Below are 72,089 nucleotides of genomic sequence, written 5' to 3'. Positions count from 1 at the left end.
ACGACAAAGTTGCTTCTCTATTACTAGAATATCTTTCATGTTGTGATTGCTTAGAATCTTGTCATTCGCAAGAGTATTCTTGCAAGGAGGGAAAGAAAAGGGAATTGTTCAAAGCACATCGAGTTTAGGAACAGATGGTCATTTCAGTTAGGGATGGTCTGTCTGTCTATCAGTTAGGGAATCAATGATAAAAAAATGTGAAATCATAACAGACTCACTAATATAAAGTACTACAATTTTTTTTAGTTAGCTTCCAAGATTCTGTAATCTAACCCTAGCTGATGAATGAAACACTGTATGAATCTTGGGTCCTTGATTGTGCACTGCTGTTAGGGGGTTGGCATTAATCTCTGAAGCTTTGCTTTACCAGAGAGACTAGTTAGTCTCTCTGGTAAAACAGAGATTAAGAGATTAAGAAAGGTCAGCAGTGTTGCCAGCAGGTCTAGGTCTAGAATACAAAGGTAGTTACTTTCGTATTCTAGACCTAGATCTGGTGGAAGCACTGCTGACCTTTCTTAATTCAACACCAGCAGCAAATTGATGCATAGATCACTTAAAATAAGATAAATATATCAATTGCTGCTCCACCTGGTATTATTAGGGTTTCACTTTCTGCTGTTCTTACTCCTCCACTTTTGTTATTTCAGTCACTAGAATATTTAATGGACAAATTTAACAAAGCTGAATACAGTTCCAAGCCTTTCATCACTCAATTTGAGCTGTATATATCCAGAAAAATCATGTATTTGTACTTAAGTAGCCTTTGTTTTTCAATTTTTGTTAATTGTAGCTGCCCATGAGCAGGCTAATAGACAACAGTGGTCACATAAAGGAATTCAATTGTATGTAAATATATTTTTATTTAATTTTAGATTTTTTAAAACCTGCCTTTATTTTTATAAATAGCTCAAGGCAGTGAACATACTCCTTCCTTCTCTTATTTTCTCCACAGCAAAAATCCTATGAGGTCAATTGGGCTGAGAGTGTGTGACCCAACTGGTTTTCATGCCCAATGCAGTCTCCTAGTTTCTAGACTGGTATCTTTACCACTAGACTAAACTAGTTAAATTGAAATTTATTTATTTATTTAAATATGCCTTTGATGATTTTATTGGCAGAGCTGCTGCTAATCAGGAGATTTATAGGGAAAACCAAGATAAACACATAACGAGTATGAGACTGCATGCTATATATGTCAGCCTCTGTTTTGCTGCTTGTTTTCAGCTGCCATTGAAACGTGGAGTGGGGAATTGTTTGTGGGTGGGGAAGTGTCAGCACTGGGGAGACTGAATAAAGGGAGGTGTTCTCACCATCTACTGTGCATGCTGCAGATAAAGGATTTGCCGCCCAGACCAACTGTCCAGCATACCAGCCTGATGATGTTTTTTGAAGATGTCTCCCACATGATACCTGTGGGGTGTACTGATTGGACTATGGACTAAGGTTACTAGGGGGAGGGGGTTGGGTCACATATTGATATCTATGATTACACGCGCTTTTGCCTCAGACCTCGCTTTGCTTAGCTACTATCTACTTATGACCAGTAAAAGTACTCTTAATTCTGCAAAATGGAGTTGAGGGGTTTCTTTCTTGGTTACTGAGTAAAGCAGCCTTCACACTATAGATATTTTCTGAAATAGTTTTCTTTGCCATTTTGAAAAGGTTTGTTTAATGAACTGTGAGATGAATTAGCTTGTCAAGACATGCTGGTCAGTCAAGAGCAGCTATTTCAAAGCTATGCGATAATAAATGAAAATCTGGAACAGCTGAGACACACTAAAGATGGAAAAGAAAAATGTTACATCCTTTCTACACCCACTCCTTCCCTTCCCTCACAGTCTTTAGATGTTACTGGAGTTGAACCTATTAAGTTAGGAGCAACGAGAATTCCCTTATTAGTTACACTGAAGTTAACATGTACTCTTGGTTTACATTTTTATTGTAGAAATTTTGGTCACCTTGCATGTCCCTGCTTTGTTAAACTTTTTTGTCCTGAATCAGGTGTGACATGCCACAACAGTGAAATTAAGGGCTACTTTACCAATGAATACCCCCTCACTCCAGGCTGAGAATATGGAAAATGACACAAGTCTCTCTTTCAAAAGGGCAGATGGTCAGTTCTTAACCAACTAAAGTGAAGATAGACATCTGACCCTGACTGACAACACCCTATTCTCCAGGGGATTTTGTACTCTGTAATGCCTCTTTTAGCAGTATTAGTTTGAGGAGAAACAACTAATTTCATTAACACAAGTATTGCCCACTCAAACAACAGAACATACAATACATGTGGAAACCACAGATGAAAGATTTCTACATCCTGATCATGTTGTGGAACATATTGCTTCCTTTCACTTCATCATAAACAAACACTTAGAAACCTTGCAAACTGTATTTAAGTACTTCCTTCCCTATTCCCATTGCCTTGAGAATAGATTGGCTACTAAAATACTATCCTGTACTGTTTCTGTAACTATACTTTTACTCTTTCTTCCTCTTATTTGTTATTGTAGCAAAACAAGACTATTATGTATGCTTGGAATCTTGCCCAAACAAATGTTGCTAAACATGTTCTTTGTGCACTCAATCAGATGCAATGGATTCTTAATAAAGGTATCACAAATTATATCTTGGTTGAGTGGGGGATGAACCTGAATCTCATCATTTAGGTGACTGAAAAGGAAGAGGGAACTCAGGAATTTTTCTCTAATAATGCAAGGAGGAGGCCTTCTATAAACATGTGAATTGCATACTGTTGGCTAAGCTACCATATTTTAAAGCCTTTGCATTTCTCAAGAGGAAATGAGTACTTCAAGCTAGGATGATAGCTGAATTTTGTATGAAGATTTTTTTTAAAAAGAACAAATACTTTGCCCAAAACAGTCCAATTTAAATCTAATTTTATTTAGCTCGTTAATGTATTTCTCTTTGTAGTAAAAAAAAGTAAAGCTGCAGCTTTAACCTATGCTAAAGTGTCCATCCAAGAGTTAGCTTGTTTGAAATATTTTTTTGATGATAAGTCAAAAAAAAAAAAAGAATTATTAGACTTTCTTCATCTCTTGCCTGTGCTCTATCACCTTACTCAGAAAAAAAAAACCCAGGTGTATTGAGAGTGGTTTACAACTTTGAAATTTTGAACTTTGTAACCCTTTGGGACTCCCACCTGCTGCCCTTGAGTTCTGATCTGGGATGTCTCAAATCAGCAATTATTTTACTAAGCTGGACTTGAGAAGGGCTTATAGTTTGACCTGCATAAAACAAGGCCATGATTATTTAACTGTGTTTAACACACATTATGGAAAGTTTGACTATACTGTGATGTACTTTGGACTATCTACTCATTTCAGTATTTATGAGATTCTTGAATGAGGTGTTTTTTGACTTTTTGGACTGTTGTATATTTAAATGATATTTTGACTTTGTCCAATTGCACATACTGAATGTGTCAGGAATGCTCTAGAGAAGATATATATACACAAACTATATGCCAAGTTAGAAAAAAGTGATTTTATTTACTTTTTTATGCTCAGCTTTGGAGGCAATATAATTTTTGCATACAGCATCCAGATAAATCCTAGTAAGATGGATTCCATTCTAATTGGAGTACTTAAAAACTATTTTTAAAAAAACTCAAGAATGTGCAGTTTTTTGGGGGGGATGGGTTTGCAACTTTTTACATGTATTTTGAATTTGATTTTACTGAACACAACATAATTTTAATTCATATTTCACAGTTCAGGTTTATATTCATCCTCTTCATCCTCAGATGAAGGGGCAGAATAAGAAAACTAATGCAACTCTACTCATTATGTGTTAACTATTAGAATTATCAAATAACTACACTTTTTCTACTGGATATACCCTCATCTAGGCTGTTTTCAGCTTTCACTTCGATGCCTTGTCCTCCAGGATCCTCTGTATTCTGTTCTGTAAGCTTCTACTTTCCTATAAGAACAGCAGGACCACTCCTCCCTAAGGCACAGGCAAGGCTAGCGATAAACATGCTATAGATTGCTACCAGCAAAAGGACCCTTCTGTTGTTGTGGGAGATTGTCTGGCTTTTTCTCTTCTTCTCACCCTTTCAACAACCTAGAGTCTAAATGTAATGGTCCTTCTCACTACAGTAGTACTGCAGATTGGCTCAGGTTTGGGTTTTTTTTTTTTTTTAATATATTGCTACTGGCTTTATTAAATACCCAGCCTGTATTTCATTATCTCTACTTTTTCTTGACAGCCTGCTGTGCTCTGCAGACTCCTCCTACTGAAGAATTTGATGTAGAATGCATAACAGTGAGTCACTGGAAAGACTATCATGACACTAACTGTTCTTGGGAGGGTGCTGCTGTTCATGCAGCCTGACTTTTCCATCAGCTCCATCTATGGCATGGGTGTCAAACTTGTGGCATCATGTCACTGTTACATGATGTTTCGTGACATTTTTTCCCTTCGTGGAGCTGAGTGGGTGTTGCCTGTATGTGATGCATCTGGCCTGCAGGCCACCAGTTTGGCATCCCTGATCTATGGCATCCTCATAAAATGGAGCCCTCAGGTTTGTGCCTATGGTGATACCAACTCTGACATAACTAATTTCTGCTCACTTCTTTCTTTTCCAGTCCACTCTGCATCTTCATACCTGGGGGAGGTGGAGGGAGAGATAGTCACTGTAACTCTTCTCCTAGAGTGTGGAATGATTTAGACATATTACCTGGTCTCACCCCAGCATGAAAAGCGGATTTTCTGTCTTTAAACTCTAAGGTGGAAGATGTAAGATTCTTATTATTATCTGGGAAAGGAGAATTGTTGAAAATATGACAATGAGAAACATGTTTATTTCATCTTTATCTCTTAAGCAAGCCCATTAATTAACTAGGAATTTGTCAGGAAAAAAATGAATAACTCACAGTAGCTACAGTTATTAATAAATAAGGACAATAGTTTTCTTATTTGGTTCCCAAGATTCTGCAATCTAATCTCTTCAGCCTGACATTTGACCTGATTATTGAGACTGTGTGAAAACTACTTACTTGAGCTGTGTGCTGTTGTTGGACCTGGCCACCATTACAGTATGGTTTTTCTGTAGGAAATTCTTGAAAGTTATAACCAATGATTTGAACAATTCAAGATTATCTCCTTTGTAATTAAGCATTTTACATGTGACTACTAAAACCTGAAAAGGGATGTCCTTTTCTTTTTTAAAAAATGAAGTTTCAACCAATGATAGATTCAAAAGACTTTTTAAATTTAGGTTGCACAAAAACATGTAATCTAAGATATATCTCTGCTCCTTGCTGAAATATGGTGGTTAAATCCTGTGGGTGTTCATAACTAAAAGCAATGCAGGATAGCAAAACTGGCATTGCCACAGGAAATGGAAAAGGGGGATTTTAATGAGACAGGCTATAATTATTTTGGGAGCAGGATTCAAACAATTATCTCAGCTCTAGCTTAATGAATTGCAGAGCAGCTGCATAGGCTTGAGAATACAGCTGAGAGATCGACAAAGAAGCCAGCTGAAGTCCGGGGACCACCAATACATTCTTTAAGCCATATTTCATGTGTTCTGATTTAGATTATCATCTCCCCTTGCAAGAATCAATGCCAGATAATAGCAATTCAACCAGAAGTTTTAAAAATATGTATTTTCAGTCCTTTTCTAATAAATCCTCACAGATGTTGCCTTCCCTCTGTCTTTATTAATCTTTGGAACTCCTAAGATTTTGTACTCAGTTCAAAGCAGCCTGTTTAAATTATTATTGCTGTCAAAGTTCATATACCTAACCAGGAAATCCTGCCAAAGTTTATGCTTCTCTGGCTGGAATGCTCACCTCTTATCAAAAATCTCCTCCTCCCCAATCTCCTTTCCCTTGGCAATTGAAATATTACTTGACATTATTCTAATCAACAGAGATCTAAGAAAAAATACATTCCAGATTGGCAAAATTATCAAATTGTTTATGGGAGCATCATCAATCCAAATGGCACAATCTTGCAATGGCTATTTCACAAAATAGGTAATCTGAAGTGACGAGGTGTAATCACAGTGCACATGACTGGTACTTTAAATCTACTCCAAGTACGTCAAATATATGTTGTGAATCACCTAAAACAGTGATCAAAGTTGAAATTAATTCATACTATTCATTTGAGTTCAGAAAATACGCAGTAAGGATAAAATATTCTGGACTTCATTGCAAAGCCAAACTGAGACATTTTGTTCCTTGAAACTGAACTCACATGATGCAAAGACTTATTTTAGAGTTCAGACCCCAGTTCTGGTTTTAGTCCCCACTTCTGCCTCACTTCCAGAACATTGTCCAAACAATTAACACTGTTAAGTAGCATGATTATCGATGCTGCTTAATGCTATGATTATGATAAATGATTTCAATCAGAAGGTAGACAAATTTGTAGGGACCACACAGAGATTTTAGTCTACAAGAATGAAGTAATAATACAAACTGGTGAAGCTTCAGTTTTTGTATACCTCATGGATTTCATTTTAAAGAACAATTAATGTGATTTACATGTTTATTTCCTTCCACAAAATAGCTGAAAGAGCAGCTGATCTTCAGTCATTGTAATTGGATGGGATTTCTGAGTCTATAAAAAACAAACATACAAGGTTTAAATGTTGTCCCAGGTCTCAGATAGTCCATCCCCAACTTAATTAGGCTGTTCCCTATATAATACAATCTGGGATGGAAAGAAAAAACACACCATATGGTTTATATTTTAAAACAAATTTATATAATTTCTAACTTTTGTATTATTGTATCAATCATTTTGAAATTTGAAATGCAAATCTACACTTAGAAATGGACATAAAATTGAGACCTTAGTGTAAAAATAGAAAAAAACATACACAGCAAAATTCAACATGGTCAACTTATTTTCCAAAGCACCAGAAGTCAGGACAAGAAAGAATGGATCGAAACTAATCAAGGACAGAAGCAACCTGAAATTACAGAGATCAACAGAGAAACTTCCTAACAGTGAGGGTAATTATCCAATGGAAAATCTTGCATTCATCACTTTTTAAAAAGATTTTAAAGAAAAGAATGGACAGACACCTGTCTGAAATGGTAAAGGATCTCCTGCTTGAGCAGGAGGCTGGACTAGAAGACCTATAAGGTCCCTTCCAGCTCTATTCTGGTTGATTGAGTGATTGATTGATTGATTGGATTGATTGAAATTGATTGAAATTTCACACAGGCTTTTAAAAAAATAAAACATGATGCAAAACCTGGCAAACTGAAGTTAGAAAAATTGAAACTTCTTTTGTAAATTCTTAGAATATTTCTGTGAAATGTGTAGACTTGACACAACACTCTGAAGATTACTGCAATATTTATAAAGCCTCTGGAGCCTGGGGAGGGTGAAAAAAGCATGCAAATAATTGTGGGAGCGCCTGTAGTGCGCGCATGCACACTGGGGGGTAGCACATTGCATTATGGGTGTGGCACACCTGCATACGACCTCCCTGCGCTCCCCCCACTTATGGCACGCAAGCCAAAAAAATGTTCATCATTGCTGGTGTAGGATCTCCTGCTTGGGGGGGGAGGGGGTTGGACTAGATGACTTATAACGTCCCTTCCAATTTAATTAATCTGAAGGGAAAACCACTATCATAAACCCTGATTAGTATGTTTTAATTAACTGATTAACTGATGTTAAAGGTCTTGATTAATTAGGTGCTATCAAACTGAATTCAACTGATTAATATATGGACAAATGCTCATCATTTTGCTTTGTTTTCATAAATAACTTCCAAGTAGCTCTTCCAAGACACATGATCTCATCCATCCACCTTTTCTATGTCTTTCTCTTCTTTTATTTCCTTTAGACATGTGGAACATCATGCTTATTTTAGACTTTTATCTAAAAGTCACATGCCAGAATGTGAGTTTCTGCTTGTTGATGATTGCTTCAGGAAAGAACAAAACTAATGACCTGAAAGACTGCAATTCAGTATTTGGTAATATGCACCATAATATTTATCTCTTGGTGAAGCAGCTAAAGGATTACTTGTGACTTAATCTTGATATATTCATGTACTTCACTAGACTTTGGAGTTTATCTATCCCAGTGTTCTCTCCTCTTGAAAACGTATACACTCCAATTCTATAATGTAAAATATGTTGTTTGGAACAGCTATCAATATAACATTTTAATAGATATTTAAGGAATATTTCTGTGAAAATGTCCTTATATTTTATTATAACTTTATTTTTGTAATCAGACTTTCCGGATAGTATTTTTAGTAAAGGTGGGTTCTAAACATAATAAAAAATGGCATTTGCAAACACTGGCATATGTGCAAGAGAAGGATAATATAATAAACATCTGTCCAGGAATATATACTAGTATCTATTTCGAGTATAGGTGGTCCTTGTTTAATAACCACTCATTCAGTGAATGTTTGAACTTATGGTGTGATACTTAGCATCATACTTATGGCAATTGCAGAATACCTGTGGTCATGTGATCATGAGCTGAACACTTGAAATCTGGCTCACAATTACGTTGCAGTGTCCCGTAGACACATGGTTGTCATTTGCAACCTTCTTTATCACCAACCTACAAGCAAAGTTATAGGACAACTGGCAGATGGTCACAAATGGTGACCACATGACAACCTTATTTAATGACTTGCAGCTATTAATTTAACAATGGCAACCAGAAATGCTAGAATTCTGCTGCTAAATAGGGTGGCCGTGTGCTGTCACTTTACAACCACATACTTATAGAAATTCCAGTTCCAATCCCAGTCCCAACTCCCATTGTTAAATGAGGACTACCTATAGTAGGAAAACGGAATCGATTCCACAGCAACTTTTCATACCCAAGAAAAGCTAACAATCATTTGTTAATCCATGTTTAATACTTTTTTAATATCTGAGATATTTTAGAAACAGAATTCTTAACCAGGTACTGAAATCCCCACATGGGTTTGGAGGAAAAAGGTGTTTAGTGGAAAACATTTCTTGAGTGCAAATTGAGTTTTCCACTTCACTTTCTATTATTACATCCTTCCTTGCTGTCTGTTGTCTTGCTAGTGGTTTATATCACCATTGCTTTAATAACAGAAACCTTGGCATCGTGACAATTATATTGGCACAAAAGATGGTTGACTCTAGAAGGCATCATAAGTCACCAATAGCGGTCTTGTCTAAGTTTGCAGGACATTAGACTGCAACAATATAGTGCTGTACTATTCACCCTAACATGAATGTTACATTCTTCTTCTTTGTAGGATTTATATATAGTACCAGGGGTGGGTTTCTCGCCCCGTTCCAACCGGTTCGGTTGGAACGGGGCCGGCGGCGTCCTCGTGCACGCGCGCGGTGCACGCATGCGTACTAGCGTCTGCACGACGCTCCAGCTGCTCCTGGAGGATCGCACAGGCGCTGTATGCCTCCTGCGCATGCGTGGAAGCGCAGAACTCGTCAAAACCGGGTAAGGACCATGGGCGGGTGGCCACGCCCTTCGCCGTTCCCGGAAGTTACTTACTTCCGGGTTCGCCGACCAACCGGTTCGCAGGGACCGCCGCGATACTAGTACATATAGTATCTATGCCCAGGGGCTGGTATGCACTATATTATACAGCTTGGGAAATTCCAATGAGCAGTAGGCAAAGCTCACCCCAAAATATCACCTCCTCTATTCCTCAGGGAGTTGCCACTGTAAGACATTGATAGCATTTAACTGGGGCTGCAGTGATTTTGTGTCACCTTCCCCAAAGTGAAAAAAAGCAAAGGAAGGCAAAGCTTCTATATTGGGAGAGCACCTTCAATTGCCTAATATTTCATCCATTCCTCACATTTTCCAAAGTGGAAAAAACTTTCTTGGGAAAAATAGGCCAAAATAATGATCCAATAGGGCATGATTTATATTCTTATATTATCTGGAATTTTATAATATTGTATTATATCATTAGGTTTTGTATAGTTTTTTAAATATTGTAACAGAGGCGGTATTCAGCAGGTTCTGACCAGTTCTGGAGAACTGGTAGCAGAAATTTTGAGTAGTTCAATAAATACCACCTGACAGAATGAAATACAATACAATACAATATAAGAGTTGGAAGGGACCTTGGAAGTCTTCTAGCCCAATCCCCTGCCTAGGCAGGAAACCTATACCGTTTCAAATGGCTATCCAACATCTTCTTAAAGACTTCCAGTGTTGGGGCATTCACAACTTCTGGAGGCAAGCTGTTCCACTGATTAATTCTGTCAGGAAATTTCTCCTCAGTTCTAAGTTGCTTCTCTCCTTGATTAGTTTCCACCCATTGCTTCTTGTTCTACCCTCAGGTGCCTTGGAGAATAGTTTCACTCACTCTTCTTTGTGGCAACCCCTGAGATATTGGAACACTGCTATCATGTCTCCCCTACTCCTTCTTTTCATTAAACTAGACAAACCCAGTTCCTGCAACTGTTCATGTTTTAGTCTCCAGTCCCCTAATCATCTTTGTTGCTCTTCTCTGCACTTCTTTCTAGAGTCTCCACATCTTTTCTACATCATGGTGACCAAAACTGAATGCAGTATTCCAAGTGTGGCCTTACCAAGGCATTATAAAGTAGTATTAACTCTTCACATGATCTTGATTCTATCCTTCTGTTTGTGTAGCCTAGAACTGTGTTGGCTTTTTTGGCAGCTGCTGCACACTGCTGGCTCATATTTAAATGGTTGTCCACTAGGACTCCAAGATCCCTCTCACGGTTGCTACTATTGAGCATGGTACCACCTATACAGGGCGGGGCATAACCTTTTCCTAGGGGGTCACAGCAACACTTGTAATAACAACACAAATAATTCATACACCATTCGAAAGCCCATCAAAAACTGAGTTTATTGACACGATTTAATAGTCAGTATGACCACCATTAGCCCTTCGAACAGCATTCAAACGAGGTGGATAAGAACACAACAAATCTTCAAACAGTTCCGTTCGATTTTCCAGATTTTTCAACAGTTTCCAAATTCATTCTCAAAGTTTCAACCGAAACAAATTTAACATTTAATAGCTCATTCAATTCAGTTTTTTATGGGCTTTAAAATGAGGTGTCGCGGAAGTTGTAAACTGCTGTCGATCTTGCTGTGACCCCCTAGGAAAAGGTTATGCCCCGCCCTGAAAATCGAACGGAACTGTTTGAAGATTTGTTGTGTTCTTATCCACCTCGTTTGAATGCTGTTCGAAGGGCTAATGGTGGTCATACTGACTATTAAATCGTGTCAATAAACTCAGTTTTTGATGGGCTTTCGAATGGTGTATGAATTATTTGTGTTGTTATTACAAGTGTTGCTGTGACCCCCTAGGAAAAGGTTATGCCCCGCCCTGTACTGTACCTGTGAATTTCGTTTTTCTTGCCTAAATGTAGAACCTTACTCTTTTCACAATTGAATTTCATTTTATTAGATAGTGCCCAATGTTCAAGTTTGTCAAGATCCTTCTGTATCTTAAGCCTATCTTCTGGAGCGTTGGCTATACCTGCCAGCTTGGTGTCATCTGCAAATTTGATGAATTCCCCATTTATTCCCTCATCCAAATCATTGATGAAGATGTTGAAGAGTACTGGGCCTAAAACAGCCTTGGTGTACTCCACTGCATACTTCCATGTAGATGCAGTTCCATTGAGGACTACTTGTTGAGTGTGGTTGGTCAGCCAGTTACGAAGCCTCTGGTGGTGATGCTGTCTCACCCACATTCTTCTACTTTATCTAGTAGTAGATTATGGTCTACCTTATCAAATGCCTTACTGAAGTCCAAGTAAACTATATCAACGGTATTCCTCTGGTCCACTAATTTTGTCACTGTCAAAGAATGCAATAAGATTAGCTTGGCATGATCTGTTTTTGACAAACCCATGTTGGCTTTTGGCTATTACTTTGCTTGATTATCTTTTCCAGAATCTTTCCTGGTATTGAGGTCAGGCTGATAGGTCTATAGTTTTCTGGATCTATTTTCCCCCCTTTTTTTGAAGATGGGAACCACATCAGCTCTTTTCCAGTCCTCTGGCAGTTCCCTGGTGCTCCAGGATCTCTGAAAGATATAGTTCAGTGGTTCTGAGATCTCATCTGCCAGTTCCTTCAAAACCCTGAGGTGTAATCCGTTCGGTCCCGGTGATTTGAACTAGTCTAGGGTAGACAGGTGCTCACTTACCATTTTCTTCCCTATTTCAATTTGTGTTCCTAATCTGATTTTTGTGGTGCTGTTTTTGATAGGTTGGACTCTTTTATCCCTTTGTGTAAAGACAGATGCAAAAAATGAGTTGAATAGTTCTGCTTTCTCCTTGTTGCTCATCACCTGACTTTTTTCTTGTTTTTAATATGTTGGAAGAAGCTTTTTTTCTTATTTTTTACTTTTGTGGCAAGCCTTTCTTCATTGTGAGCCTTAGCTTTTCTTACTTCATCTTTACAGGCTCGGGCTATTTGCTGATATTCTGTCTTAGTTATATCCCTCTCTTTCCACTTTTTATACTTATCTTTTTTGTCTTTCAATTTGTCAGAGAGTTCTTTATGCAGCCATGCTGGTTTCTTTTGGGAGCTGTTATTTTTCTTCTTCAATTTTTTTACATTGTAAAAGTAAATTGCAATCAAGCCACTGTGTTGTGTCAAATGAAGCCTCACAAGTGACGTAAAATGATAGGTTAAAGGTGGAAAGTTTTTCACAGCTCCAGAATTTTCTACATAAGTCCTTTAGGAAAGCATATTATTGTTTCCTGGAATCCCTCCCTTCTAAATACTACAAGGAAGGACATGATGCAACATTTTCATAAAAATATTTACAGACTTGACTTTGTTTTATTTATTTCTCATATTTATATACTACTATAAACCAAAGACTTACCAAAGGTAAGAAAAAGCATACACAAGGCCTTAACTGTTTAAAATATCAAAGTACCAAATTCCCCAGGGGTATATTACCACAACCTAAATTGTTAATTGAGAATGGTCTGCATTGTTATTGAATGAGTGGGTGATCCACTGGAAAAAAAAATTACATAATCTATGGCATTACCAATGACACAAAGTCAGTAACACTTTATCAGCACAAAAAGAGAAGATGAAACAAGAAATTTGTGTCAGCATGATGCAAAAACATTGGAACTGATGACATCAATGTCAGGATTCACATTATAATCCTATGAATATTTCCTTGTAACTACTTCTACATAAGTAGTTAGGAGTAAACTGTAGTGAAATCAAGCTCAGTTTAAAGCACTGGCACAAAGTCTGTGTGCAACCATGACAAGTATATATATAATATATACATAGTTGTAAAGGAAGTATCAAAAGGGACGTGTTGACTCAATGGCTAAGAGGCTGAGCTTGTCGATCAGAAAGGTCGGCAGGTCGATGGTTCGAATCCCTAGCGTTGCGTGACAAAGTGAACTCCCATTACTTGTCCCAGCTTTTGCCAACGTAGCAATTTGAAAGCATGCAAAAATGCAAGTAGAAAAAATAGGAACCGCCTTTGGTGGGACGGTAACAGCATTATGTGTGCCTTCGGTATTTAGTCATGTCGGCCACATGACCACGGAGATGTCTTCGGACAGCGCTGGCTCTTCAGCTTTGAAACTGAGATAAGCACTTCCCCCTAGAGTCGGGAACTACTAGCACGTATGTATGAGGGGATGTTTAAATAACATCCGTAAATCACAACAATGAGGAATAGTACACACTCGGTATGATCTTGAATTGCCTCTTGAAAATGAGATAGATAATTTTAAGATAAAATATAATTTTCTCTTTGTAAATGACTTGTGATCCTATCTATAAATCTTGCAGGTAAAACTAGAAAACAAACATAATTAGTATTTCCCTCTCCTTCCTGCTGCCCTATTCGCCCCCTGCAAATCTGCTTCAGAAGGCTGAAGAACTAACTCAAATGACATAGGCGATGGCACTGGAGGCCATAGGGAAGATGAAATCCCAAGGCAGGCCTGGAATTCTATTGAATAATTCCACCACAAGACAGAAATTCTAGAAATAACCCATTGCTTTAATTAAAGGTGGATAATTTAGAAGGGCACTTTATTGCAGCATGGTCTTCTTTGGCTACTTTATTTGATCTCTTGTGTGATCATATTAGGCAAAAATAAAATGCTCTGACATTCTGTTGCTCCTTGATTTTTATAAACTTAGACACAGACACAGACACACACAGACACATACACAAATCATATACACTAAGTTTATAAAATAGACAATATGGGTGGCACACAAACTAATAAACAAAAAAAATCAGAAAGCAACAGAATCATTATATAATATTAATTGAACTCTTTTATAGTTTTAGCATATTTTTATTCCTTGTAGTAATTTTGTACTTTGACATTTGCTTTTAATATTTTTATGTATGTAAAAATATCTCAGCAATCATTGCAATTCATCTCCAGAAAAACCTGTCCACAATATAAATTGTATGTATGGTTTCATTTTCAACCAGTGGCAATTGCCTGAAAAATAGATACTCCAAAACATGTGTTCAATCTTGAATTTCAGATCTGCCCTTCCGCTTCTCTTACTACTAAAACAGCTGTTGAAGCAGCAGTGTTGGACGATGCAAACCCAGACACTAGCCAATCATTTTATTTTCCAAACTAATACAGAAATAAAAAATAAGCAATGTCTGTCAGCATACATTCAGCAATCCTATGTTGATTGACTTTGTTGACTATAACCACCAAGAACTGAATATGAATGGAGAAATAATTATTAGAGGAGGGGATGTTAATTGCAGCTACTATTGCATCACAGTTAAACTTGGAAATTTAAAAACACATCAATAACTTCTTTTGGAAAGATGATTTAATAAAGAGAACACAATTCAAACTCACTTTAAAAATGCAGATGCTTCAAAGGCTGCACAATTGTGCAATACGACAGACAAAAATCTCATGGTCCCTGTAACAGTTTTGGCAACCCAGAAATGGAACTGATTTATTTTATATACATGAAATATTTATATTCCATCTTCTAATGGTGAAATTGTATTTCAAATAGAGATAGGGACAAATAAAGACCCTTCTCCATTATCTTTACATGGATGTCACGTACAAGGAAATCAAGTAGTACGCATGTCAAGGTCGTCTAGGATGGGGAACTGACCAGATAGCATTAAAAAAAAAACATGTAGGGAAAAAAGTACCTTTGTGTGCCCCGAAGTATAACATATAATTATTTACATTTCTACTTGTAATGGTTTTGTAAAGTATATTTTGATTGGGTGTTGTCTAGAGGTGGTTATAAGGTGGCCATCTATGTTATTTAAAACATAAATGGCAAATGAATGAATTAAACCAATGAGAAATGGTTTCACTAGGCATATTTATAAATATTCTAGTTACTGGAATCTATTCCTGTGGAACAAATGTAGTGGTCATTGCTGAATATGTTTTTGTCATACCTGTGGGCATGGTATCATCATACTAAAACACATATGTGATTTCATTTCCCAAGTAAACAGAAAAAGAGTTCCAAGGGCATTGAATGTTCAGTAGCTATAGATGCAAACATATGAATTTTGTCTGCACAGATTATTATTATTTGTTAAATTTATTTGCCAACTATCTTGCTGTGGGGCTACTCTAGCACCTTATAACAATAAAATGGAAACAACAAAAAGAGTGTAAACAGAAGTAAAACAATAGAACAAGATAAACAATGAAAAAGAACATAACAGAATACATCAATATGATAACCAAAAAGATGAATAGGTGGAGAGTAGAGAGAAAGATGAGAGGGTTAAGGTTATATAGACAAAGATAGAGAAATGCATGTGAGATTGTCTCCTCTAAAACAGAAATGCATCACCACACAAACAAAAAGACCCAAAAGGTTTACATAAAATCTGTACGTACTAATTTAAATATATAACTACACCAATATATCATGCTTACTATAAATACAACATATTTTGCCATATAGGGGAAGAAATATATGTCTGTTGTCCGAGTACATTTGGTCTCGATTAGTACAGTTAATGAATCCCACAGCATTAGCCAATTTTGGTTATTGAAATGACATTTTCATGAAAAATGCAGTAATGGGTTCAACTCTAATGGAAGTAGGCAGTGATTTTATGTGCATAGTAATGAAATTTTATAGGAAATGATAAAAACATACAATTAAATGTATGACTAACAAGTCACAGTGCTAAATTTGTACTGTTTTCCTCTGACAGAATCTTCCTTTTCTCCATTTTGTACACAAGAAGATCAGCAGCATCTAAACCCAAATGCAACTTCTCATTTACCAGGCTTAATTGCACACACATTACCTTTTTGTTAACTGAATTTTGGGTCATATTAAAAGTGGCCTGGTATCAACTTGTGCTAAATTTAATATTGCATTAGTAGGACTCACACAGCCTTGACCTACATATCTATTTACAGTTAATGGGAAACATAAAGGCTCTTCCTTGTTCTTCATATTTAAGCAAAATTGGGTTGTTGAGCTCTTTGTGACCCCTAGATACCTGCTAAAGTTCTATGAAAATTTAGTCAGGTGACTTGTTGACATAACAGAGTAGTGAATTTATTTATTTTTAATTTACACAGCTGCCAAAATATATTGTTTACCATGGTTTTAAATGCCCATCTTTGAAACAGAATATGCTTCAAGCAGAATATGGTGCTTCATATAATAGTGCACAGAGCCCTCCTGGTTGGAGAAATAATGTTCTTTTGAAGCATAAGAAGAAAGAAATTCAAGACAAGAAAGAGGAGAACATTTGTACATAAGTTGATAAAGGTATAATAACCTTTTTAGCAGTAAATGTCACATTTAAAACACTAATCCTAATCCTAACCCTATCCTATACATTAAAAGGGTATGCTTTGGAGAGCAGGAACCCATAAATTGCACAATAAACTATGAACAACAACATATATTGTAAGGAATACTACGTCATAGGAATTATGAAATTATAATTATACAGTCCCAAAGAAAACCTTGATGACAAGGAGTTCCAAATAGGATTCTACAAACACTGCCATGTACAAGGAAAAAAAAAAACAGCAACCACACAACTCCTAAATGGAAATTTGGGTTTGTTTATTTTAAATAAATGCTGCCTTGTTATTTTAAAAGTACTAACATGCTTATGAACTTTGTTAAAAATGACAGTAAAACACGGATAAACGTACTTTGTTTCTCAATTGCTTTAAAATAATATGAACTGATAAAATAATTGTAAAAGATAAAAAACAAGCATTTGTTTAGAAATATGACCCAGTAAACTCAGTGTTATCTAGTCCCAAGAAAGAGAGTAACTACAACTAGTTAAAGACCAGTTTAAGAAATTTTGTTGAATTTCCAAGAGGCACAACTAAGTTGTAGGGAGAGAATAGAGTTGCTAGAGAAGCACTGGGTTCTTAAGATCTTTTCTTTCAAACTAGTGAGAGCTTTCTGCAATGTGCACATTTGCCAATTTTTCTCTTCTCTTGCTTGATTTTGATTTTTTTTTAACAATGAAATCTGTTTCAGATTCCCATAGAACAGAGGTGTCAAACTCATGTTCTCACGGTGGCATCACATGACATATCAGGACTTCCCCCCTTCGCTAAGCCGGGTGTGGGCGTGGCCAGCGCATGACACATTCAGCCCACAGGTTAGGAGTTTTGACAGTCCTACCATAGAATGTAAGGAGCTGTGGGTGGTTCTTGTTCTGCTTGCTATTTTATTGTGAGTTGGACTAAGGAGAAATTTCCAGTCACATGACCCATTTCCCACAGGAAACACAGGGAACCACAGAACCTGGTTGGGGGCTGGTGGTCATGTGACTGGGTGGGAGTGACATTGAATTAGCCACGCCCACCCACTCACATGACCACCAAGCCATGCCCACAGAACCAGTAGTAAAAGAATTTGAATCCCACCACTGCGTTTACCCACTGCTTTGAACCAATCAGTTATTCATTTGGCTTTGGTATCTTGTGACTAGAGAACAGTCAGACATTACCGTATTTTTCAGAGTATAAGACACACCAAGATTTTGAAGAGGGAAATTTTTTTAAAAAGTTTTTGCACTCTGCAAATCTTCCTTTTTTCATGAAAACAGGCCCTTTCCCCCTCAAAAAGGGCATGAATAGCCTTTAGGGGTTTTGCAGAGAGTGCTCCTGGGGGGTGCCCCCCCCAAAGCAAAAAATGGCCCATTGTTTGCAAAAACGGGCCCATTTTTGGTCAAAAAAGGGTATACATAACCTTTAGGAGGCTTTTCTAGAGTACTCCTGGGGGCTGGGAGGGGGCAAAACTGAGCAGGAAACAGACCTTTTTTCACTCATTTCTGCCCTCCCCAGCCCCCAGGAGTTCTCTGAAAGCCTTCTAAAAGATATGCATGGCCATTTTGGTGAAGGGGGCAGGGTTTTGAGAGGCACAAAATGCTGTATTCAGTGTATAAGACGCACCCAGATTTTCAGCTTCTTTTTTGAGGGAAAAGGTACGTCTTATACTCTGAAAATATATGGTATTTAATATTTAAATTTTACCGCACATCTCACCCAAATAGGTCACAAATTATCTTCAAAGTTGCAGAACCTCTGAGGGCTCTACCTCATGCCTCCCAGCTCTGTGATGATAGCAAATCTTTGCTCATCCTCTGCTGCAACATAACCATTCTATGGGATGAATAGAGAGAGCAATTAGCACACATACTTAATCCTTTAACTCAGTTTCAAAATACCTGTAAAATGGTCTGGTTTATTTTCCCAGTTTATACAAATGGCATTGGCAAAATTCTTGCCTCTTCCATCATGCTAGCTAGGGAATTCTTGGAATTGGTCCTAAAATCTTCAAGTTGTCAAGATTGAGAAACACTGTTATATTTTGACAAATGGCCAGAAATATGTACTCAATCCATATAGCTAGTGTAGGATGGGGACATATATTTGTTTTACATTTTATGTGAACTGAATGCCAAGGAATAAGTTGGAGCTGTGGCAGTTTGGGAGCAAGATATCATTTGAATTATGAGGGGTTGTTGGTCTCCTGAGCTTGCCTGTTTTTTTACAGACCAGGGGTGAAATACTACCAGTTCAGGCCTGTTTGCCCGAACTGGTAGTAAAAAATGCTACCATTCACCCGAACTGGTAGTAAAAAAATGCTTAACAAAGTAAAAAAAGTTCCGACAAGCAATGGTAGGAACTTTTTTGAAACTTTTTTTTTTTTTTTTTAGCATTTGGGGACTGTTTTTGCTCCCAGGAGGCTTCCCTGAGCCCTGCTAGGCCAAAAAAGGGGGTGGGGATGCTGCGAAAGAAAGGAAGGAAGGGAGGGAGGGAGGGAAAAAGGAGAGGGGGGGAAGGACCACAAACCTGGCACTAGACGCAGCTTCACAGGTTACCTGGAAAGAGCACAGCAATCCAGGTCTGGATGGGACCTGGAGGTCATCTAGTCCAACCCCGTGTGGCAGCAGGACATTGTTAAAGTGAGTTTCTGTCTTTTGGTTCCTCAGTCACATGACCCCCCCAAGCCACACCCACAGAACTGGTAGGAATTTTTTTTAGATTTCACCACTGTTACAGATGTTTCCTTACCCAAACTAAGTAACATCCTCAGTGCTAGTAAGAACTGCAGTTTGTTGTTTATATATTTTAGTGGCTTGCCTAGTCAGTGTTGGTGGAGGGGTCTTAGAGATTCTTTGGTTGGGCTGTTGGCTCTTTGAATTTCTTGATTGTAGTATTGTTTATTTGATTATTGATCTGATGTTAACCTTGCAGTTAATCTATTCTGATGTGGATGCTGATTGCTGGTGGAGAGGTGCTTGGATCTTTTTGTTCTTTTTGGGGCTGGATGATTGTCCCTTTTGCATAGTCTATAGATGTTGTTAATGTCTATGTGTCTATTAATGTCTGATTTGTCAGAGTGCCAGGCTTCTAGAAATTCCCTGGCATTTTTGGACTTGGCTTGGTCTAGGATGGTCACATTTTCCCAATTGAAACCATGATTAAATCTGTCTATATGTTGTGAAATTAAAGAATTTTCATCATGTTTTCTGACTACTAGTTGATGTTTGTAGATGCGTTCTGCCAGCCTTTTGCCTGTTTGTCCTACAAAGTGGTTGTTGCAGTCCTTATATTGTATGTTGTAGATGACTCCTGTTTTTTCTTCTGGATTGTTCAATCTTTTAGTCTGCTTACGATGCTTTGAAGGGCTTTAATTGGCTTGAGTGCTATGGTGATTCCATGCAGTTGTAGGTCTATTGGTGGTTTCTGAGATATACTTGATGTATGGCAGTATAATTCTTTTTAGCATTTGTGTTGGTTGTGCTGTATGAGGTTGAGTGGTCAGGAACTATTTGATAAAGTTGCGTGGATATCCATTCCGTTGGAATATGTTGTATAGATGCTATATAAATGCTCTATTTCCTTTTTCTGCTGTTCCAGGTTGCTCTAGTGTGTTGGGCTTATTTAAATGCTTACATATCTTCTTTTGTGGGAGGTTGGTTGTTGCTTTGATGGTGGAGTGCCTGGCTAGTATGGGTGATTTTTCTGTAGACTTGTGTTTCTAGTTTTCCATTGTAGTCTGTGCTGATCATGATGTCCAGGAAGGGTAGTGAGTTGTTGTTTTCTTCACAACTCGCTACCCTTCATGGACATCCTGATCAGCAGAGACCACAATGGGAAACTAGAAACACAAATCTACAGAAAAACCATCCATACAAATATTCTCCTTTATTAGTTTTTAACCCTTACTGGTTGGTTGAAGATACAACTGTTCATAGTGTTTCCAATGTTTTAAAGCTAACAGAAATGAATGCTATGACTTCAAATTGGTTTCAGAAGGATTCCGGGACTGAAAATTAAAGAAAAAATATGCCACATAGAAAAATTCAGACTATTGTTGCATTTTAATTTTTCTCAACCTTAAGTTAATTTACTCACAGAAGGGATGCGAACAAGCATCTGATTGTAATCTGATCTCTTTAGCTCAAACCACTAAATTCTTTGGGACAGACCCCACATAGAGGCACATCAATAAGACTCCACAAAGTATTGAGAGGAAAAACAGGCACGTTCCTATACAGATTTCACCGTGGCCTGCAATTCCCCAAAGCACTTTCTTTCTTTTTAAAAGGTGTTAGCTCCTCAAATGTTTAGTATCTGAAAACACAGCATTAATATTTAACTAAAATTAGCAGACAGAAAAGAGGGGAAGTTACTTACTGTAATCAGGGGTTCTTTATCAATGTAAATTGTCTAATATACACCATCAATTTTGTTGTATTTATTTTGTACAATGATAATAAAGACTATACTACCAGTTATGGTGGAGTGATCACTGAAGATGTCATGTACATTCACAAAACCTTTCAAAGAGCCTAAAAAGGGAAAGGAAGTGGAAAGAAAATCAGTAAAAAAAAAAAGAATGGACAGCATTTTGCAAAGAGTAGAATAAATTCCAGGGAGTATATTTGTCCATTACTTACACTTGGGAAATACCAAAATCAACCCCTTTAATAGTTCTATAACTAGTTGCTCGAGGACCATATAGAGTTCTCAAAGCCCTATGCAATTCCTAGACTCCCTCTAAAACTTGTCACTAAATTGTAATATTTAATACAACAGAAGGAGGAAATGCTTAAATATTTGGAAAACAATCCTATTAACAATGTATAAATGAATCCAACTTAATTTACATTCAAATTAATTCGTACTGAGTTTTTCCTGCCTTTACATGTTGCTAAGTGCTGACACTGGAAAACAATGTAACCAAGTTTTCCAGCTTGGTACTTTCCAGGCTTAATTTAGCCACCATATCTGGAAGGCCACAAGCGCATGAACAAGTTACACCAAGCTAGTCCTTATCATTTTGATCCTTTCCTGACTAATAAACTGTTTATTGATAGGTCTATAATAAACTACTGCAGATATGGTTAAACTAAGAACATTATCTTTAAGGTAATAAAGCACCACTTGTCAAAGTGTATTTTCTTCTCAATAATGCCTAGGGAATTATTCACATGGAGTAGCTGTACTTGTACATACTGTTTTGTTAGGCTTCAAGTGCTGGAAGAGGAACACTGAGTTTCATTTCTTAGCAGCATTACCTGTTATTTCACATGAGGTTCTAGCAAATTGGTACAGATCATTACAGATCAAGTTTATATTATCACCTCCATTAAAAGAAAAACTGATGAAGGGAAGCCCAAGACCATTATGTAAATTAGCATTAAGGACATCAAAGAGTTCAAATTCCCCAATCTCTTTTCTGCTGAGACCAGGATTTTTTTTTTCTCTATAGCCATTCTGCGCTTCAAAAGATTCAGGTTCAGATTAAAGACAAAATGTTAAGGATGTACAACAATATTTTTTATCTTTGCTGCCCAGTCCATTGAAGTTGACAATCCAATAAATTAAAATAAACACACGAACACATAAATAAATATTCTTTTTCGGCCATCTTTCACCTGATTTCAATAGGGTGTACTACTATCCAGCAATTGCATTTATGATTCCATCCCAAATGTCTAAGCTAAACTGAACATGCTAAATTTCTATTATTTTAAGATTAAAATATAGTTTTTATAAATGCAACTTTTATTTCTATACTTAATGCTTAAAAGATTGGTTATACTTAAAGTAGAAAGAGACAGAATATAAAGGACTCAGTGTAAAGAAAAAAAATAGGTAAAAAAAATACACAAACACATATATACTATATACCTCTTCCAATTTCCCAATCCTACTAAAGGGATTATCTCATCTTAAAAGAGCTGCTTGCTAAACTTAGTGTCCCCAATAATAATCTGAAGATTTGATGGATTTCTTTCCTGCTTGGCACACATTAAAATAGGAGCTTGGATTCCTGGCATGCTGACAGATTGTTAAATTTCTTAACTGAACAACAGCTTGGCAAATTTAGATGACACACACTTTGCAGGGGTTGAGGCAAGGTGACTGAAAATGAATTCAGAATAAGATGACAAGGTCATACCAGGTGTTTTGGTTTAGCGTATTCATTAAATTTGTCCATGTAGCAGATATAAAAGATAACTGTTTCGAACGCATATTCAATCATCTTATATAAACTTTCAGAACTGACCACAGCAAATTGTGGCTACATTTTGAATGCAAGTATTAAGATTTTACAGCAAATTAACTAATGTAATTATTTAAATAGATTGCCAATTATCTCTTTGGGCTGCTTTGTTTCCAGATAAAGTTGCTTTGAACAAGAGAAATTCCGCAGCCAGAGTCTTAAATAAACAAACAAATAAAGCCTTTTTTGTTCTTGCTGTCATCTTTGCAGATTTTGCATTCTCTTAATGGGCATGATAAAGTTGTATCTTCTATTTTCTTCAGTGGCTTCAAACTGAAGGAAATGTCTTTTCTAAAGCCTGAGATCCCTTCAAGTATGGTCAGACAATAGACATAAACTCCACCAAAGAGCCGAGCCAGGTTTTCACCTTGCCTCAAAATGTTTGCATGTAGGTAAACTCTTGTCTGCAGAATCGTGGGTTCACAAATAGCTTGCACAATTGACTAATCTCAAAATTCATAGCCAGCCTAAAGAGCTAAAATCTGCCTCTGATCGAATAAAACGGGTGAGATTCACATACACCGAAGTCATTCACTGTTTTACTGCGTGGCGACATTTATACGCTTTTAGGGATCTGGAGCGTGAAGATTTCTCACCCTACAGTATTTTGACGCAGGAAGGGTGACACATCGTTGCTGCCTAGTTCACCTTCTACCCTGGGGCTCTGGTGCCTTAGGGGCTCATCGAATTCTTGAGTGAAGAATTACGCGAAGAAATGGCTTTCAACGGTGCGAGGAATTTTAAGTTTTACCTGTCCTTGGAAGTACGGCGGGACCAAGCACAACCCGAGCGCCGGCGTGCGGAGGGTTAATCCTAGGTGCTGTGCTCCCGCGGGGGCGACCCTCTCAATGATAACAAACGATCACGTGGTGAATCAAGCGGAGGGGGGATGGTTGTTTCACCTCTCCTTCCTCTCTGCGCAAACGTCACCCCACCTTCCCGGTCACCAGGGCGACGGGTCCATCTGGGCGCGCGTCAGAACAGCCCGTCTCTTGGCAACGCCTGGATGTCTCTCTTTCCCTTCTCATTCAGCCTCACGCTTGGTCGCGCGTCGCTCTGGCGTCAAAGTGACGTCAATGGGTCTGTCTCGGTTTTCGAGGTGGGCGGGGGGAGGGCTTCCCGCGTGTTCCTCTGCCCCCGGCGCGCAGAGAGCTCGCTGGCAGCCGGCAGAGCAGCCGCGGCGGTGCCACGAGTAGTAGGAGCAGCGACGGCAGCTTGAGAGCCTGGCAGCCAGACGAGCGCGGAGGCGGCAGCCGCTTGGCAGCCGGGCTCAAGGTACAGCTTCGGAGCGAGTCGCGCGGGCAGGCCTGGAGCGGATAATGCGAACGCTTGCGGCGCTCTTTCTTTCTTTCTTTCTTTCTTTCTTTCTTTCTTTCTTTCTTTCTTTCTTTCTTTCTTTCTTTCTTTCTTTCGCTCTATCTAATCTATCTAATCTATCTATCTATCTATCTATCTATCTATCTATCTATCTATCTATCTATCTATCTATCTATCTATCTATCTATCTCTTTTCTTTCTTTCTTTTAAGGCCACACGAAAAATCTATTTGCGAGTGTGAGAGTAGATTCTCGTTTGTACATTCCAGATCCCATCCCATACATTTTTACTGGGACGTTTGTTACATGGACAGTAGATATTTGGAGAGAATTCCCAATTTTTCCCAAAGATTTAACAGACTATTTTTATTCTCAGTGTATACATCTCATTCTTTATTTTTTAATTAACTTGGCGCTCTCACCACAGAAAAGCAGGGGAAGCTTTCTATTGCCTCCACTGCATTAGCTTTGTCTGGGTGGAAAACGCACCAATTTCTGAAGTGATCTGGGTACGCTTTAACAGGGGGAAGATTTCAATGTACTTTTCTTTCTCTGCAGGCGCAAATTGCCATCTTCACAAAGGAATGCTTCTGCCGACATCCTTTTAATTGGTGTTTGCCCCCCCCCCCCCCAACTCAAATCATGGTGATCATGTCAGATTATACAGCCGTTCCCACCTCAAGCCAAAGCCAGCAAAAGCCTCTTCGGGTTGGATTTTATGATATTGAGAGGACCTTGGGAAAAGGCAATTTTGCTGTGGTCAAACTTGCCAGGCACAGAGTAACCAAAACGCAGGTGGGTGTGAGATTGTACTGCTTTACCTGGTAGAGAAAACTAATCATGATACATTGGGAGATGGTGCTCAGTGGAATTAATCAATTTTCCAAATGTACAATAAACCAATTTACACTGACAGTAACTCCCTGTTGTAGACAGTAATGAACAGAATAGAGTTTAAGTTCTAGTAATAGCAAATTATTCCACACTGACAGTAACTCCCTGTTGTAGACAGTAATGAACAGAATAGAGTTTAAGTTCTAGTAAATAGCAAATTATTCCACACTTCAAATAGTTCCCCAAATAAATATAAAGTAGAATGACACTAAATCATAGAGGAGTCTTTTGTGGTGTTGGTTTCACAGTTATTGCTGGCTTAATTATAAGTATTGTTATCCTACTATTTTTTCCCTAAACGATTGCTACTTTTCAGAATGATAAGAGTTAGGCACTTGGGGCTGACTTTTTTAAAGAAATCAAATGTGTGTAACAGTATACATGCTTACAAGCTTTGTTCATTTACATTTGAATATTTGATTATACGGTAACATTTGGAAAGTGCTAACATTATACAAAGCATAGAAATCACATTAATTGGGCAATTAATTTTATTTAAGAAACAAGTGAATTTTTTTAAAAAAACATTTCTACTGCAACTAAATATGTCTAAAGTTGCTCATATATACTGCTCATATATTTTTTGTAAGTCCTGTCAGACTGTTTGTATTAAAATATTTTAGATGTTGCATTATTTTAATTTTCACATGTATTGTATATTGTCTTCCTTAAAATATGCTTAAGAAGGAGTTTATGTAATTTTATAGTTTTAGTTTTTCTATGTTTTTTAAAACACTTACTTTTGTGTTAGTATTACTTGCAGCAACATAACATATTTTCTGAGTGTTCTGTTTTTGTTTAAACCTTAGGTTGCAATAAAAATTATAGACAAAACACGGTTAGATTCAAGCAATCTGGAAAAAATCTATAGAGAGGTTCAGATAATGAAACTCTTGAATCACCCCCACATAATCAAACTGTATCAGGTAAGAAATGATTTCACATTATTGCCTGCCTATTCGATATATTTTGGGCTTTATTCGTGTAAATAATACTTGATTCCATTATAAGATGGATGTATTATTTCAGATCAAAACATGTTAAATAGCTTAAATTACAATGTTTCCAAAATGCTGACTCACTGAAATTTAGTTCTTGTTGTTTTTAAGTATATTTGATATTTATAAAAAATATTTTGTTTATAGTATATGGAAATTTTTAAGAGAAAAATTCAAAAATCTGTGTGTATATCTTTTTATGTTCACAGTTTAAATTACAAATTGAATCTGGATATAGTTCAAGCATATATGTTTTAGATCAGGCTGCCACTTAGAATTTTCCTTAAAATCTTATTTAAAATATAAAATAAAAGCCAGAATGGAATGCTATGCAATTTCCATCTAGTTCACCCTGATTTGCAGTTACATTCTATAAAAAAAGAGAGCAAATTGGTATATTATGCAGCTAATGAGTTGTAATCCTCTGAATAAACAGAATTGATCTTATGGGAACTACATATTTTATAATATTACTGTTTGATAGAAATACCTACATACTATTAGAACAATGTCTAATAAAGAGGAAAAAATGTTTAAAACATTTCTGAAACATGTAACAGAACCAATTTTCTGTATGGCGTGCAAATACCTATCATAAACTTGCTAATAAACATTTTGCTTTTTAGGGAATAAACAAGTAGCTTAAAAAATACAAAAATGACAACCAAAAAGATATTTATATAAATAATTTATTTTTAAAAAAGGCTTTGCCACTGCAATATTTGTGAATGTCTGCTATCTATGGTCAATCTACATGGCAATATAATATGGTTGAGTTTATTTTGATTTTACTTCCATAGAAAAATAAATATTTAAGAAGGTTTAAAAAATTAAATACATCGTATTAATTGGCTATTTGAATAAAGCAGAATGGTTTGAGGAGTTTTGTTGGATCTCTCAATTTACATGTTTCATAGCTGTTAATATTGTGTTGGGTGCTTCTGTTTGATGGAATTTGAGCAGTAGTAATTAGGTGAAATGCCACTTTGAGTGTGGAAGGATGGTGTTGACATGATTTTAACAGTCTAATTTTAATCCAGCTGGCTTTTTCCCAGAAGTTTTTAAATGCCTTATTCCTTCCTAGCTCTCTTCCTCCTTAATAAGATACACATATGTTTTTATTATGTGTAGGATGCAAGTGCTTTTTCGTGCCTTTGATATTTAAACTTCATTAGACAATGTTAGAATTTATAGCTCTTGAAATTTTACACACACACACACACACACACACACACACACACACACTCACCCACCCACCCACCCACCCACCCATCCATCCATCCATCCATCCATCCATCCATCCATCCATCCATCTCCCTGATATTTTTATGGATGTGAGATACAAGTCAACATCATCATACTAAAATGTTCCAATTATACTTGAAGGAATTTCCTTTGGATAATTTGTATTTATGATTTAAGGCAGGATAATTTCACTGTTTAGAAACTACTGTACATATTAAGTATTTAAAAAAAAACCAAATCAAATAAATGCCCTTTGAAAACATGCTGATATTGGAAGAGCCATTCATATTTTGATGGCAATGGATGTTGCAGTTAGGCATGCTTAACCCTAAACTGGAACAGCCTTCTCCAATGTGGTTCTATATAGATGTTTTGGAACTGCAACTTCCAGAATGTTCTATCATATTTGGAGAACCTCAGGTTAGCGAAGCCGGTATCAAATAAAGAAACATATACAATGTCAAGTATAAACAACTAAATAGCTTTTTTGTTCCTTAATGTATATTTCAATTTTATTTGTCATCTGTTTTTTCCAAGTCAGGTGATGATTTGTATTAAGTGGAGTTAAATATATGTCTTATCATTATATATGTTTTAATAAACATTAATTAACACAAGAAATTGATATTATTTAATGAAAAGTTAGATGCCAATCAGATGTCTGCATGCAAAGATGTGCAAGAATTGGCTTCAGGCAAGGAAAATTAGGTTTTCCTGTAGGTCTTCTCTGTAGATTAAATACTGGTAAACAAGGAAATGCATGTTTTGTGGTATTATAAATGTGCTTTATCTTCAAAGGCATATTCAGGATTTCAGAAGTTTACATCTTTGATATATTGTTTTTCTGTCTCATATTCATCAGGTTATGGAAACAAAAGATATGCTTTACATTGTAACCGAATTTGCAAAGAATGGCGAAATGTTTGGTAAGTTCTCATGGTATATTGGCATATTATTAACAACTACTTGCTTCTTATCCATCATTTAAATAACAGGGCCTCCACCATTCTGGCAGACAGATAGAGAATTACAGAAATAAGGCAGCCCCTTTTCTCTTCTTATGGAAACTTCTGCTATATTATAGACTCTTCATCAAATGAAGAGTCATAATTAGTTACAAATCTCTGGCCATCATGGAATGGTTTATACTGCACACTAAACAAAAAACAAATAGAGTGTATGTTGACTTACTACTTTGTGTGAACCAACCCTATGTCTGCTATAGATTGAGTTGTCCAGTAGTAATATATAATTTAAGTAGCTGAAGTGCAGCTAAGTAAGGAGGTTTATTTGTAGATGTTTTTAAGAGGTTATTGAAGCTGATATTAACATGAAGACATTTCTGCCCTTTTAATCATGTTTGACAGATCACTTAACTACACGTGGGCACCTGAATGAACATGAAGCTCGGAAGAAATTCTGGCAGATACTTTCAGCTGTGGAGTATTGTCACAGCCATCACATAGTACATAGGGACCTCAAAACGGAGAATCTTCTGTTAGATACTAACATGAATATCAAGCTTGCAGGTGAGAATGCTGCCACTGCAAAACATTTCATGTTTTCCAATTCTTTTCTCATTAGAAGTTTATTATATGCTTCTGAAATAGACACAGCCTTGAAATCTACATTTGAAAATCAGTAAAATGGATGTGGTGGTCTTTGATAACTGCCAGAATAGATACAAATACATTTACCTATTCATATATTATTAATAAAGACTGGTGTTTTATCCACCTTCCTTTCTAGACTTTGGATTTGGAAACTTCTACAAATCTGGTGAACCTCTGTCCACCTGGTGTGGAAGCCCACCTTATGCAGCTCCAGAGGTTTTTGAAGGAAAGGAATATGAAGGCCCATACCTTGATATATGGGTAAGCTGTAACTCCCATATTACCCATCTGGTAAGATACCAAAAGGATGATATCGCGTACTTCATTGACTATATATATTATTCTGTTGTTGACAGAGCCTTGGTGTGGTGCTGTATGTCCTTGTCTGTGGTTCTCTCCCATTTGATGGACCCAATTTACCATCTTTAAGACAAAGGGTGCTAGAAGGACGATTCCGTATTCCCTATTTCATGTCCCAAGGTGGGATTTCTATTTTTTTTAACTTTAACACTTTCTTGTTTTACATTTTAATGTTTTTAAACATTTTGAACATACATTATTATTTTAACATTTTGAATGAAAGATTTCTTTAGCTCTGTATTAATTAGGAAAATATAGTATTCTTTTTCTACATTCAAAAGCATTCAAAATGTAAAAGCTATTTAATAAGATTTTTCTTTAAGAGAAAAAGGTCTCAATATACAATATATATTTTAGAATTTATTTTAATCTTTCAATCACTGATTATTTTGTCAGTAACTGAATTGTTATTCATTGACTCTAGTACTTAAACAAGCTTGTCGTGAAACTAGTACAACAGAATAATCCCTTCAAGTTGTAGTTGTAAAATTTTAAAAACAACTGAAGTTCCCTAAGCTTTTGTAAAGGAAGTGGGAAATAGCTATGGAGATAGATTAGTCTTGGTTATTAAACAATTTTATAGGCTTGCTTTTTTGTGAATAAGGAGACTTGAACGCTCATTTAACTTTTAATTTACTCTGTTTGCCCTTTATTTTTATGTTCAAATGTTGCTGTTCTTGTCTTCTAAATAAATCACCAGATTGTGAAATGCTTATTCGACGGATGCTGGTTGTGGATCCTACAAAACGAATTACAATTGCTCAAATAAAGCAGCACAAGTGGATGCAAGCTGACCCATCACTTCAGCAGCAGCATTCTTTGCCCTTCTCCATGCAGAACTACAATTCCAACCTGGGGGATTATAATGAACAGGTCCTTGGGATCATGCAGACTCTTGGCATTGACAGAAAAAGAACGATTGAGGTGAGTTTCTGACATCTTACTCTGAAAAGCCATGGTATCTCTTAGACCATATGAGTTGGGCCCTTTAGGAAAGTGACATGTTTGCCTATCAACTATCAATGCATTGCTAAAAATGCATTCCTGTGTAGCTGATTTAATTTTACATTTGTTTGGAGATTCGAGACAGGAATGCTTTTCAAATGCTCAATCTGGCATGAAATTTTAAAATTTGAAATCATAGAAGGTTTGATTTTGAGAATCCCGATTTTTTCCATTCCTGAAGAAGCTCACATAATCCCTAAGTCTGCCTTTGTAACAATGGCTAAACCTTTGAAGTATAACTCTTTTAGCCAGTAATGTTAAATATTTTATTTTGTGATAAACTGGTGAGGGGAGGGGGGGAGAGTGCATATGTGTGGGGTTGTCTTTCTATCAGGCAGAAGTTTTTGGGATTAGAGAATGGATGGCTATTCTTTTTTTTAATGTATCTGTGCACTATAATTAGTTTCTGTTTCATTTCCTGTAGTCTTTACAAAACAGCAGCTACAATCATTTTGCTGCAATTTACTACCTTCTTTTGGAGCGCCTCAGGGAGTACCGTAGCAATCAATTGTCCCATCGCTCAGTAAGCAGTCGCCAGCAAAGACCAAGAAGTTCAGACTTCAGCAACCTTGAGGTAAGGTCATATATAATCATTCTTAGGTCAGCTAAGTTAAGTCAACTGAATTCCCCATGCAGGTTTTTTCCCCCTCCTTCTCTTAGAGCTGAATCAGAAGGCGGCATCTCCCTCATTGTTTTTTGTTTAATCTTGTGACTATTTCAGCAGTTCTGGAATAAAGCATATTTCATTGTAGGTTAAAATCAAAATTTGAATTCTGATAAATAAATTAGAATAAATTATGTAAGTGTTAAACCATTTGCTGTAGGAAATCTTGTGCATTCAGCATCAGCCCACAGAGCTGACAGATTTAGCTGGCATTGTACTTAATGTTTTACTCTCCAGTTTATTTTTCTGAAATTCAAAAACTAAACTCAGGATATGTATTTATTAAAGGATAATTTAATTAGTTCTGCCACATTTTGTGGGAGCTTCATCACTACAAGTTTTCAAGAAGAGAGTGGACTGCCATTTCTCAGAAATGGTGTAAGGTCTCCTGCTTGGGGTTGGGGTGGTGGTGGCCGGGTCGAACTAGAAGACCTACAAGGTCTCTTTCACTCTGTTAATCTGTTATCTGTTATTTATCTAGATTGTGCAGAAGGTCAAATGAAATGTAGTTGATCATTGCTTGGTTTTGAATCTCTTTAGTTGACCCAGGATAAAATTGCCAGTGAGAACTTGAGATCATCTCTGCTATACCATCAGCCTCCGAATCTGATTCAGTCCCCTTTGCAGGCAGATATGGACTGCGACCTGAACACCCCATTACAGGTTGGTGCTTTTAGCATTCCGACTTAATAGTTGATTGGAGGCCATCAAGTGAAACAATCCCAGAACCAAGGAGGCTTAACAATATGTTTAAAGATCTATCTTTTACTTTTACCCTCCATTGTCAATCTGCATTATCACTTATGTCTTCTTGGGAAAAATACCATAGAGGCACAAACAACACTGCCCAAAATTGCTTCTTGTGAGATGGGTGGCCATATAAATCTGATGGATAGATTAAATTAATAAAGGCACTGTATTATTCCTTTTTATTGTTTTACTTTTCAGCCATTGTTTTTTCCTATGGATCCGAACTTCAACACCCTTTTCAGGAATCGTTCCATCTCTCCAAACAGCCTCCTGGAAACTACAATCAGTGAGGAAGTAAGGCAGGACAAGGAACTGGAGGATGAAATCAAATCTTTCAATCCAATTGGTTTCCCCAGCAACACAAGTCGAAGACACACATTGGCTGGAGTAACAACTCATTTTTATCAACATTCTCCACCATGTAAGTGCTGTGAAGATGGGATGCAGAATAAATATTTAAAAGAGTACTTTCTCTTTTTATTGAAATTTTAGTTAATTATACCAAATTTATTGGTGTATTCCTTCTTCATCTATTGTCATGTGTCTTTGTTCATAGTGTATTTTTAAAATAAGCTTAGGTTTGAAAAATCAGCTGTCAAAGTCTTTAGATTAACCTGTATTGGTCATGGTTACAAATAATAATTGCCTCAGTTGTACCATATTCTGAAATAACCTCTCTAAGGAAAATAAAGTAGCAGCTGGGCTAAAAATATGGACTTCCTTCCTTTCCTTCTTTTGCATATTCAGGTATCTCTTTGCCTATGTCATTTGAGAATACCTATATTTTTTTTTCTTTTGATTCTACTTAAAATGTTAGCAATTATCATGTAGAACATTCCAGGCCACTCTCTGAAATAAATACAAGAAGTATTATCATCCATGTCACCTATTTAGCAATAATTGACAATATCATCCTAGTTTTCTATTTTCTCCTTGGGCAATAATATAGCTTCTGGGTATTGCGACTTTATAAATTTATTTTACCAATGGGGTGTAATTACTTTTGCACGGGTTCACATTAGAGGATAAAATTAAATTGTTTTTTTTAATTCTCCCATATCCTCCCCCCTCCCCCCACTACTGGAGCAGGATATTTTGGTCAGTAGTATTGTGATCCAGGTAGCATTCATTCATAATTTGTTATTTATAAAAATAATAAACAGGGAGAAAACCCCATACTCACTAGCACTGATGATATTACATAGTCAGGTAATGAAAGGTGTCCAAGCAAACAACCAAGCTTAGAGAGCATCAAAGACTCCACCATTCATAATTTTTAAAAACTAATTTGAAAATGGGAATATCTGTTAAAGAAGCAAGACTTCCTAATGATTTAAATATCAGATTAGTTCCTGCAATCCTTTATTCCTAGCGAACATGCTACAGGAATGATGTCCCATTGCTTTTAATACATGCTTTAGCAATGAAATTGTCCCACAATCTTTCCCTGTAGTTAACGTTGCATTGAATTGAGTTTCATATTGTTTGACCTCAGCCGTAGTACTGCCTAAGGTTTTTGTTAAGCGTAGTTCTTTTGTAAGTAGGAAAGGTTCATCTTATATACAATACGCTTGTTATTTCTGTATCAATTTCACAAATGTTCCCTTCTGCCTGTTTTTTTATATGTAGGTATAGTCATTTCCTCTTCTGCAAGCCCTACAGAAGGAACCAGTTCGGACAGCTGTCTCCCTTCGTCAGCAAATGATGGCTCTGAAATGCTGAGCAACTGTTTAGAAAATCAAATGAACCTTGGTCACCCAACCACAGCTAGAGTTTCATCATCATTCCTGACTTCTCATTCAGATGCCCCAGTATTGCAAACTCAGGGCTGCAGGGGTGGTACTTCTCTGTTGCCTGTCAGTTTCCAAGAAGGAAGGAGAGCTTCTGATACCTCATTAACTCAAGGTAATCTTTCCTTGTACACACATAATCCAGAGCCACCAAATATTCTCTAGATCTATAATAGAAGTTTTAGACATTTGGCTAAACATGGTCTACTATACACCATGTTATATGCCTATTTGAAATTGTGGCCATGCTGGTATTTATAAAGAAACCTGCAAGTTATTTATAGTCACACAAAAAGAACATACATACGTATGAGACAGAGGAATGTGTGCGTGGGAATGTATGTGATGAAATCAGATGATAATCTGTGGCTGTCATTCAGGGTTGCCTACGTGGGAAAGGAGGGATATAACCTTGAAGATAGTTGTTTGCTTAAGGCATGCATTATTTGTTAGATCTTGTGTTTTTCTGTTGCTCTGTAGGCTTGAAGGCATTTAGGCAGCAGCTCCGAAAGAATACTAGAGCCAAAGGTTTTCTTGGACTGAATAAAATCAAAGGCCTTGCTCGCCAGGTGTGCCAGTCCTCCTCTGTTCGGATAGCACGGAATGGCCTGGGCCCTTTCCAGCATTCTCAGCAGAGTTCCTGCATATACAGCAGTGGGGGAAATGGTAGCAGCAGCGGCAGCAGCGGAAGTGGTAGAGAGAGCAGAAACTTACTTGAAGAGGTGCTTCAGCAGCAAAGGTGAGCATATAGCCTCTTGTCATGAGAACGCTCCTTAGACTGCAGCCTTTGCAACAATAGTAATATGTATTGACCTTGGGCTCTCTTTATTTTTTATTTTTACTTTATAAAGATTCTGGAGAGGTTTATTGACCTCTGCATCACTTTGAAATAAAGTGCTCAGGTTTAAACATATTTTAATGATATCAAATTATTGGGCGCTCAGTGTTTCTGTTATTAGCTGGATTTATTTGGGGGAAAAATTGTTTTGAGATTGAAAAGATTTATAAAAGATAAAAGAAATATTTTTGTGCTCATTGTTTTTCCATGATATTAAACTAAAATTCTTCTCAGCTCAGTGCCCTTGGGAATATATGCTGATCATATCAGTAATGCTGGCCAATCATTTGCAGATTCTGCCTTTTTTGTATTACCTATATGTCCATGAACTTAACATGAATTGACACATCCATATATTTTGTATGGATAAGACATACATATTTTTGCTGATGTAAGCTGCAAGAGCCTAGAGAATGGATTGGATCAGCATGATACGTGTCCCTTACTTTGCATAAAGTCGGAGTGTTTTTGTGGGGCTAGGATAATTTCAGGAAAGTTGCTGCACTCAACCCCAAAAGAGTTAGAAGAATAGCAATAGTGGCTGAGAGCAACATTGGAAACTTGGGACAAGTGAGTAACCTCTTTGCTTTCGCTTTCTTCTGTTCAGAATGCTCCAGCTCCAGCATCACCAACCAACCTGTCACCAGCCTTCTCAGTCACACAACATCCCCTTGCCCGACTCTTCAAGCAGTAATACATCTAAATCCCTACTCCTGTCTGAACTACAAAATGACAACTCATTAGAGCTCGCTTTTTATAACACTCAGTTTCTTCAGCCTCACCTTTTTGGAGTTGCTGTCTCTCCAGTAACGTCAGCTGCTCACCTTCTCGATACCCATCTACATATTAGTAGCAATGTATCTCCAGTTGCCTCTATGTTTTCTCAACCAAGTCGTTTTACTGTGCAACCTCTGAACTATGACGCAGTTACTTTACAGCATGGAGACTGTGAAATGGAGGATCTTACTTCAAACCAGATGGGGAAATTTGTCTTAGTCAAATGAGATTTTTCTCCTGTTTTCTTGATCATCATCTTCAGGAGAGAACAGTTCTATTACTAACACCTACAAATGAGAGATTTTATTTTGCTAAGTGAATATCAGAAGCAATAACGTGTTTCAAATATGTGAAGAGGCCATTCATTTGAAGAAGCTCGTCTTTATAAAACTGAAAAAGCAATACTTAGGTCCTTTGGCTTCAATATTATTGCACTGAACAAATATGAGAAAACCTTTTTGTTTGGTAGAAACTAATGAGTCAGGTGTGGGGGGGGGCAAGGGGAAAATAATAGTTTTCTGGTACTGTATTAAAGTCGTATCTGCTGTTATATAAGAGTAGATGGTTGTTTCTGGTTCTGTTGTAACAGGAAAAGCCTTTTCAAAGAAGTGATTAGTGTTATGGTATTCCAATTCACTTCACTTGTTTATAGATTTGTGAAGATGATTACCTCTTATAAAAACTATCACAAAAACTCACAGTAGCATTACGCATTGTAGAAATATAATTGCTCAAAGCATCTCCACTTTTTATGTTCATGCTAATAAAACCAACACTTCTGCTTTTCTTCCCTACTCAGATGACCATAGCTTGAGAAAACTGTGAACACTTTGCTTAGTATCTCTCCTGTAGAAGCTAAGAAAAGTTTATAATTACGAGAAGCATGTTAACATTATAAGCAACATTGAGGATTTTGTTCTGAGTCTACAAACTGTTTTTCTGCCTTTGTTTCTCTTTAGCAAGAGAAATTTAAGAATATATTACCTATCGGCTTGGAATTGCTCATACAGTGCTTTAGGAAATATTAGGGTGAAATAGCAAGAGCTGTTGGGTTGGAAAATATATAAACAAAAGTTTTGTTTTCCTTCTCAAGCCATGACCTCACTTTGAGGGTGTGTGCTGGGCATAATGTTTTATAGTGCTGTACGCATTTATTGCTGCTACAAATGAAATTTTTATGCATTTCCTTTCGGGGTCCAAACTGAACTAGCTTGTTGGGAAAAAGTGCAATATTTTAAAAATAAAACAGTTATTTTGACAGTTGAAAGAATAAGAAAGCACAACAGTGATTTTTTGAACAAATTAGTTACCATGGAAAGAATAGCACAACTTCTGGGTTTTGTTGTTTTGTATCTGAACAGATTGGTTTTTCTAAAAAAACTAGATTTTTTAATGTGTAGTTTAATATGGTCTGTTGTGTGCACACATAACAGGAATTGGAAATCATTACACACTACAAGATAGCCTTCTGAATAAGCTATTTTTTTGGCTTCATGATGTACAGTCTCTTACCATATGGTGGCTTCTGTCTGCATTGATGGAAGCCAGGCATAGTTTGGCACAGAAAGGGAAGATGGTGGCTATCCTCTTGTCAGTGGGTACAGGAGGATGTAGGAACAGGTTAGGAGTAGGTGAGCATGTGGTGAGCCATCTGGGCTCCCAAGTTACCATTTGGATGCCAAAACTAGTTGATTCTGTCTAATTCTTTAAGGACCCATCTCTAAAAATAACTCGGGTGCCTTCAAGTTGCTGCTGCTTTGTGCAGCCTGCAGTGTTATATATGTAAAAAAAGAATATTACACACACACACACACACACACACACACACACACAAATAAACCAAAGATTGTCTGGCAGATGGGAAGAGAGTACGGGTAAGATAATGTATGTTCAATGGCTTTGTCTGTGACTCTTGAGTTTCATTCATTGATATGTAGTGTCTGCATGTCTGGAGCCTTGGGTTGCTGGTTGCTGTTTCCGCTGCTGCTGCTTCTTTGTTTTGTAAGACCTTCAAGGTGAAGCTAAATTACTTTGGGTAATCATCTCGGACTGGTGCCTTTCAGCAAAAAAAAAAAAAAGTAAGATAAAATAGCTTATGTGTAAAGTGGCAGGGTAGATGGTTTTGAAAGGTGACCTCAACAAGGAAAACAAGGTCATGCCAAAGCAGCAGCATTGCCTTCATGTTCATAAAACAATTCCATGTGTTATTTCGAGAACCATAGGCTTCTTTTGGATCTTTCTCTTTTATCTGCCATGGATCAACAGGCCATAAAAACAATCTGTTGGTTCTAAGCAGTGACAAGCACTTTACTTCTAGAATCTCCTCTGCAAATGATAAAGAATATGCTTTCAATTATCCAGAGATAGAAAAAGGTCATTTTCAACATTTCAGGGTTTGTGCATTGCTGCTTCTCCTTGTCATTCTTGACAGTACTATTTGGCAGACTGCAATGCAATAGATTATTTAAAGACACTATGTGATTGATTCAGTTAAGATGTATAGTTTTTATTTTTTATCATGACTGAAAATAATTTTGTTTATGTTAAATAGAGATGTGCAACAACTAATTAGTTGTGTTTTATTTAATATTTAAATAAATAAAAAGTTGTTTTAAAATAATTTGTGATCAGGGCTGCTTTTATTTTGAATAATAATAACTATGAATATATTTTTGGGACTCCAATCTGCACCTTGTTTCATAAATCTCAGTTTGGGAATCGACACTAGTGGATTAGGAAGGCTAGGCCAATCCAGTGGCCTATCCTCAATCCAACAAGACCAAATGCCTGTGGATTAATGACCCTTTGAAACAGGGCACTTTCCATCTGTAGTTCTATATTGGGTTACATTCTACATCAGAATGGTGGGTTTGGGTTCCCTTGAACTCTCGGTTCTTGCTTGAAGATTCGGTAGCACTGTGGATCTTTTGTACAAATCCATGCCAAGCATGTTTCTTTCTGATCAAGAGGCCCTGCTCATAAACATTCATGCCTTGGTCAGTTTCTGCTTTGATTATTGTAATGAAGTCTATATGTGGATGCCCTTGAAGACTGTTCAGAAACTACAATAAGTTCAAAATGCAGCCATGCGGGTAGTTACATGTATATTTCTGTATACATGTACACTTCTGTATACATGTATACAGCTACTTCATGAGTGGTAATGGCTCCTTATAGATTTCTGGGTATAGGAGGTTCTAGTTACTATCTTTAAAGCCATTCATAGCACAGGAGCTTGCAGGACTATCTACATCAGGTTGTTTCTAACAGTCTTACAAGACCTGACAAATTTGGCATCTTTGGGATGATCTTTGAGAAGATGAACTTGACTGGGGCTCAGTCTTGGTTATATCCTATTGTGTTTTGGAATTTTTGGTTGATTATTTCTCTTCTGTATTTTAATTTTATGTTAGTTACCCAAAATTGTGTTCACTTGTTGGACAGTCATAGAAATCCAATGAATACATTCTATATCAAATTATGGCTCAGAAACATTATTGATTATAAGAAAGATTTGTCTCACTTCTTTCCAGAAAGCATTTAAATATACCTTTAATAAAGAAGTCATTTTCATAAGCAAGACAATAATACACACACATACACACTTTCTGGTATTATTAATTATATTTTAAGGAAAAAATGAAAAAGCTAACTAAGAAAAAATGGAGTAAAGTAAGAAGCTTTGAGCATATATGAAAAATGACCAAAGCAGAATTATAAAAAGCTTTTCTGGCTTTTTATAAAAGAGGAACTTTTTATGCACATGCAATAAAATATTCCTTGAATCATGTAAAACAAAAGTACTGGGAATGAAGTAAAAACAGTTAATAAATTACAAGCTTCTCAACTGAAACTTGCAACCATATAGTATTTTTTCAACTATTAAAAAAGTTATCCAAGATAATGTTGACATTCCAAAAATCAACTTTTTAAAAACTCTCAGTCTCAGTTATACAACACTGACTCAAACTTAACTGAAGAAGAAATTGATTTTTATAAAGAATAGCTTTCTACAATTATACATAATCATACTGTCTATTTAGTTGCATTTTTATCTGTCTGAGAAGTACATTAACAGATAAAACATAATCTATGGAAATGGAAAGCTTCCAGTTTGGATGCTGATATAAAAAACCTACTGAGTCCTTGGACACAATGCCGTTGGATTGATATCTTTTAAAATACTGTACATTTTATCCCATTTTCCTTCAATAAAGCTTATATAATTCTGATTTTGAAGGCTGATATTGTTTCTATGGTTGCATTAGCTAATCTTGTTAAATGCTGATGTAAAGTAAAATTAAGATAATCCTGGCACATATATTACAAATGATAGGGCCTTTGGTTACCCATTTGGTTAATTAATCCAGTTTAATTACAGGCTCCATGCATCTGATATTAGAATATTAAATTACTAATTGATTTGCTAGCTATGCATCCCTAAAGCTTTCAACAACTGGTGCTGATTTCGTTGCTTGTGGAAAATGTCTGATAAAATGCAGCAGAAATTTTTAACAGATCAACAGAGTTGGAAGGAACCTTGTAGGTCATCTAGTCCAACCCCCTGCCCAAGCAGGAGACCCTACACCATTTCTGACAGATGGCAATCCAGTCTCTTCTTGAAAGCTTCCAGTGATGAAGCTCCCACAACTTCTTTTTTTAATAAAGTTTTTATTTTTTTATTTTCATACAAATAAGCACATGTATACTGTTACATAACCAACATTATTTTGTATTATTAAATATTTATATCAATTTGTCTTGCCATCAACCCCCAAAAATGATTATTGGCTCTTCTGCTCTCCATACACCATGTTTGTAGCCTATCCGTCATTTTCTTCTCCCTCTGTCCTCCTCCTCCCTACCTTCTTTCTTCCCTCTGTCATCCTTCTCTACTTCCCCTTCCTCTCTCGTTCTCATCTCTCCCCTTTCCAATCCTTCTTTCTCTCCTCCTCTTCCCCCCTCTCTCCTAACCCTCTCTTCTTCCTCTCTTCTCATTTCTCTCTTCCACACACTTCATCTCCTTTACTTGGTGTATTTCAGTCTCTAAGAGGGCTCCATTTTATGTTGATGGTATTTATAATTTCATTTCAATAAACATCTTTAATTTTAACATATATCCTCCTTCCTCTTTTTTAAAAGAAAAAAAATAAAAGTATTTTTTTTAATTAGAATTTATAGGCCGCCCTTTTCCCTGAGGGGACTCAGGGCGGCTTACAATCATAGGGAAGGGGGTGCAATGCAAAAATAAACAATATGTGAACAAAATAAATTGATAAAAAACACAACATGCATTCAACACTCAACACTCGGGTGGGGTGAAATTCAAAACCTATCCCCAGGCCTGTTGGGATAGCCAGGTCTTGAGGGCTGTGCGGAAGGTCTGGACGGTGGTGAGGGTGCGTATCTCGACGGGGAGGTCATTCCACAGGGTCGGAGCTGCAACAGAAAAGGCTCTCCTCCGTGTAGTCGCCAGTCGGCATTGACTGGCGGATGGGATTCGGAGGAGGCCCAGTCTGTGCGATCTAATCGGTCAGAGGGAGGTAATCGGCAGGAGGCGGTCTCTCAAGTACTCAGACCCACTACCATGGAGTGCTTTGAAGGTGGTCATCAACACCCTGAAGCGCACCCGGAGATCAACAGGTAGCCAGTGCAGCTCGCGGAGGATGGGTGTTATGTGGGCGAACCGCGGTGCGCCCACTATCACTCGCGCGGCCGCATTCTGAACTAACTGCAGTCGCCGGATGCACTTCAGGGGCAGCCCCATGTAGAGCACATTGCAGAATTCCAGCCTAGAGATCACAAGGGCTCGAGTGACTGCTGCGAGAGCCTCCCGTTCCAGGTAGGGTCGCAACTGGCGGACCAGGCGAACCTGGGCAAAAGCCCCCCTGGTCACAGCCGACAAATGATGGTCAAAAGTCAGCTATGGGTCCAGGAGGACTCCTAAGTTACAAACCCTATCTGAGGGGTATAGAATTTGACCCCCCAGCCTGAGAGATGGAATATTAGCCAAATTGTTGGGAGGGAAACACAGCAGCCACTCGGTCTTGGCTGGGTTGAGTACCAGTTTGTTAGCACTCATCCAGTTCTTAACGGCCTCAAGACCCCGGTTCATCACGTCCACCGCTTCATTGAGTTGGCACGGGGCGGACAGATACAATTGCGTATCGTCTGCATATTGATGGTATTTTATCCCGTGCCTCCGAATGATCTCGCCCAGCGGTTTCATGTATATGTTAAATAGTAGGGGGGATAAGACCAAACCCTGCGGCACCCCATATGTTAGGGGCCTCAGGGACGATCTCTGCCCCCCGACCAACACCGACTGCGACCTGTCCGAGAGGTAGGAGGAGAACCACTGTAAGACAGTGCCTCCCACCCCCACCTCCCGCAGTCGTCGCAGAAGGATACCATGGTCGATGGTATCGAAAGCCGCTGAGAGGTCAAGGAGAACCAGGATGGACGTATGGCCTCCATCTCTGGCCCTCCAGAGATCATCGGTCAATGCGACCAAAGCGGTTTCTGTGCTGTAACCAGGTCTGAAGCCGGACTGGAAGGGGTCAAGATAACTAGCTTCCTCCAAGGCCCGTTGAAGCTGGAAGGCCACCACCTTCTCAACAACCTTCCCAACAAAGGGGAGGTTGGAGACAGGACGATAGTTGTTTAAGATAGCTGGATCCAAGGATGGTTTCTTCAGGAGGGGTCTCACCACCGCTGTTTTAAGTGCGGCGGGGAAGTGCCCCTCCCGAAGAGAGGCGGTCACGACCGCCTGAATCCAGCCACGTGTCACCTCACTGCTGTTGGCAACCAGCCAGGAGGGGGACGGGTCCAAAATACAGGTGGAGGCACTCACAGCTCGAATGGCCTTGTCCACATCCCCAGAGGCAACATCCTGAAACTCAACCCAGAGATGGTTTGCCAAGTAACCCTCCTGTGTCTCGGCTGGATCTACAGCGGTGGAGTCCAAGTCCGACCGAAACCGAGCAACTTTGTCCGCCAAGAACTGGGCATAGTCCTCAGCCCTACCCTGTAAGGGGTCTCCCGCATCCCTCCTATTAAGGAGGGAGCGGGTAATCCTAAACAGGGCGGCTGGGCGTGACTTGGCGGATGCAACCAAGGTGGCAATATGTGTTCTTTTGGCAGCCCTCAATGCCCTGATGTAATCCTTGGTGCAGGTTGTCAAGAGTGCTCGGTTCAACTCGGACTTATCGGACCTCCACAAGTGCTCTAGGCGTCTCCTCCGGCGCTTCTTCTCCCGGAGCTCCTCGGTAAACCAAGGGGGCCTCCGGGATCCGCCGACCCGGAGGGGCCGTAGTGACGCAATCCGGTCAAGAGACTCCGATGCCGCCGAGTACCAGGCAGCAACCAGAGTCTCCGCCGAACTGTGGGCAAGAGTATCAGGAATAACCCCAAGCTCCGTCTGGAACCTCAAAGGGACCATAAGTCGCCTGGGGTGGAACCACTTGGTCGGTTCCTCCTCCCGACGGTGGGGGTTTGGCCTCTGGAAGTCAAGCCTCAGTAGGCAATGGTCTGACCACGACAGGGGTATGGTCTCGTTACCCCTCAGACCAAGATCACACATCCACTGCTCCGAGAGAAATACGAGGTCGAGCATGTGACCCGCTGAGTGGGTTGGGCCCCGAATTACCTGGGTCAAGCCCATGGCTGTCATGGAAGCCATGAACTCCTGCGCCCCATCAGAGCGTTCACCAAGCGATGGCAAATTGAAGTCCCCCAGAACCATAAGCCTGGGGAACTCAATTGCCAGCTCAGCTACTGACTCGAGGAACGAGGGGAGGGCTGCTGCAACGCAGTTGGGAGGCAGGTACGTTAGCAGCAGACCCACTTGACCCTTGAGGTCCAACTTTACCAGCAGGGACTCACACCCGACAAGCTCCGGAGCAGGGACCCTACGAGGTACTAAAGACTCCCGGATAACAATAGCCACACCGCCACCCCTTCCCTGGGCTCTCGGCTGATGAAGCACCTGAAATCCTTCTGGGCACATCTCTACAAGGGGGACTCCTCCTTCTGTGCCCAGCCAGGTTTCAGTAATACATGCCAGGTCTGCCCCCTCGTCAAAAATTAAGTCCCGGACGAGGGGAGCCTTGTGAACAACAGACCTGGCATTTAGCAAAAAAAGTATACATATATAGTAATTATATTTTAACACACACACACACGCAACTTATTTTTGGCCAAAATGTGGACCTGATTACATTTCCCAGCTATTCTCATCATAATATTGTATAGTTAAGCATCATTATATGCCCCAAATTTTTAGTTCTGTCTTTATAATCTCAATAATTTTCTATTATAAGTATATTTCATGTTCCCTCTCCATTTTTCCATATCTTAACTTAGTTTATATTTAATTGTCTTTAAATAACAATCCTTGCTGTTCAATGCTCATTACAATTCCGTTGGTCTGCTATGTAAAATAACAAGCAATATACACCTCACTTTTGTTCATCATCTTAAAAATTCTATGTTCCATATTTAATGTATTTTAACCTATATTTAATTATCTTTCCATTATGATATTCAATCAATTAGCAACTCAGTTATCATGTAAAAGAGTAAGTCACATACCTCTACTTTATATTCTCCACATAACAATTTCTAAATGTCTGATTTCTTCCTAGTAAGTCTTTTATCCCAAATTCTAGACTGCTTTTTCTTCTTTCTTCTCCACCCACTGCTGCATCTTTTGGCATGTCCTCTGTCTCCCTGTCTTCTCTTTCTCTTTTCTCTTATCATTCCTTTCTCCTCTTTCTTCTCTATTCCTGACTCTTCTCTTTTCTTTGTTGGGACATATCCCCCCTTTTCAATTTTTCCTATGCCACTGTCAAACCCACTGAAATCTTTTGTCTGCTTTTTATTTTCCCTCGTTTCTACCATTTCATTACCCTCCCCCTCTTCTTCCCCCATTTCCTGCCTCTCCCCAGTCTCTAACTTCAAGATTCTATTTAAACTTAGCTTTACTGATTTATGCATATTTTTTATAATTTCACAATTCTTCAAATTCCCACCTTTCCATAATGTCTGGTTCCAAGATTACCATTAGTTATACAGTTAATTATACTTTAAGTCACATAGTTTCTTCTTATTTTGGAATTCTGATCCGGCTTATATTCCAATTCAGCTAAAATGAAGAGGAAGAGAAGGGGAGCCATCTTAATCACTTCGCTTTCTTTGTTCTTTGTTCTTCCCTCCGGCAAATGGCTCCGTGTTCTTTCAGCTTGATGATTCCAGCAATACAGCTTGATATTTTTAAATCCAGTTTTAAATCCAGACAAGATGGGTTTGTGAGCAGAGAAAATAGTGCTTTTTCTTTATTTTTTTCCCTTTGTTACTTTCCACTTCTCATTGATTAGAGTTACTTAAGATATGTAAATTAGAACAAACTCAAACAAAGCAAGTCTCCTTGGTATGTTTTTAACTTTCGTTTCCCTCCTCCTTCTTCTTGTAGGATTCCCAGTTGCCGATTAATCTCTTTTAAAGACACAATCTTTTCAAATACAAATTCAAAATTTGTATTTCAGTGGGTTAGTTAAGTCTCTGTTTCCTCATTTCTGTCTCCAAGTTGTTTGAAACAAGCAGATCTCTTTGGGCTTAATGATTTAAACAATAATTCCTCCCCCTTCTTTCTTTTCTTTCCGCCAACATCCCAATCTATTCATCAATATAATTTATACTCACAAGGTTCTTTGCCTTTTCCAAATTCTGATTTATGTAGGTTGGTTAATTAAATCTTCTTACCAGGTTTCACATTCCATTCATTACACGCTGCTGCTCAGATGCTTTGACCAGAAGCCCACAACTTGATAGCAGCCATGCTGCCTCCCCTGACACCGATTTGGAAAGCTAATCTCTGACCTACTAAGAACCTGTTACATTCCTCTGGGTCTAATGAGATGGAGCTCCTTCTTCACTTTTCCTCCACAAAAGTTCTGATCCAAAAGGATCTCAGCATTGGTTTGTCAGACAGAATTTATGTGAGGCTCTTCAGAGCTCACAGTTTTCTGTCTGTCTCGCTGAGGTACTTCTGGTTGCTGAAGCTCCCAGAACTTCTGAAAGCAAGCTGTTCCATTGGTTGATTGCTCTCACTGTCAGAAAATTTCTCCTTATTTCCAGCTTGAATTTCTCTTTCTTCAGTTTCCATCCATTATTCCTTGTCTGGCCTTCAGGTGCTTTGGAAAATAGATCAATTCTACATTGAATTTCATTTTGTTAGATAGGGCCCAGTGTTCAAGTCTGTCAAGATCCATCTGGATATTGAGCCTATCATCTAGGATGTTGGCTATTCGTGCCAGCTTAGTATCATCCAGAAATTTTGTAAGTTCCCCTTCTATTCTCTCATCTAAGTCATTTATGATGATATTAAAGAGCACTGGGCCTAAGACGGAACCTTCCCTACATCTACATGGAGGGAAGTAACCCTGCTTACTTCCCTCCATGTAGATGTAGTACCATTAAGGACTACTCTTTGAGTACAGTTTGACAGCCAGTTACAAATCCATCTGATAATGATGCTAGCTATCCCACTTTTTTCCAGCTTATCAAGAAGTAGGTTGTGGTCTACTTTGTTGAATGTCTTGCTGAAGTCTTAAGTATATTATGTCCACAGTATTTAGCTTGTCTATTAATTTAGACACTATTTTGAAGAATGAAATAAGATTGGTTTGGCATGATCTGTTTTCAACAAACTCATGCTGACTTCTAGTTATTACTTTACTCATTTCTAGATTTTAGCAGATCTATTTTTTATTATCCTTTTCAGTATCTTCCCGGTTATTAATGTTAGGCTGGTGTGTAGTTTGCTGGATCTGGTCCCCCCCCCTTTTTTTTGAAAATGGGAACCATATGAGCTCTTTTCCAGTCCTCTGGTAGTTCCCCGGTACTCCAGGATTTTTGAAAGATGTGGTACAGTAGTTCTAATATGACATCTTCCAGTTTCTTTAGAACTCTTGGGTGCAACCTATCAGGTCACAGTGATTTGTATTCATCAAGATCAGACAGGTGTTCTCTTACCATTTTTTTGGCTTATTTTAACTTTTATTTTTGTATAAAGTCTTGCCTAAATATAGAATTCCTCCTTTTTATCAATTCAATTAATGTGTGGTGTTCTTGTTCCTTTAATGGGGCTCTTACAATCAATATTAAAACTTTAATTGTACCTGGTTGCTAAACGTTTCTGTGTTTTTCACCAATCAGTCATCTAGCTGTCAGATTTTGTGCAATTACAATTTCTGACTATTATTCAAGGGTTTCATCACATAAACTACATTGCATTAATCCAGACAAGCTGTAACCAAGGGATGGGTGACTGTTGCTAAGTCAAGCTAAGGAAGGATTATATTTGTTGCATTAAGTATAATTGTGCTCCTGGCCATGGATCCCACTTGCAAGTGCAATAATGTCTGTGAATCAAGGGGTATGCCCAAATGTGGACCTCCTCCTGTTGGATGAATACTGCCTCATCCAGAGCAAGCTTTATGTCAATGTTTTTCCCCTTTGCTAAAAGTCCTCTGTCTTGTCTGCATTTAATTTCAGCTTCTCTCATTCTGCCATTATTGAAGTTAAGCAAAGTTCAAGGGTATAGATTACTCTCTGTAGTTAGAAGATAAGGAGAAGTTGAGCTGGGTATTGTCAACACACACACATGTTGGCACACAATTTTAAAGCCCCTGATGAGCTCAGTGCTTTCATGTAAAAGCTAAAAAGCATAGGTGACAAGCCAGAAAACATAATAGACATCATGATCTAAATATTAAATACTAATCTTATAGTAGGTAGTCTTTGACTTACAACAGTTTGTTTAGTGATCATTCAAAGTTACAATGGTACTGAAAAATGTGACTTATGGCCGTTTCACAGTTTTGACCTCTGCATGACCCCATGATCATATGATCAAAATTCAGATGCTTGGTATCTGATTCGTATTTATGACTGTTGCTGTGTTCCAAGATCATGTGATCACCTTTTGTGACCTTCTCACAAGCAAAGTCAATTGGGAATCCAGATTCATTTAACTTATCAACTGTAGTGATTCACTTAACTACAGTGGAAAGAAAACTCATAAAATGTTCACTTAAATGTCTCATTAACAACAGAAATTTTGTGCTCAATTATGGCCATAAGTTCAGTACTATCTGTACCATCTTCTGGACATGGCCCAACAGGAAGGACACTAGTGTGAGTAAAGCTAAGTGATGCAAAATAATATGATGGTGTACAATATAGAAAGTTCCTGAGAAGTCCAGGAGAGAATTGTATTTCTTTGATGTAGTTTCCAACATTTGTCATCCATCTAGGTCAGTGTTTTTCAACCTTTTTTGTGCAAAGGCACACTTTTTTCATGAAAAAAATCACAAGGCACACCACCATTAGAAAATGTTAAATTTTTTTAACTCTGTGCCTATATTGACTATAGGTGGGTGTTTTTCCCACGGCACACCTTACACTATGTTACGGCACACTAGTGTGCCGCGGCACAGTGGTTGAAAAACACTGATCTAGGTGACCAAGTAAACCTTTATATTTTAAGGTCCAGAAAATCAGTTTTGTTCAGGTACTGCTGCAGCCACTTTGTTCTCAGTCACATTACTAAGTCTTCTGGGTCAAGGTACAGCTTTTTAAATGCATCCATTTTTGCAGAGAAGTATTCAAAACACCAACAATATTTTGGAACATTCCAAACCTCACTGCTTCATAGAGATAATATGTCTTTACAAATATTTCTTAGATTACTACTACTATACATATTCTGAGCTTTGTCAGAAGCATACCCAGTCTAAAACGAGTATCTGCAATAGTAGTAGAATATGTTAGATAATCCTTCAGGATACTCCCTAAAAACAATAACAACATTACATATTATTTTCATTGTCAGAGATATGGTCAGGCCTGGAAGCCATCTTGGGCATTGGATCTTCAGGTCTACCACATTTAGTCTGTGGGAAACTGGGAGGGGGGATTGTATGGAACTGGAGAGAGATATAGTCATAATAACATTCCTTTTTCTGAGAGTCAAGGACATTCTGCCCTGCACCTGGAGGAGTGTGAATGGGAGGCATCTCCACTTGGGATGGTGCTTTGATTGGACCATGTGATGGACATGTGGGTGCTGAGTAGGTGCTTGGACTTACTTTTGGGTGGGGAAAACCTGGAAGCTTTCAGATTTGGGTTTTCCCAGATGTGCCAATATGACATCTCTAATAAAGTGGAACTTTGAGGCCTCGAAGTTTTATTTCATTGGGGGTGTTACTTGGAACCCTGACAGATACCTTGATTCAGCAATAGCATCCTTTTCTTGCCTTTACCTTATATTCCCAACTTTCCTAGTCTACTTCATGTATATCATAGTTTCTTTCCTAATCTCATGGGAAAACGAAAAAAAAAAGTATGAATAACCAAGTGAACATAAGAATCATTTGTCTATGGAGATTCTCAGTCATCCAGGCCATGATCTTCAAGAAAAAACAAAGGCCAGTTGCCTTTTGAAAAAGCACCCGTGGGACAAGAATTATTTGTTCATTTACCAGGAGTCGAGGAGGAGGATTTGGTTGCCAGAAGTTTAACTAGTTAAGTAAGGTAGATCCATATAAAGCCAATTTTGAAAATACAATACTGGATAACTTTACTTGCTTTTGTGGTCAATACAAGATTTCTCTGCTTATTTCTAAAGATCTATGTAATTTATTTGAACCCTAACATTTGAAAGAGTGCTTTCTCCTATGTGAACTTGATTAGGATTCAACATTTATGGCTGAATCATAGCTCAAAGACTTCTAAAAAATATTTGTTTAGGGAATGTATACCTTCCTCCAAAAATACAAATAACAGTGCTTTTATAAGCTTTTTGGCATCAAATTATTCTAAGACATTTTAAATAGTTATATACTCACCTTGCCTTTTAATTTTGCAACTTCTGAATTTATTTCCATGTTGCTATGCAAATGATTGTTTTTATTACATTTGGTATTTAGTTTTTTTTTTATTGCATTGTACTCCAAATTATCTTTTTACACTAACTTAAAATCTGACCGGATGGACAATTTAAAATCTCAAATACCCCAAAATGTAAAAAGTGCTGAAGTTTCCTGGCCTTTCAGAAGTGATATAGGTTTCCCAGTTTGTCCTTGGTTTTTGAACAGGATTAAATTGGAAATATTCTGAATAAGAATTCTAAATTCCACTGGCTGAGTGCTTTCATAGAAATTAGTACTGGGTAAATAGGAATAGTATTATTGCTATTGTTATTTGATGTGTTACGTTTCGGTCATATATGTATACGATTAACAGAATCCACCAAGATATGGATGGAATATGAAGAAATGGGTTGACTGGAGACAAAAAAAAGACCTCTTAGATCTTCATTACAGGTTATTTACTATGTTACAGAGTACTGATTACACCAGGATAGTAATAGCAGGTTGGTTGATCTAGAAGTGTTCAAACCAAGCTCATTGGCAGTATGGGGTGATGTAAGTTTATAGTAGGACAACTTTAGGTCCTACAAGGCTGCAATTGACATTTATCAGTTACTCAGTGGAATACTAGCATTCTGTCAATTACAGTCATCTAAACTTTAATAGAGACAGGGCTGCATGCCAGCATGGTAGGAGCTGAGAAACCAAGGAGATTTCTGTGGAGATTTCTGTCTCCCTCTCATCAGGGACTAATCATAGGCAAACCAATGAGTGTTCTTTTGAAAGGAGATCTTTTGTTCTCAACTGTCTGGAGGAGATGCTGGCAGGCTTTATTTGTGTCATCTGTTTTTGCACAAGAATTTGAACCAGAATTTCCAAAATTTTACTTTTTCCAACATATTCATGCCTCTCCTGTTTCATAACCAGAAATAAAAATTGCCTGTGCATGCCTACTTTTGGCAGAATAATTTTTTAGCACATACCACTAGGAAACCAGGGCTGACACATGCTACCCTTAACTCTTTCGCTCCTCCTTCGTATAGTTATATTAGGATTTGTTGCTATTTCAGAAATCTAAATTTGAAAGCGTTTGGCAGGCATTGTAATACAAACAAGAAGTGTTCCATATTTGAATCCTAGGTGAGTAAAAGAGCATAGGATATAACATGAATAGCTCTCCTGTCGTTGTTAAAGGAGCTGTATATTTTTATTGTATGTATGTATGTATGTATGTATGTATGTATGTATGTATGTATGTATATATGCATATATGCATGTATGTAAATTTCCACACCACCTAGTGACTCTGGTGTGTTTACAACAACAATTTTCATAGTCCTGTATGATTTTATGGCTTTATTGCTGTCTTCTTAATGTCACTTAATTCAAGCATGTGTTTTTTGAACACTTTTGATTACTGAGGGAGACCAGGAAAAGTCAAAACTCCTTTAAGGAACTGTTGTCTAGATCCAGCCAGGGTGCCCATGTTAGACTGAAGGCATCTTTGCCCACTTTGAATCCTAACAATGCACACCCCCCAGTACAATAAGACATATGTATGCATTCTAAACAGGAGATAACTAATTTGTGGAACAGTTCCTAATTCTCTAAGTGAGTGTGAAATTTCCCAACAGAAATGTTCCTATGGATGAGAATTTTGATAAAAAAGTAATGCATTCATAGTTCTTGGAGTTTCTAGAGTGCTAGCATGATTGGAACACATTTTTAGTATAACATTAATCCAAAAGAATGTCATTTAGGATACCTAATTAGTTACTTAAGGATGTGGTAGCTCAGTGGCTAAGGCGCTGAGCTTGCCAATCAGAAAGGTCGGCAGTTCGGCAGTTCAAATCCCTTGTGCCACGTAATGGAGTGAGCTCCCATTACTTGTCCCAGCTTCTGCCAACCTAGCAGTTCGAAAGCATGTAAAAATGCAAGTAGAAAAATAGGAACCACCTTTGGTGGGAAGGGAACAGCGTACTGTGCGCCTTTGGCATTTAGTCATACCGGCCACATGATCACTGAGATGTCTTTGGACAGTACTGGCTCTTCAGCTTTGAAACAGATGAACACCGCCCCCTAGAGTCAGGAACGACTAGCACATACATATGTGCGAGGGGAACCTTTCCCTTTAATTAGTTACTTAGGTAGCCCGCTTCTGTAAAACTATGAAAGATGTTGTGAAGCAATTAATTTTTTTACTTGTGGATATCTATCATTTATCATCCTGTGAATAGGGCTGCAAATACCTTGATAGCCATTAGATACAGCAAAGAGCCATACTGAAATTTGGCTCTTTATTTCCCTCTACTGGTTGTTAATTTTTGCAGTCATTTCTTTTTAAAAAATAATTTTATTAAAGTTCACAAAGACAAAGATGAAAAACTAAGAAATATATAAAAAGAAAAAAGAAAAGGAAATGCAGAACAAAATAAAAAGAAAAGAAGAAAAGATATATAAAAAATGACACCCCCTCTAGATACATATGAACAATTTCAGTAACTTCTAATATTCTAATATTTCAGTGTGAAAAATATTTTTCCTCATATTTCACCCTTTATCAATAATCAAACTATAAAACTCATCATTCAGTCCTAATCAGCAAAAGGCTATTGAGAGATATCAGGAATGATAACATTTATTTTAACAGGCAAATAAATCCATTTTGTATTCCAAGTTATCACTTTTTCTAAGATACAAAAAAAAAAATCTGTCCCCATTTATAACCCAGATATTTAAAACACCATCATTCAGTACTGGTCAAAAATAAATTCCATTAATTACTACTAGAAACCCCACACACATATTAACCTTGGTCAAAAGAACTCATTTTATATTTCTTTGTTTACTTTTAAAAAGCTTAATCTTTAATTCTATGAAATAATGCTCATTAAGTTGGTTTCTCGTCATTTTCTCTTTGTGTCCTTTTAAGAAGTTCAGTCCCTGACTATGGCATCATCTACATTATCAATGAAGCCTTTTGTAACATGCCATGTGCCAGGAGAAGGGAAAAAACATCGCTACTACTGACATAGCTAAACCCAAATTTAGTCTGTTTCCTTAGTGGGCTGGCAGTGGGCTGAAGGCACTGTCATGAAGATTAGGACACTCACAATTGGAGGAAAGCACTAATTCCTAACCATGCAAAGAAAGGAAAGGAATGGAGGGGAGAGGAGAGGGGAGGAAGGGAAAGAAGAGAGGAAAGGATTAGCTTTACCAAATCAGATGAAGTTCTGATACAATTACGTTATCTCAGTCATGCAGCCCTTCAACTATGCATTTGCCTTAATATAATGGTGAAAGATTACTCTGATAGAAGTATTTGTGATTTTCTTTCCAAGCAAAGTTCCAACACTAGAAGTTGGGAAATGCAAATTGGAAAAAGATTTCAAGGAAAGATCACTAAGTAGTAAATAGTAGTACACTTCACCAAGTTGTCAATTCCCATTTTTCAATTTACGTCAACAAAATGCAATTTGGAAATGCAGGGTTGCTGAGTGGATTAATTTATTTAAATGGGTATATCTTGATAGAACATCAGTAATATCCCTCTCCTCTGGTAACAAACTTATGGCCATGTCCATATATGCACCTAACCATGGCATGAACAGGATTTGGCCACAATTTTTTTCCTCTCATGTCATATGATGATGGCTTTGTCACATTCTTAGCCCATGAGTGAGATCAACTTGTCATTTTTGACCATACAAGCTTAAATTGTATTTTTGATAGCATAGGAACCAGAGGTGGTGTTCAGCAGTTTCTGACCAGTTCTGGAAAATTTTTGACTAGTTTGGAGAACCTGTAAATACCACCTCTTATTGGCCCCACCCCCATCTATTCTTTGCCTTTGGAGTCCCAGCTGATTGGAAGGAAATGGAGATTTAGCAGTATTCTTCCCCTGCCATGCCCACCAAGCCACACCCACCAAGCCACGTCCACAGAACCAGTAGTAAATTTTTTTTTTGAATCCCACCACTAATAGGAACAAATGACAGCTACAAGGTTTGTATACTTTATTATATTTTGCTACATACTATATCAGAGATGAAGTCAGATGACCCAAAATAGATCAGAAAGTAGGTCTTTATTGGCTTTATGAGGTCTCAGGTTTGCCTTCTCTGCTCTTGTATCTTCTTTTATGGCAATACCCCACCTATGAAATTATTTTCCATCATGTCATGAGATATGACTGGTCCTCATCTTGTTAATCCATAGGGGGGGGTCATGCATAAAGAAACTAATGTGCCTATTGACCCTGTCATTGTATTTTTATGTTATTCCTGTTTTTATTTTTGTTTGACAAATTATAATAAATAAAAATAAATAATCTCTCAGAAGTCACTAAAACCTTGGTTTTCCTCCTAGTATTTAGGCTGAAATGTTAGATGTATCTGTCTCAGGTGGGGATATGAACTTTTTAACAGCTGGAATACATTTATATTATTTCTGCTATTTTTAATTGTTTTAATGTTATATTGCTGCTCAGAATTACATTGGTGAGCTGCACATCTATATAAATTGACTAACTGGTTAATTAAATGAACAAAGAGCTGATACAGTAGGGTTTATCTACTGGCCTTCCAAGCTGTGCAAGAAAAGTAGAACTGTGTTGTTTTTAGCACAGGTGGTGTTTTTGCATTCCTCTGGCAACTATACTCCCATATAGATCAATATGACACACGTAGGCCCCCATATTACATCTGCCATGGAATCATGGAAGCAATTTATGACTGGTAAATTTAAATAATGGTGTTAGAATTGCATGGTAGGACTAAACTGTTCAAACAGCAGTTCTGGATAGACTTTAACTCTAGCTTTTGGTGCTTCATCTGAAGGTTGAGACAGCATGACAATGGTATGACAGTGCCAATTGTGTCTCTTGCAGCATCCCAAACCGAACATCAGAAATTGAAAGTCAATACTGTGGCTTTTATAAAGAAAAGAAGGGAAGGAAGGAGAAAGACATCCTAAATAATTGTGACTAAGCTCCTTTACGAATTGGTGTTTTTTAAAAAAATAACAAATGTTTATTCAAATAAGATTAGAATAGACAGAGGTTTGCAGGCAGACCTGCTCCTTTCTTGCTGCAGTGCAGTGATTGCAGACCGTCCCCCCCCCCCAGGGGCTGATGATGTGCTGAAGAAGGAAGACAGCAATATTGGAGAATTGCTTTCATGTTCCCAAACAGCACACTTACTTAGGACTATGACATTTTGAACAGCGTTTGAACAGGAATTGCAAGCATTGCTTTTGGTTGACTCAGGGAGAAGTAGATAGCACTTTAACTCAGCAGTAGGCAAGGTTCAGAAGTCATCTGGATTTTTCATAAAGTCAAGAGTATAAAACCATGATGGTGAACCTATGGCATGTGTGCTAGAGGTGGCATGCAGAGCCCACTCTGTGGGCACACGCACAGTTGCCAGCTGCTCTTCTGGTTTCTTCTTTGCAGGCATTGGGGCAGCAGAAAACAGCCCGAAAAACGGCCAAAAAACAGGACATTTTTCAGGCTTTTGGGGGCTGTTTTCAGGCCATTTTTTTTTTTGGGACCATTTTTGGGGTCAAAAACAGCCAGAAAAATGGCCTGAAAATGCCCTGAAAAACGGCCTGAAAACAGTCCAAAAAACAGCCAAAACCTGTCAAAAACCAGGCATGCACATACTGGCCAGCTGGTCGTCGAGTTTCTGGTGCTTTGGCATGTGCAAAAACCAGTTGACCAGTGCACATGCATGTGCCAGAAACCCAAAGACCAGCTGGCCTGCATGTGTATGCGCACCGACCAGCTGGTCTTCGGGTTTCTGGTGCACATGCATGCACGTTCCAGTTTGGGCACTCGGTGCTGAAAAGGTTCACCATCACTGGCATAAAACATGGTGACTACACCAAAAAAGCCTAGTCTGGGAGCAATTGCACCCATCTGAAGCTTTGTTCGCTAAATTTGTTATATGCTTTTAGTATAAAATGGATGGAACTTTCTGACTGGCTCATAGACACATCCGTATATTATTTATGCTGTGGATTTTTTTTTCTTTAAATCCCAAGTGGAGGCATTAGAATAAGCATTCATTACTTATTTCTGGAATAAACCATACAATTGTGTAACAATGGAATAATAATCTAGTCTAGGCTCTGTGGCTCGTGAGGGATGGGTGGGAGCGAGCGAGACTGTAAAGGCAATTTTACAGATTACAAACTAAAGAAAATAAATTCTAAGAATCTTGCAAGTATTTTAGGAATGTCAAATTATCATTGATTTTTCAGAACAGACTCATTCATAAGGCACATTTTCTGACTGTGATTGAAAACTTCATTGGCTTCCCTCTATCCCTTGAAAAAGGAACAATGTGTGACTCACATCTTCCTAAAAATTTCTTAGCAGTAATTCTTTTAATAGCTGATTTCAATATTTGTAGGTTGTCATGATATAATCAATTGTTTTATAATTGTCAAGATGTTATGGAGAATGTAAAAATTTACTGACAATTTTATTAAACCTTTATATAGATATACAGATATAAATGCATGTTTGTGTGGGAGAGTCTTCTAGATTCCATGTAGCTTTGTGAAAAGAATAGTGGTTTGATCTTGAATAATTTTGAACTACTCCTGGAAGTAGTGTAGTGTTTTAGAATTTCAATTTCAGAATGATTTCTGGAGAATATATAGACACTCATATAGAGAATCATTGTTACCCAAAGTTAGTTTTGTACCATACAGTATGTATGTGTATGAACATGCAGGCATGGACATGTGTAGGTTGCTTCTTCTTAATCCAAACCAGTTTTTCATTCCTAGTTGCAACAGTGACTAATCTGGGTGTAGTTATAACCTTCAGCTGTAGTAGCTGTTAGAGATAAAGAGTGATTTGAGATATGTGACATTGAGCTCTTAAACTTTTCCTGTAATATACAAGTTCACAGAAGAATACTTGTACAGGTTGCTACCAGCTGCTTCTTCTGTAATGTTCCCAAACAACTTTTCTTTTATGTATTTTTAGCAAATTGATATTCAGTACCGGTAGCAGTAGCCCCACTAGAGCATCTCTGTCTGAAGTATAACTCTTCCTATCAGAAGCCTCTATTTATAAATAATCAAATCAGACAGTTCTATATAAGTATCAATGTTCTTTAGGGGATTCCTGGAAAGTCTTTGGCATTATTTAATCTCTTGCAAATGATGGCATTTGAAAATGAACAGTTGTACAGTATGTTCAATCAGTAACACCACTGGCAGGGGTGGGTGGGGTATGATCTCCACCCTTGCTTACAGCTGCAATCTATTGTAGGGTATTTATAAAAAAACTCTCTGAGATGAATATAGCTGTGATGGTTGGGGACTTTGTAATATGTGCAACATGTTTAAAAGGGCAGGGCTTCAGTCACCCAGGTACAGCTGCTACCTTGGCTTCTTTTGGACCTTCTCTGTAGATGTGCTGGCACAAGACAGGAACATTGAAATACGTGCTGCAATATGGATTAATAGCCTGTAGCTCTGTGAAAACAGATGGCAGGGTTCCAAATTCACATTTTGAGATAAGAAGGTTTTAGATTAGTTATTTCCCTGAAATAAACAAGTGTTCCATTTCTGAATATGGGACTTTCAAGGGCACTTGTGCTTACTGGCCATTGCAGGGTTCCCATAGGGAAAGAGTCGAAAAGACAAGATGATAGCCACAAACCAGAGGTGGTATTCAGCAAGTTCTGACCAGTTCTGGAGAACCGGTGGTGGAAATTTTGACTAGTTCAGAGAACCGGTAAATACCACCTCTGACTGGCCCTGTCCCCATCTATTCTCTGCTTCCGGAGTCCCAGCTGATTTGGAGGGAATTGAGATTTTATATTAACTTTCCCCTGGAGTGGGGTGGGAATGGAGATTTTATAGGATACTTCCCCTGCCATGCCCACCAAGCCATGGCACACCCAAGCCACGCCCACAGAACCAGTAGTAAAAAAAATTGAATCCCACCACTGCCACAAACATCATCAGAGCCTGCTCTTTTTATTGGATATTCTGTTTGGCTTTCATTCACCCATTCCCTGCTAACGCCCTTGAGTCTAGCTGTACCCAGTCTAGCCCCTTCCCATCTTATGTCCTATTTAGGAGGGCTCCAGAAAGCCAGCAAAACATCCAATGTCAAGATATATCTGCACATGAAATCCCAAGAATATTATTTGTCTGAATTAATCAAAAGAGCTTCATATTCATGTAGTAAATACAATGTGTTTATCACAAAAACAAGTATTTTCTTCCATGGAAATACAGCCTGCAAGAAAATTTCTGGCAATTATTTGACAAAATTATTATAGTACTGTGTTTACCTTTAGAAATCGTTCACTCTCAAAATGGGAAAAAAGTTGTTTAGAATTTTCCAAGTGATCTCTGCACCTTTGATATTTCTGTAGTAAGACTTTCTAGCTAAATAAAAAAAATAAGTTTGGCTTAGCAGAAAACACTTTGCACTGAACACTGAATGGGAAGCTGAGAAGAGTAGCTAATTATTGTACGTGTCCCTGTTTTAAAAATAAACTAGGGAGAAAATGTATTGTGCAAGGCACACATGTTGCAACATTAAGAAAATCAAGAAATGCTTCATTAAAAAAAAATGATATGCTAGAATTTACCAGTCTTCTAATTCAATGACTATTGTGGAAGATTCACATCTCACACTGATGGAGCTTGACCCTCTGCTCGCCTTGCTCATTAGACCATTTTCAGCTCCTTCTGTGGGTGGGATTCAAATGAGTGTAACATAGCATCCGGTTCTTTTTATTGTGGAATACTGTTATGAAAGAAATTTCATAGCAATCAATTTGACTGTACTGCTATTATCCGAACCCTTGGGGAGTGTTGGGTTGCAGCTTTCATTTTAGCAGGGCTATGCAGGTTAGCAGATAGTTTCAAATGCACACACTATGTAGAACAGATACAGCTTTGTCATTAGAACACCATGCATATCTGGAGCACCTTTTATGAGTGTAGACATCATGAATTGAATCTTCAGCTTTGCAAGCAAAACATGTAATACTGTGAACCTATTGTCCAAGATTCAGATGTAGAAAACTGATTTTACTATCATCATCTTTATACTTATGTTTCTGTTGCTTAGCTTGTATAAACAAACCCAATGATAAAAGAAATGCCTGAGGTTTTTAACCAACTTTCCTGCCAAAAGAAACCAAATTCTGCTCCTGTAACCTCCTTTTCAGTCCTTAAGAAAACAGAGAGCATTTACCAATGCAAAATAAATAAATAAATAAAAATCAGAACATAATAGATGTCATGGCTGACAACTTTTAGTGACATTCCTGTTGTTATTTCAACTCCAGTTTCTCATCCAAAGTGAGTTTATCTTTGACTCCTTTCATAAAAGCTTGACCTGATTACTGAATGAACTCATTTTCTGGGGAACCATTAGATAGCCATATTGACTGGGTTTGTGAAACATGCTGAAGTTATCATTACTTAAGCTTAGTGGGTTGCGTTATCTGATTGAAGGTTTGGGCAAGACAGCCTTTGGAAATAACTTGAAAGACCTCATCTGCTTAATGTAACTATTAAACTACTGTTAAAAGAATGATGAGATTTCTTTCAAAATATAGAGAACCACCTTTGCTGCATATAGAGCAGTGTTTTTCAAACGTGGCAATTTTAAAATGGGCATTAGCCTTTGGGGCCGTCTATGAGGGAGGTTGATAGGAAGCACTGTTTTATAGAGGTGATTCCAATCAATGTTGGGAAAAGAAAAGTGAAATTACTCCAGCGATCACCCCAGTGTTTAGATTTCTTTCCTACTTTGCCATAGATTTACACAAAACTGGTAGGACGGTTTGGGTTGCATATCTTCAATAGCCTATTTCTGGTGAAGCAAGATACATGGCAGGAATTACTTTTGGTATAAAATCCAATTCCATAGTTTTTTCGATTATTGCTCTGGGTGGCACTGAGTTTGCCTGATGGTAACAGTCTAGGTCTTCTACTGAACGTATGGTATCTGTTGGAGTTTTCATGGTTCCAGCAACTTGTTGCGTCCTCCCGATGTGGTCGACAGCCAAAGCCAGAGCCGGAAGAAGAGCTGATTGGCTCTGGCGTGGCTGCTGGCCGGCGGGAGAATTGCTCTTCCCTGATTGGTTCCCCACCTGACAGCTGTCAAATATAAATAGCTGTCAGGCAGGCGTTGCATTGTTCTTGTTCTTGTTGAAGAGTTCTCTGTTACAATAAAGCCTGTTTGAAAGAACCCTTTCCTCAGTGCCTGAGTATTTAAAATAATACACACTTTTCTGTTCAAAGAGGTGCTGAATGCAGGATTTGATCTAGATGGCTGAATTTTTTTCATGGAACTGCCCTTTGGGATGACTCAGAAGCTGGAACATTCTTGTGATCTGCCAACTGCCAGCAGAGCTGGCAGCAGACTCGGATGATGAGGAGATTGGGGAGGAACTTGGGCCAGTTCTGGAGTCTAGGGAAGATGGTTTAGGTCTAGGTTTATTCAATTTATATGCCGCCCTTCTCCCAAGGACTCAGGGCGGCGTACAACATTAAAAGAAACATATAATACAAAAGTTAAGAAGAAATTAAACAGGATATCCCAAACCCAATTAAAATTGACAATGACACATTTTTTAAAAAAGAATTAAAATTAACAGTAATCAATAATTTGATTTGTTTTGTTCAGGCCAGGCTGGCTTGCTGAAAAAGCCAACTTTTTAGGGTGCGTCGGAAGGACCGGAGGTCAGGGATTATACGAAGCTCCGTGGGTAGCTCATTCCAGAGGGAAGCACTCCCACAGAGAAGGCTCTCCCCCTGGGGGTCACTAGCCGATACTGTCTGGCCGATGGCACCCTAAGGAGGCCAACTCTGTGGGATCGCGCTGGACGATGGGAGGCTACCGGTGGCAGTAGGTGGTCTCGCAGGTACTCTGGGCCTAAGCCACGGAGTGCTTTAAAGATCATAATTAGTACCTTGAATCGCACCCGGAAGACAACCGGCAACCAGTGCAGGCCGCCTAAAAGGGGTGTAACATGGGAGTACCTGGGTGCCCCCATGACAACCCACACAGCCGCATTCTGGACCAGCTGAAGCTTCCGGGTGCTCTTCAAGGGCAGGCCCATGTAAAGAGCGTTACAGTAGTCCAGGCAAGAAAGGACGAGGGCATGAGTGACTGTGCACAGAGCATCCCGATCCAGAAAGGGGCACAACTGATGTACCAGGCGAACCTGAAGACTCTGATGGATGCTCTGTGTCAGACACAGACATAGAGCCAGGGCCGTCTGACATTTCCCAGCCAACGGAGAGGCAGCTGCCTTTGGAGGATGATATGAGTGAGGAGGAAGAACAGCTGGGGCCTATTCCAGATGCACATATGCACAGAGCAATTAAGAGAGGTGAACAATGGAGGATAAGGAGTCAACTTGGGAAGCAAAGCACACATGGATGCTGAATGGTCTCTCTCTGGCTGGGGAATAAATAGAAGGAAAGGGGAGTGGTTGTTGTAGAGACAACAGTTAGTATTTCAGAAGCTTTTGCTCATTGTGTTTTATGTCACTTGTTCATGTCACTTGTTCATGTCATGACTGTTTACCAGAACTTAATTTGCAGCCTTTCAGCTGGGAGCTCACGGCCTTGCCATTATGGAAAGGAACTGATAAGGTCTGTTACTGCAGTTAACTCCTTGAAGGATTATTACCTGGACTTTTCAGTGGGTGAATGCAATTAATTCACAAGAGGTAAATGAAGAGGGGGTTTTCGTGATCAGGAGTCTGTTGCTTGCTTCTGCTAAGGCTGGGTCAGAACAATTCTGGTGCTGTCCAGCTGCTGTCCAGCATTAGCATTCACCATAATAAAAATATTTACAGGAGATATTCTGGTGTCAGAAAGCTTCTAGCATATTTCAAGGTGTCAGTAATTACCTAAAAATTCTATACAGTTTGAACACTTACTACATTTGGGACAGTCTTCTGCAGGTAGAATCTGCCTGCCCAGCATGGGACAGATGTTGGGGAGGAAATTAACATTTTTAAAATTAACCTATACTCTGGTCAAATGAACTTCTAATTTTTCCTTTTACAGCAATTTTAGAGACAAAAAAGCTCTGTGTTCAACTTTTGTGAAATCAGATTCGTAGAGAAGCTTTTGTCATACACTTACCATTACAGGTAGTCCTTGACTTACTACTACAATAGAGGCCATAAGCGAGGCAGTTGTTAAGTGTGACTCATTTTACAACCTTTTTGCCACAATTGTGAATGAAATCACTACAGTTGTTAAGTGAATCATGCAGACATTAAGTAAATCTGGCTTCCCTCATTGACTTTGCTTATTGGAAACTGGCTGGGAAGGCCAGAACCAGTGATCGCATGACCCCAGGACAGTGTAACTGCCATACATACATGCCAGTTGTCAAACACCCAAATTCTGAGCATGTGACCACGTGGATGCTGCAACAACTCTTTGAAAAACATATGCCACTTTTTTCAGTGTTGTTGTAACTTCAGTCATTAAAAGAATGGTTGTAAGGCAATGATTTCTGCAGTTAGAAAATTCATATGTGGTAGAGTGAGTTAACATTCTGCTATGTTAATTAAAACTTTCTCAGTGTTTAATCATTAGTGTCATTGAGAACTATTTTAATTTACCCAAAATCTTTACATCTGAATAACCAGCTCATCAGCTATTTGGGGAGCTCAGTTACACCAATATAACTTAGCTGGTTACAGGGCCTAAAGCTAAAACATATGAAGAATGGTAGCAAAAATTGGATATGGCTAGTTTGGGGTGGGTGGGTGACTAGGGGTGGCATGATAGCAGTGTTCCAGTATTTGAGGGGCTGCCACAATGATGAGGGAATCAACCTATTTCCCAAAGCACCAGAAGAAACAAAACAAGAACAAAACAAAAAACAATGGATGGAAACTGAACAAGGAGAGAAGCAACCTGGAATTAAGGAGAAACTTCCTAACAATGAGAACAATTAACCAGTGGAACAGCTGCCCTTCAGAAGCTGTGGGTGTTTCATTAGTGGAGATCTTTAAGAAGAGACTTGACAGACACTTGTCTGATTGGTAGGGGTTTGGGCAGGGGTTTGGACTAGAAGATCTCCAATGTCCCTTCCAGCTGTGATTGATTGATTGAATGTCTAAAATCTTAGTTGGATATTGAAGAGGAGTTCTCTGTCTGGGGTGTTTTGTTTGAGCATAAGGCATTGTATTTTGGACAGAAGTGCCATGTCCATATGAACCATAATCTTAACACAATCACATTCTGAATCACATTCAGATTCATTAGAGTCCTTCAAAGATGCTTACAGTTCCTACTTCATTCCTATCTTCCACCCAAAGGTGAACAGTTCTTTCCTGAGGATTTTGCTAATAGGCAGCATATAAATTGCATTAAATACATTAATTGGAGGAAACCTACATCGCATTGAAGATAAACATCTTTTTTTACTATAGATCAGGGTTGTCAAACTCCCGGCCCATGGGCCGGATGCATCATGATCTGGTCACATCCATGCCCAGTTTAGTGAATGGAAAAAAAGTCCTGATATATCATGGGACACAACCATGACAATGTGAGTTTGACACCCCTGCTATAGATGCTTATTTGTTGGTACTTTGTCAATTGCTGTTCTTTAGAAGCATTGCTTAGGTATTTCATTTTGCTAGTTATATTTTTACAGCTACATGTTAATTTAAAAGGGTGTTATATATACATTCATCCTCATCAAATTATGTTACACCATTTTCTATGCTGTATATGATGGCAGGAATATTAAAAATGTTTCCTTATCTTGACTTCTGAACTGATGGTTCAGCTTTTGGCATGAAGCTTTTGGCATGCATAAAGAAGCATGCCTTGTTCTGAGGAACTTTATCTTCGGAGCAGTTCAGACCTATGATATTTCCATTTCAGAAAATGATTATCAGATTCTCAAAGAATCATTTACTAATTTATTGAGGTTGATTCAGGTATCTTCAGATATTTAGTGTAATTCTATGTAGGAAGTTGCATGAATTATTTTCCTTTGCATACTTTACAAAAAATGAATAATAACCTTGACATATGTTTCTCTTCACAATGATACATTTGATTCTACAGTTGAGCATGGCACCTCATACATGTTCATCATAAAGAAGTAAAACAAAATAGAGCTTTGGAGCATTAATTCTGATTGACAGTTTGCAATATCAACTAGAACTGGTTGATGTTTGGGTACGTGGTATTTCTATTTAATGACTAGGAATTGTTATCCCAACTTTGTTGATAGAGGAGACTGATTCTAATTCTATATGCAGGTAGTCCTTGTTTAGTGTTTGCCATTTAACAACCACTTACAGTAATGACAGTTATGAAAAAGTAACTTTATAACAAATCCTTACTTGTATGATGGTCATAGACTTGTAAAGCAAATGAAAGCTGAAGTAAGATAATAAGCACAGTTGTGGTTTCAGTAAGTGACTTCTTCATTTAATGTCTGAGTTGTCAGTTCCAATTATAATTACTAAAGGAGGACTTCCTGTGATAGTTTACAGCAATTAATAAATAATATAACTATGTTCTCATTTCTAAGTTGTTTAGATTTACCACTTCAGCCTTCTGGGTTCATACTAGCTGATTGTTCTCTCTGTTTTCAGTTGCATAAGGCATTCACTCATGTTCTCTCAGGTTTTGTGGGACTATGCTCTTTGAGATTACCCTTATTCTACAAACCATTTTTTTCAAACAGGAAATCCCATTTTTAATCAGACAAAGAGACAATAATGGGATAATTGAAAGATTTTAAAATTCACACGGAAATATTAATAATCATTATTACTGTGACATAACTTATTAATTACTTAGTCCTTGTGAATTCTGATTAAAGTACTTCTGAACCACAGAAATGTGTAGCAAAATTGGCCCCAGCAGGTTCATTTTCTGTCCCGTCCACCCCCATTATCTATTTGAAATGAATTTCCAGTTCCATAAAACTAAATGGTACAAAAATCTGTTTGCTTTCACTAAGGGATTCTATATATTCATTCACCCACAGACAAACTGTTCTCTGAAGCTTAGGTAACAATCTTGCATGTTAAAACTTTGCATTCATCACACCAAGAGCGTCACAGTCTTTCAAAATATATCTGAGTGGGTGGGGATAGGCCATGTTGAGTAATATCAATGAGATTCCCAACTACTTCGATGAGATTTATTCCATAGAGCATTATTTTTAGAAAGAAACAGGATTGTAGTCAGCAGTATTTAATATGCTAGTTCCAATCATCATATTAAGTTCATTTGTTATTTATCCCCTTCTTAATTTTGATTAAGAAATATTAAGTCTTGCTATTTTGTTTCAGGCTAAAAGCCAACATCCAAACACCTTTTCCTACTTAACCTGCTTCATTAAATATCTTTTAGTGCATCTTATTTAGGTCATTGAGTATAAACTAAGAATGCAAGTATTATTGTAGATGATAGACAGACAGATAGACTTACACAAGCCTGGTAATAGTATTAAAGAATACCATTTCTAGTATTAGAGTGGAATTCCATGAAACACAATGTTGAAAAGACCAGAATTAATTCAGGTCCTTCTAACCATGTGCCATCAAGACATGTGAGCTATAGTATAGGAAGCTGGCCATGGATGATAAAAGCCAAAATATCTATCTGACAGTATCAGATTCAGGAAAGCTATGTTAAACTAACCCAAATCCATTTCTTGTATTTCAACCAATTTTTCTTTTATTGTATCTTCATTGTGCAGACAGTTAACCTAATCAGGTTGCTTGTTTGTACAGTGAATGGACAATAGATATACAGTAGGTCCATGATGGTAAACCTGTGGAATGTGAGCCATTTCTGAGGGCACGCGAGATGATGCCCTGCCAGCTGATTTTCGGCTGTTTTTCACCCTCCGGAGGCTTCCCTGAAGCCTCCAGAGGGCAAAGAACCACCCAACACGCAAACCGGAAGTTTGGAAACGGACTTCTGGTTTGGGCATGGGCTGTTTTTCGCCCTTTGGAGAAAAACAGCCCAATGGGCAACCCATAAGTCTGTTCCCAAACTTCCGGTTTGCATGTTGGGCTGTTTTTCGCCCTCCCCTGGCTCTTAGAGGGTGAAAAGCGGACCTACCGGGCCCACCGGAAATCGGAAAATGGGCTGTTTCCAGCCTCCGGAGGGCCTCCGGGGGGGCAGGGAGGCATTTTTGTCCTCCCCAGGCTCCAAGAAAGCCATGCGTACATGTATGGGGGAGCATGGGGAGTCATGTGCACATGTGCAGGGGGCACGGCACGGGGGGACATTAAATGATGGGGTTGGGCATGTGAGCACTTGTGATAGAGCGCGCACATGGGCTTTTGATACCTGAGGCGTTCGATATAGGTTGAAAATCCAAGTCTTACTGCACTGATATTTGGAAGATAATCCATCTAGAATGTCTTCCATATGATATAAACTAAGCTTCAGTTTGAACAAAGAAAAAAAGAAAGAGACCAGTTCTTAAGCCTTGGTTTACAATGACATTAAAGGAAAATTCCTTTAATTCACAATTTACTCAAACTCCCTTAGTAAATGTCAATAAATTAGCTTGAGAAAGAGCTGGATATGTATGTGTGTCTGAAGAGAGAGAAGGTAGTAGGCAGGAGCAATATAAATGCTTCTTAACTTCTAAAGCAATTCTTCAGTTAAGATAACTTGACAAAAAGGAATGAAATATTATTTGAAATGGTATTCATTTTCTGACTGCATTGCTTTGCTGTATGTGTGTGTGTGCGTGTGTGTGTGTTCTCCTTCCTTCTCCTGAATAATCCAAATAGTTCCTGCAAGTCCAAGATTCTTTGTTTTTCACATCTAAAATAATGAAAGAAAGCATGATAAAATATTGATGGTTTAAAAATAAAGGCATCTTTTGGATTCCATATATAATATAAATAATGGGGTAGAATAATAGCAGAATAAACTATCTATCTGGAAGCATCCAAGGTCATATTTGGATGTCCTGTGAATTTTGGATTTTGCTCTTGCTGTTTATGGCAGGGGTCCCCAATCCCTGGTCCTTGGACTGGCACCAGTCCACAGCATGCCAGAAATCGGGCCACGCAAACAAGTGAAGTCCCCATCTTTTGTGTGTATGTGTGTGTGTGTGTGTGTGCAGGCAGCACATGAAACCATACCCCCTCCAGTCTGTGGAAAAACCTCTCTCTTTGGAACTAGGCCCTGGTGCCCAAAAGGCCACTGGTTTAAAGGATTGACTTTTGTTTCATCTTCTTATCTGTATTAAAGGGAAAATGCCTTGTATTTATAAGGATACTCATCCTGATTGATGGTTCTGGCAGTGGTGGGTTTCAAATTTTTTTTATTGAAAATTTTAAAAAGCTTTTACAAATATTTACCTCCCCTCCCCCACCCGAACCCATCTCCCCCCCCCCACTTCCCAGAGCAAATACAGGGTATAAATCTTTAACAATCATATTCTAAAATACACTAAAAGAAACTTAGCATCATCTTTCATTTGCGCTTTAACTCCTCTTTTGTTAAGCTAACTCTAAACAAATTATGTCATTCCTTGCTTTTTCAGTCATAAGCTATATGGAATTTCTTAGTCCCATCTTTATTTTGAATATAATCAATCCATCTTCTCCACTCCAGTTTAGATTTCTCATCTAAATGTTCCTTATGCTGATATTTTAGCCATCTCTGCTAAGTTTGTTACTTTTAATGTCCATTTTTGAATAGTAGGCAAATCTTCCTTCTTCCAGTATTGCACTACCAACAGTCTTGCTGCCGTTGTTAGGTTCAAAATCAAATTAGTCTCTATAACAGTACAATCAGTAGTTATACCTAACAAGAATAACTGAGGGGTAAACTTTTGCGGCATTCCTCTTCTGGTGGGCCGCTCATGACTCTTGGACCGAATGGATAAGGAACACGTCGGACGTGGTTTCCTCGGGATGAGGGCCTCAAATGTACTTCGGGGACCTCTTTTATTGAGAAGGTTAGTTACAACATCATCAAAAAGGCGTATCAAAAGGCGTATATAGTCACATGTTACAAATAAACAAATAAAATATTACAGCATGGCATAGGGTGGGGGGAGGGAGGAGAAAGGGCAGGTATGGGCGTAGCTTGCTCACACAGCTCACGTTACATGCGCTTGCATAGTAAGTCCCGACCGCTAGGCTGCAAAGTCCCCAATGCGTCCCACGGCGCAGTGCCTCTCCATTCCCGTGTACGTGTTCCAGGCAGCTGAAACCGCCCTGCACGCACACCCGGTGATGGATTCCAACATCTCCTCTGTTTTTGTTTTTAAAAGGCATCGTCTTCCTCATCACTAGTAAGCGTGAAAGGACGTTTTTCTCTCAGTGGGACTCGTTCCGCCAAGTCAGGACCCATATGGTTCACTACATTAACCTGTTGGTGAGCTCTAAACTTCGGAGTAAATTCTTTTAGCATGACAAGGAGGGAGGGGATATATTGTATACAGCAACATAAGCAAATAAGTAACACAACTATAACAACTACTCCTCCTAATAAATTTCTCAACCATCCCCACCCCGGCAGCCATGACCAAAGAGCGTTCCATATATCCTGGAAGTTAATATGTTCTGGATACTGATGAAGAGGGTTATCTGATACCATTTGCTTCATTTTTTGAATACTTGCAGTGATGTTGGCTTTGTAATCGGTAGGCCCCACAAGAGCACATACTCCCCCCGTTTGTGCCAGCATTATATCAATAGTGAAGCGTGTGTGAAGGGCAAAAGTGTGTAACTCGCTAAGTTCTTTGTTGTTCAGTTCCAGGGTCTTCCTAGTTTCATTAAACATAGCAACAGTCCAATTGTTTAGTCGTCCAATATCATAAGCGTTCCATCCTGCACCTAACCCCTGAATTGCTGCCCGTATAGCAATCATGTACCAAGACATATCATATTTATTGCTACTGGTATGAATGGCACTACGCCAGTACTGACTATGTGGGTTTGAGATGTGTGTGGGGAGTGAGGGCAAAGTGAAGGCGATGGGAAGAATTTTGCCCAGGGTGCATGTACTGCTCCAGTTATAAGGCACTTCGTGGTATGCGTAGCAGCCACACAATAGCCACCATTGATCAGGCAAGGCATAGGACCGGTTATAATTACCACCGGTCCAGTTGGTCATAGCTTCAAAATTGTCACAAAGTTGGCGTGCGCCCGAGCCGGCTCCCTGATATATATTGGTTTTCACATCCTCTGGGTAATGAACAGGCAAATTAGCAATAATCACGCAGGGATATGTTCCCAGGAGGATTCGAGAACTAGAAGCATCTCTACGAATACAAAAGGGAGCTACAGGTATTTCCATCAACAAAAGGTGAGCTAGTTGGTCAATAGAGGGATGTGATGTTAAATCATCAACAGTCTCAAGGTTTGTAGTATTTAGGAGTAGAGCTTGCAGTGGAAGGCCAAGGCAGGAGTGCACGGGGATGGCCATACAGACCCAGCAGTCGGTTTTGTTAGCGGATTTGCTAATTCTTGAAGCGTCTTTGAAAAACAAATGTTCAGTGTTCTGAGGTAACAGAGTGCTGTTCACAGTTATATGAAGAATGACGAAACAAGCGAGGAGAACCCGTTTATTTTCTGTTGGTATCATCCTTGCCGGCAATGTCCTGTGTTTTTGTTGTTTTTGGAAAATACGGACGTACGTGTCTGCCAGGCACCCAAAGAACTCTATCTTTCAGTTGGATGGCAGCGTAGCCTCTTCCCCAGGTGATGAGGTCAGCAGGTCCATGCCAAATCAAATCAAGCAGACAGCGGTAATACACTGGTGGTCGTGGGGTTGCAGCAGATGAAGGAGCTGAAAAATGACGAGTCGCTGCTGAAGATGGTGGTTGACCAGTAAGGTTGAGGAAGTTCAAGGTGTAAAGGCAGAGATTAAGCGTATTTTGCACTGCCGGGAGGCCGGGGGGTATTTTCCCCTTTATGCCAATGTGTCAGTCCAGGGCATTTTTTAAGGTTTGATTGGCGCACTCGACCAATGCTTGACCCTGACTCTTATATGGAATGCCAAATTTATGCACAATGTCCCATTGGTTACAAAAGGCAGCAAAAGCTGCACTAGTGTAAGCGGGGCCATTGTCTGTTTTTAGTTCTTTTGGGCGTCCCAGCGATGCAAAGGTTCAAATGCAGTGATTGATGACATGTTTCGTGGCTTCGCCCCTTTGGGGGATAGCGATTATGAAGCCTGAATAGGTATCTATTGACACATGGAGATACTTCCATGGCGCAAATGGGTGATATTGAGTTACATCCATTTGCCATATTTGACAACACTCTGTTCCCCTGACTCCCATTGGAAGAGAGTGAACTTGTTGACTGCAAGTGGGGCATTGCTGGATTATAGCGGATGCCTCAGCAGCCGTAATTCCAAATTGTTTAATGAGCACTTTTTTGTTTTGATGAAAGTAAGAAGGACTCTCCCAGGGGGTGGGAGAGGAGACAGGACAGGTGGAGGATGAGGAGGAAGCAGCTGAAGCCGCAGCATCAGCAATGTCATTGCCTTCCTGGAAAAAGCCTGGAAAAGGCTGGTGACTTCAAATGTGAGAAACGTGAAAGGGGTGAGAGCGCTCAGAGATGAGCCCTTGCAGAGTCAAGAAAAGTGAAAGGAGAGTAGGTTCAATAGAAGGAGAAAGATAGGCTTCATAGATAGATTTTATTATTTGAGCAACATACAAACTGTCGAGGATCAGGTTAAAGGGTTCATCAGAAAAGATCTGAAAAGCCAATATAGAGGCGGAAAGCTCCACTCGTTTGGCCGATTTTTGAGGCGGAGTAATTTTGGTGCGCCATTGGCCGTCTTGTTGCTAAGCTCATGCCCCATAAATTTTGCTGCCATCAGCGAAGGCTGTGGCTGCATGGGGGAGCGGAAGTGGAGAAAAAGGAGAATGCCAGTCAAGAGGGACTGTTTTCAAATGTAGCAACCTTGGATCTGAAGGCGGATGGCAGGAGACGTCTCCTGGCCAATTGGCAAGTGCAAGTTGTAATTGATCACACGAAGCATGCAAAGATTCCCAGACGGATAAAGAACAGGGAACATATAATACAGAGGGTTCAACCCCGACCAGAAGCTTGGTTCTGGACCTAGCTTTTGTGATAAGAGCTGCCATTAGTACAGGTTTCTGAGTAATGGTAGAACGAGGTGTATGTGATAGATGGATCCACTCAATTATCAGGACTTCTGGTGTCTTTTGAATAATGGCTCCAGTAGGGAGACTGAGGGTATTAAGAAGAACCACTGCAAGCGGTGTATTCTTTTGAACCCTGTCTATACAAACTGTCCTTAAGGCCTCATTGACAATTCGCAGTGCCTCTTTGTGCTCAGTGTTCAATGTAATGTGATCAGCAGGATGTTTTCCCAAAGTTAAGGCTGAAAAGAGGGGGGCCAACTGTGAAGTCGTAAGAGCCATATACGGGCGAGCCCAATTTATGGAACCCAAGTATTGCTGAAGTTGAACTAAAGTAGGAGCTAAAGGCAACGCTATAATGGGCAACGCTGGTGTAGCATGAGAAGAAAGCAATTTGTGGCCTAAATATGAAAAAAGGTTGTGATGTTTGGACCTTCTCAGGTGCTATAAATAAACCTCCTTGTTGTAGGAGGTGTGTCAGCTGTGGTAATGCACTCAAGGCAGTCCCTGGTGGGCCGGGGGCAGCCACTAAGATGTCATCCATATAATGATACACCAAAAATTGAGGGTGAGCCGCCCGATACGGCTGGATAATTTTATTCACAAAAAATTGACACATGGTAGGACTATTGAGCATCCCTTGAGGCAAAACTTTCCACTGATAGCGAGATGCAGGTTTTGCGTTGTTTAATTCTGGGACAGTAAATGCAAACAGTTGCCTGTCTTTTGGGTGAAGTGGTATGGAAAAGAAGCAATCCTTCAAATCAATTATCATAAGATCCAGATCTCTTGGGATTAAATTTGGGTTAGGGAGGCCGCATTGCAGCGCCCCCATTGGCTGAATGACCTTGTTCACCGCTCGTAGGTCATGCAGGAACCGCCATTTCCCTGACTTTTTCTTCATAACAAAAACTGGTGTATTATATGGGATGAGGGATGATTCAACGTGTCCTTTACTCAATTGTTCCTCCACCAGCACAGTCAAAGCCTGAAGCTTTTCCTGTGTTAGTGGCCATTGGCCCACCCAGACGGGTGCATCAGATTTGAGGGTAAGACGAATCGGGGCAGGGGGACAAACGGGCAAAGACATTATTGCAGAGTTAATTTGGCATTAAGTTGATGCATCAAATCGTGTCCCCACAAATTAATGTGAAGAGGCAAAATGACAGGCTTAATATAAGCAATAGAGGAAGAATTGGGTGATGTTACCGGTAGCCATTCTTTGCTAATTTGGGCTGCTTGGACACCGCCGACTCCTCTCACCACGGGGGAGGACTCGGTGGGCCATTCAGGAGGCCATTCTTCCATCCGGATGACCGTCACGTCCGCCCCGGTATCTAGAATGCCAGAAAAGTGATGGTTTTGGATGCAAAACTTGGCCGAGGGGCGGGCGTGTTGCATTATTCTTTCTATCGCTAAAATTTGGGAGGATTGCCCACAAATAGTGGTGGTAATTGGGTTGGGTGGCACCGGTATCATAGTAGCAACAACTTGTCCTTCGGAAACATACAGAGGAAGATTAGCAGTAAAGGTTAAAGCAACAGAGGTTAAATCACCGGTATCCTTGAGAAAAGGAGCAGCAAGAACACCTTGAGCTATAAAATCCCGGTGCGGAAAGAAAAGTACCGGCATAGAGGGAGGAATCGGGATGGGAGTAGCTGGCGCAATAGGCAGGAAGTAGGAGGTACCTGGTAATGGGGCATCAATTGACTCGCTGGCTACGAGG

The 72,089-nt window shown here is 38.7% G+C and overlaps 1 protein-coding gene and 1 long non-coding RNA gene across 4 annotated transcripts; one reads left to right on the top strand and one right to left on the bottom strand.

The window, feature by feature from the left end:
- Window positions 1-12,781: 12,781 nt before the first annotated feature.
- On the bottom strand, window positions 12,782-20,723 carry LOC148044417 (uncharacterized). 3 transcript variants are annotated; one of them, XR_015697515.1, is made up of 3 exons: window positions 19,314-20,723; window positions 18,504-18,620; window positions 12,782-16,685 (listed from the first exon to the last, which is right to left on the bottom strand). It is a non-coding gene; the product is annotated as an uncharacterized LOC148044417 (long non-coding RNA). The 3 variants fall into 3 exon arrangements; XR_015697514.1 differs by having other exon boundaries at window positions 12,782-18,620; XR_015697516.1 differs by having other exon boundaries at window positions 12,782-18,620; window positions 19,343-20,723.
- Window positions 20,724-24,209: 3,486 nt separating this feature from the next.
- SIK1 (salt inducible kinase 1) lies at window positions 24,210-35,779 on the top strand. The gene is made up of 14 exons (XM_087721716.1): window positions 24,210-24,315; window positions 24,915-25,151; window positions 26,060-26,176; window positions 28,356-28,419; window positions 28,861-29,022; window positions 29,243-29,367; window positions 29,463-29,586; window positions 30,167-30,390; window positions 30,896-31,045; window positions 31,676-31,798; window positions 32,084-32,306; window positions 33,515-33,790; window positions 34,156-34,414; window positions 35,121-35,779. Exons 2-14 carry the CDS (start codon window positions 24,999-25,001, stop codon window positions 35,515-35,517), a joined length of 2,397 nt encoding a protein of 798 aa, XP_087577842.1. The 5' UTR covers window positions 24,210-24,315; window positions 24,915-24,998; the 3' UTR covers window positions 35,518-35,779.
- Window positions 35,780-72,089: the final 36,310 nt, after the last annotated feature.

This window comes from Thamnophis sirtalis, unplaced genomic scaffold (assembly GCF_051295495.1).
Source record: "Thamnophis sirtalis isolate CommonGarterSnake01/CBP01778 unplaced genomic scaffold, rThaSir2_p1.2 scaffold_8, whole genome shotgun sequence".
Classification (NCBI taxonomy): Eukaryota; Metazoa; Chordata; class Lepidosauria; order Squamata; family Natricidae; genus Thamnophis; species Thamnophis sirtalis.
This window is presented reverse-complemented; position numbering and strand designations above follow the sequence as displayed.

Coding starts and splice junctions, on each gene's coding strand:
- SIK1 (XM_087721716.1), top strand. CDS start 24,999: ATGGTGATCATGTCAGATTATACAGCCGTTCCCACCTCAAGCCAAAGC. Junction 29,023..29,242: donor CATGAATATCAAGCTTGCAG/GTGAGAATGCTG, acceptor CTTCCTTTCTAG/ACTTTGGATTTGGAAACTTC. Junction 34,415..35,120: donor GAGGTGCTTCAGCAGCAAAG/GTGAGCATATAG, acceptor TCTTCTGTTCAG/AATGCTCCAGCTCCAGCATC.